At 66.7% G+C, this 63052-nt stretch overlaps 9 protein-coding genes and 1 pseudogene across 15 annotated transcripts in view; 3 read left to right on the top strand and 7 right to left on the bottom strand.

Moving 5' to 3' along the window:
• Positions 1-12646, bottom strand: part of CACNA1F (calcium voltage-gated channel subunit alpha1 F) — a 17652-nt gene extending 5006 nt beyond the window's left edge. Inside the window, exons 1-28 of the mRNA XM_082334324.1 lie at positions 12579-12646; positions 12044-12290; positions 11798-11903; positions 11009-11148; positions 10773-10915; positions 10511-10663; positions 9245-9441; positions 8874-8977; positions 8636-8790; positions 8450-8533; positions 8267-8354; positions 7927-7953; positions 7597-7757; positions 7279-7504; positions 6977-7184; positions 6291-6411; positions 5970-6051; positions 5800-5854; positions 5655-5718; positions 5450-5582; positions 4742-4871; positions 4407-4466; positions 4188-4294; positions 3302-3389; positions 2335-2442; positions 2176-2228; positions 171-317; positions 1-81 (exon numbers count right to left, since the gene is read on the bottom strand). The exon at positions 1-81 is cut by the window's left edge and continues 121 nt beyond it. Of these exons, the coding sequence (XP_082190450.1) occupies positions 1-81; positions 171-317; positions 2176-2228; positions 2335-2442; positions 3302-3389; positions 4188-4294; positions 4407-4466; positions 4742-4871; positions 5450-5582; positions 5655-5718; positions 5800-5854; positions 5970-6051; positions 6291-6411; positions 6977-7184; positions 7279-7504; positions 7597-7757; positions 7927-7953; positions 8267-8354; positions 8450-8533; positions 8636-8790; positions 8874-8977; positions 9245-9441; positions 10511-10663; positions 10773-10915; positions 11009-11148; positions 11798-11903; positions 12044-12290; positions 12579-12606 (3296 nt within the window). The 5' untranslated portion in view covers positions 12607-12646. The remainder of the gene's footprint in view (positions 82-170; positions 318-2175; positions 2229-2334; positions 2443-3301; positions 3390-4187; positions 4295-4406; positions 4467-4741; positions 4872-5449; positions 5583-5654; positions 5719-5799; positions 5855-5969; positions 6052-6290; positions 6412-6976; positions 7185-7278; positions 7505-7596; positions 7758-7926; positions 7954-8266; positions 8355-8449; positions 8534-8635; positions 8791-8873; positions 8978-9244; positions 9442-10510; positions 10664-10772; positions 10916-11008; positions 11149-11797; positions 11904-12043; positions 12291-12578) is intronic.
• Positions 12647-14601: 1955 nt separating this feature from the next.
• Positions 14602-22253, top strand: CCDC22 (CCC complex scaffolding subunit CCDC22). The gene is given in 19 exon segments (XM_082334382.1): positions 14602-14662; positions 15601-15778; positions 16019-16151; positions 16259-16365; positions 16460-16526; positions 16609-16742; positions 16744-16779; positions 17226-17291; positions 17293-17430; positions 18373-18444; positions 18706-18825; positions 18924-19043; positions 19270-19386; positions 20386-20487; positions 20598-20705; positions 20991-21086; positions 21415-21474; positions 21602-21676; positions 21982-22253. Coding segments are annotated over 19 exon segments (1893 nt in total). The 5' UTR covers positions 14602-14612; the 3' UTR covers positions 22096-22253.
• A 54-nt stretch (positions 22254-22307) lies between these two features.
• LOC309601366 lies at positions 22308-37607 on the bottom strand (annotated as a pseudogene). The gene is made up of 11 exons (XR_014230900.1): positions 37440-37607; positions 37061-37354; positions 25053-25143; positions 24824-24941; positions 24646-24721; positions 24257-24325; positions 24021-24152; positions 23844-23910; positions 23174-23275; positions 22594-22715; positions 22308-22428 (listed from the first exon to the last, which is right to left on the bottom strand). The product of XR_014230900.1 is annotated as an uncharacterized misc_RNA (transcript).
• Positions 29895-36149, top strand: LOC309601405 (uncharacterized protein; the record flags this gene model as incomplete). The annotated part of the gene is made up of 11 exons (XM_082334399.1): positions 29895-29914; positions 30087-30136; positions 30398-30444; positions 30544-30752; positions 32899-34549; positions 34633-34710; positions 34832-34943; positions 35045-35190; positions 35277-35353; positions 35485-35558; positions 35715-36149. 11 exons carry the CDS (start codon positions 29895-29897, stop codon positions 35771-35773), a joined length of 2523 nt encoding a protein of 840 aa, XP_082190525.1. The 3' UTR covers positions 35774-36149.
• A 663-nt stretch (positions 37608-38270) lies between the features above and the next one.
• LOC309601356 (N-alpha-acetyltransferase 10-like) lies at positions 38271-42078 on the bottom strand. The gene is given in 9 exon segments (XM_082334307.1): positions 38271-38481; positions 38483-38569; positions 38701-38785; positions 39089-39133; positions 39260-39375; positions 40296-40341; positions 40470-40528; positions 40619-40717; positions 41359-42078. Coding segments are annotated over 9 exon segments (705 nt in total). The 5' UTR covers positions 41380-42078; the 3' UTR covers positions 38271-38334.
• Positions 42079-42223: 145 nt separating this feature from the next.
• Positions 42224-45457, bottom strand: HSD17B10 (hydroxysteroid 17-beta dehydrogenase 10). The gene is made up of 6 exons (XM_082334354.1): positions 45416-45457; positions 45128-45292; positions 44854-45018; positions 42693-42821; positions 42511-42619; positions 42224-42415 (listed from the first exon to the last, which is right to left on the bottom strand). The coding sequence occupies exons 1-6, from the start codon at positions 45437-45439 to the stop codon at positions 42225-42227; spliced, it is 783 nt and encodes a 260-aa protein (XP_082190480.1). The 5' UTR covers positions 45440-45457; the 3' UTR covers position 42224.
• On the top strand, positions 45196-50973 carry PFKFB1 (6-phosphofructo-2-kinase/fructose-2,6-biphosphatase 1). Its single transcript, XM_082334353.1, has 14 exons — positions 45196-45317; positions 46820-46945; positions 47030-47126; positions 47224-47290; positions 47392-47466; positions 48414-48470; positions 48597-48718; positions 48810-49017; positions 49743-49889; positions 49973-50077; positions 50173-50302; positions 50411-50473; positions 50620-50684; positions 50833-50973. The coding sequence occupies exons 2-14, from the start codon at positions 46852-46854 to the stop codon at positions 50890-50892; spliced, it is 1290 nt and encodes a 429-aa protein (XP_082190479.1). The 5' UTR covers positions 45196-45317; positions 46820-46851; the 3' UTR covers positions 50893-50973.
• On the bottom strand, positions 45268-53104 carry LOC309601389 (non-structural maintenance of chromosomes element 3 homolog). 5 transcript variants are annotated; one of them, XR_014230553.1, is made up of 13 exons: positions 53064-53104; positions 52858-52913; positions 52607-52708; positions 52446-52509; positions 52251-52330; positions 52061-52158; positions 51878-51957; positions 51754-51796; positions 51606-51668; positions 51180-51294; positions 51003-51090; positions 50156-50286; positions 45268-45292 (listed from the first exon to the last, which is right to left on the bottom strand). XR_014230553.1 is itself a non-coding variant. In XM_082334355.1 (11 exons), exons 2-11 carry the CDS (start codon positions 52897-52899, stop codon positions 51028-51030), a joined length of 750 nt encoding a protein of 249 aa, XP_082190481.1. In that variant the 5' UTR covers positions 52900-52913; positions 53064-53104; the 3' UTR covers positions 51002-51027. The 5 variants fall into 5 exon arrangements, 1 of the variants encoding a protein (XP_082190481.1); XR_014230554.1 differs by lacking the exon at positions 45268-45292 and adding an exon at positions 48859-48966; XR_014230555.1 differs by lacking the exon at positions 45268-45292 and adding an exon at positions 48859-48966 and having other exon boundaries at positions 50156-50217.
• A 1075-nt stretch (positions 53105-54179) lies between these two features.
• On the bottom strand, positions 54180-58991 carry GNL3L (G protein nucleolar 3 like). Of its 2 annotated transcripts, XM_082334352.1 has the most exons (15): positions 58925-58991; positions 58768-58805; positions 58537-58623; positions 58304-58420; positions 58128-58199; positions 57918-58053; positions 57725-57828; positions 57471-57615; positions 57314-57401; positions 57032-57209; positions 56004-56146; positions 54899-55029; positions 54694-54815; positions 54438-54612; positions 54180-54336 (listed from the first exon to the last, which is right to left on the bottom strand). In XM_082334352.1, the coding sequence occupies exons 1-15, from the start codon at positions 58935-58937 to the stop codon at positions 54284-54286; spliced, it is 1602 nt and encodes a 533-aa protein (XP_082190478.1). In that variant the 5' UTR covers positions 58938-58991; the 3' UTR covers positions 54180-54283. The 2 variants fall into 2 exon arrangements, with proteins under 2 accessions (XP_082190478.1, XP_082190477.1); XM_082334351.1 differs by having other exon boundaries at positions 54438-54815.
• A 686-nt stretch (positions 58992-59677) lies between these two features.
• LOC309601374 (E3 ubiquitin-protein ligase HUWE1-like) lies at positions 59678-62894 on the bottom strand. The gene is made up of 5 exons (XM_082334331.1): positions 62794-62894; positions 61862-61979; positions 61591-61772; positions 61307-61496; positions 59678-59904 (listed from the first exon to the last, which is right to left on the bottom strand). Exons 1-4 carry the CDS (start codon positions 62887-62889, stop codon positions 61377-61379), a joined length of 516 nt encoding a protein of 171 aa, XP_082190457.1. The 5' UTR covers positions 62890-62894; the 3' UTR covers positions 59678-59904; positions 61307-61376.
• Positions 62895-63052: the final 158 nt, after the last annotated feature.

The raw sequence follows: 63052 nt of genomic DNA, 5'->3' as shown, positions 1-63052 counted from the left end.
AAGAAGATGGAGATCTCCACCCGGTAGTTGTAGATGGGACCCTGGTCCTCGGCGTTGGCATCGATGGCCTTGTACAGCAGCCTGGGGCGGGCGGGGGGAGGCGGTGGTCCGCGAGGCGCCACCTCGCGCGGGGGTCAGGGCGTCACCGTGTCCCCCCCCGGGTGACTCACGCGGGCCAGCCCTCGAAGGTGGAGACGGTGAAGAGCGCCATCATCCCCGCCAGCACGTTGTCGAAGTTGAAGTCGCTGTTGTGCCACAGGCGCTCCCGCACCGAGGGGTGGGCGACGTCCCCGTCCTTGTACACCAGGAAGGTGCCCCTGGGGGGGGGGGGGGGGGGGGGAACAGCCGCGCCGAGGGGTGACACCCGCGGGGGACACGGACCCAGGTACAGCCCGCGCTCGGTGTACACTCACAGCGCGCACGCGCGCTCCCTTCGCGCCCTACGAGTACCCCCCGCGTCACCTACACTCGCAGTCGGGCTACACTCACACTCAGGCTCCACCCACACTCAGGCTACACCGCTCCCGCTACAGGCCCGTGCACATCTACAATCCACACTCACACTCGGCCTACACTCGCACTCAAGCTACACTCAGCCCACACTCGCACACAGCTTACACTCGTGTCTACACACCCATCTGCACTCACACTCGCCCTACGCTCACATTTACACTCATACTCGATCAACACTCGGATGCAGCCTACACTTACACTCAGGCTACACTCGCCTGCAGCCTAAGCTCATGTCTACACTCACACTCGCACTCAGCCTACACTCACACTCAGCCTAAACTCACGTTCACACTCACACTCGGCCTACACTCACACTCAGCCCCACTCACACTCAAGCTACACTCATGTCTGCACTCACACTCAGCCTACACTCACATTCAAGCTATGCTCACGTGTCTACACTCGTACTCAGGCTACAGTCACACTCAGGCTACAGTCACAGTCCAGCTACTCACACTCACGCTCAGCCTACACTCACATCTACGCTCACCCTCAGCCTAAACTCACGTTTACACTCACACTCAAGCAACAGTCTCACTCAGCCTACACTCACACTACAGTCACCCTCACATTTAATCTACACTCAGTGTACACTCGCACTCAGCCTAAACTCACAGCTACACTCACACTAAGTCTGTACTCCAGTTACACCCACTCTGCCTACACTCACACTCAATCTACACTCATGTCTACACTCACACTCCATCAATACTCAGCCTACACTCACACTCAAGCTACAGTCACACTCAGCCTGCACTCACGTTCCATCTGCCCTCACATCTCTATACTCACAGTCGAGCTACACTCACACTCAGACTACAGTCACACTCAAGCTACACTCACAGTCCAGATACACACACTCTCACTCAGCCTACACTCAAGCTACACTCACACTTAATCTACACTCATACTCAGCTTAGACTCACACTCAGTCTACACTCGTCCTACACTCGTGTTTACACTCAGATCTACACTCATACTCACCCTACACTCACTCTCAACAGTCAGATGCAGCCTACACTTAGGCTACACTCGCGTGCAGCCTAAGCTCATGTCTACACTCACACTCAGCTTACACTCACGCTCAGCCCACACTCAGCCTAAACTCACAACTACACTCAGCCTACACTCACACTCAAGCTGCAGCCACATTCAGCCTACACTCGCTCAGTCTAGACTCACACTCATACTCGGCCTACACTCACACTACACTCACATCTACCCTCACACTCAAGCTACACTCACAGCTACACTCACACTACACTCGCCCTCAGCCTACACTCAGCCTACACTCACATCTACACTCACGCTACACTCACGCCATGCTCCCCCTCAGCCTACACTCATATCTACACTCACACTCAGCCTACACTCACATCTACACTCACACTCAAGCTACGCCCCCCCTCAGCCTACACTCACATCTACACTCACACTTCACTCACACTCAGCCTACACTCACATCTACACTCGCACTACACTCACGCTCGCACTTCACTTATGCTCAGCCTACACTCACATCTACACTCACACTCAGCCTACACTCACACTCAAGCTACCCTCCCCCTCAGCCTGCACTCACACTCACACTCACACTCAGCCTACACTCACACCTACACCCCCGCCCCGGGGACCACCGGCCGCGCGGGGGTGGGCACCCACTTGCACTCCCCGGGCGTGTGCTTGGCCTCGTCGGTGCAGCTGTAGAACTTCCCCTGGGGAGAGGGGGGGCAGGGGTTGGGGACCCCCGCAGCGGGGGGTTGGGGACCCCGGGGTGGGGGACCCCCGCCGTGGGGGGGTTGTGTCCCCCCCCCCCAACACCTTGAAGAGCTGCACCCCGATGCAGGCGAACATGAACTGCAGCAGCGTGGTGACGATCATGATGTTGCCGATGGTGCGGATGGCCACGAAGACGCACTGCACCACGTGCTGGGGACAGAGGGACAGGCGGCCGTCGGGGACACCCTCGCCTCAGGGACGGGGGGGACGCGCGTGACAACGGGACATCAGGACACCCCGACACTGGGGACACCGGGACATAACACCCAGATTTCAGGGACCGTGGGGACACCCGGACACCGGGGACACTGGGATGGCGGGGACAACCGGACGTCAGGACAGTAGGACACAGGGACACCCATGCCACCGCAACACCGGGCCACTGATGTCCCCCGTGCCACCAGCAGCACCACATGCTGGGGACCCCAGTGCTCCCAGTGCCACCAGTACAGCCCGCAGCACACCACAGGCGCTGCTGGGTGCTCCCTGCCCCTCCTCCCAGTGCTCCCAGTGCCACCAGTACAGCCCGCAGCACCCCACAGGCGCCGCTGGGTGCTCCCTGCCCCTCCTCCCAGTGCCTCCCAGTGCTCCCAGTCCCACCAGTACAGCCCGCAGCACCCCACAGGCGCCGCTGGGTGGTCCCTGCCCCTCCTCCCAGTGCCTCCCAGTGCTCCCAGTCCCACCAGTACAGCCCGCAGCACCCCACAGGCGCCGCTGGGTGGTCCCTGCCCCTCCTCCCAGTGCGTCCCAGTGCTCCCAGTCCCACCAGTACAGCCCGCAACACACAAAAGGGGCTGCTGGGTGCTCCCTGCCCCTCCTCCCAGCGCCTCCCAGTCCCACCAGTACAGCCCGCAACACACAAAAGGGGCTGCTGGGTGCTCCCTGCCCCTCCTCCCAGTGCCTCCCAGTGCTCCCAGTCCCACCAGTACAAGCCCGCAGCACACCACAGGCGCTGCTGGGTGGTACCTGCCCCTCCTCCCAGTGCCTCCCAGTGCTCCCAGTGCCGCACCTTGAGGCCCTTGGCGCGGTTGATGGCTCGCAGGGGCCGCAGGACGCGCAGGACCCGCAGGATCTTCACCACCGAGATGGCGCTGGAGCTGCCGCGGGCGTTGGGGGACACCAGTGCTCCCAGTGCCTCCCAGTAGCACCCCCAGTGGCATTCCTTGTACCCTCCCAGTGCCCCTGGTGGCGCTCCCAGTGCCCCCACTGTCCCCAGTGGCACCCCCAGTGCCTTCCAGTGTCCCCAGCAGTACTCCCAGTACCCCCAGCAGCACTCCCAGTGCCTCCCAGTGCCTTCAAAGGCACTCCCAGTGCCTCCCAGTGCCCCCAGCAGTGCTCCCAGTGCCCTCAAAGGCGCTCCCAGTTCCTCCCAGTGCCTTCAAAGGCACTCCCAGTGCGTCCCAGTGCCTGCAGCAGTGCTCCCAGTGCCCTCAAAGGCGCTCCCAGTGCCTTCAAAGGCACTCCCAGTGCGTCCCAGTGCCCTCAGCAGCACTTCCAGTGCCTCCCAGTGCCTTCAAAGGCACTCCCAGTGCCTCCCAGTGCCCCCAGAGGCGCTCCCAATACCCCCCAGTGCCCTCAACGGCACTCCCAGTACCCTCAAAGGCACTCCCAGTGCCTTCCAGTACCCCCAAGCAGCACTCCCAGTACACTCAAAGGCACTCCTGGTGCCTCCCAGTATCCCCAGTGGTGCTCCCAATACCCCCCAGTGCCCTCAGCAGTATTCCAGTGCCTCCCAGTACCCTCGAAGGCACTCCCAGTGCCCCCAGCGGCATTCCCAAGCACCCTCAGTGGCACTCCAAGTGCCTCCCAGTGCCCTCAGTGGCATTCCCAGTGCCTCCCAGTGCCCCTAGCAGCACTCCCAGTGCCTCCCAGTGCCCCCCCCGCCCCCGGCTCACTGGATGCCGAAGGAGATGAGGGAGACGCCGACCACCAGCAGGTCGAGGAGGTTGAACCAGTTGCGGCAGAAGGAGCCTTTGTGCAGGAAGGCGCCGAACGCCGTCATCTGGGGGAGGCCGTGAACCCCGACATCGGGGACCACCCCCCCTCTTCCCGAGGGCCCCCCAAAACCCTGGGGACCCCCCCCAAAAACCCCTGCCCCCCCCCCCCCCCCGTACCTTGAGCAGGATCTCCACGGTGAAGATGGAGGTGAAGGCGTAGTCGAAGTAGCCCAGGATCTGGGGGGTGGGGTGGGGGGGAAACGGGGTGACCCCCACCCCCCCCCGTGTCCCCCCGACCCCCCCCCAGAGCCCCCCCAAAACCCCCAGGGCTCCCCAAAACCCCCCAGTCCCCCCCCCAAACCCCCAGCCCCCCCCAAAACCCCCAGGACCCCCCCCCAAACTGCCCCCAGCCCCCCCCCATTTCTGCCCCTTACATGGTCACAGGGTGAATTAGCCCCGCCCCTCCCCTCCCCCGCCCTCCCAGTTCGTCCCAGTTCCTCCCAGTATCCCACGTGGTTGCGGGGGGAGTGGGCGCGGACGGGGTCCTCGGCGGCCAGCGAGACGCTGCTGAGGATGATGAAGACGAGGATGAGGTTGGTGAAGACGTGGTGGTGGATGAGGGCGTGGCACCGCACCCGCAGCCTGCGCCGGGCACGCGTCAGCACCAGTGCTCCCAGTTCCTCCCAGTTTACTGGGAGCCCTCTGCTCCCAGTGCTCCCAGTCCCCCCCAGTTTGTGTCCCCAGTCCCCCAGTCGTCTTAGCGGCCCCAGTGCTCCCAGTCCCCCCAGTTTGTGTCCCCAGTCGTCTTAGTGGCCCCGGTGCTCCCAGTCTCCCCTGCTCCAGTCCTCCCAGTGCCCCAAGCCCTCCAGTCCCAGCGCCCCCAGTTTGTGTCCCCCCATGGCCCTTGTATCCCCAATCCCCACCGTGTCCCAGTCCTCCCAGTGCTCCCAGTGCCCCCAGCCCTCCCAGTGCCTCCAGCCCTCCCAGTGCCTCCAGCCCCAGTGCTCCCAGCTCTCCCAGTGCCCCCAGCCCCAGCCCTCCCAGTGCCCCTAGCCCATCCTCCCAGTCCTCCCAGTGCTCCCTCCCAGTGCCCCCAGCCCCAGTCCTCCCAGCACTGCCCAGTCCCCCCAGCACTGCCCAGTCCTCCCAGTGCCCCCAGCCCAGCGCTTCCACTGCCCCCAGCCCGTCCTCCCAGTCCTCCCAGTGCCCCCAGCGCTCACGGGTTGGTGCTGCCCAGCAGGAAGAAGGCGCTGCCCTCGGGGATCGGCACCACCTTGGGTTTGGGGGGCTCCTCCAGGGGCTCCAGCCGGGGCCCCCCCAGACCGTCCCGCTCCCCCCCGCCCTCCTCGTCACCTGCAAGGGACGCAGGCGTCCGGCCGCCGTCACCCCCGACCCCGCCGCGGCGGCCGGCCGGGCGGCGCTCACCTTCCTCGCTCCCCTCCTCCTCCTCCTCCTCCTCCTCCTCCTCCTCCGGCTGCTCCCCCTCAACCTGGGGAGGAAAAGGGGGGGGGGGAGGGTGAGTGTGCGAGGGGGGAGCGTGCGAGGGGCAGCGTGCGAGGGCCGCGCTCACCTTCACGCTCACGTCCTGGCTCCCCGCCCCGGCTTCCACCTCCCCGGCCTTCTCCCTGTTTTGGGGGGCAGCGGGGGAAAAGGGGGGGGCTCAGCCGGGGGCCCCAGGCCCCCGGGGACACCCCCCCCCCCCCAAAAAAACCCCAGGGGGACGCAGGCGCCCGGGCTCACTTTTTATCGGCCCCCGAGTTGATGTTGTCGCCGTCGGCCAGGTTGTCGACTGCGATGGCCAAGAAGACGTTGAGGAGGATGTCTGTGGGGAGGAAAGGGTTAACCAGTGCTCCCAGTATCCTCCCAGTATCCTCCCAGTATCCTCCTCCTCTAGGCTGGGTTCGCTCCTGCTCCCAGTCCCCTCCCAGTTCCCTCTCCGCTTCTCATTCCCAACCCCGGCCTCTCCCCTGCCACCTCCCCAGTTACCCCCCCGCTCCCTTCCCAGTTACCCCGCGCCCTGCTCCCCAGTCCCTCCCAGTGCTCCCAGTACGCCCGGCTCACAGTTCCCGCAGATGAAGAGGATGACGAAGTAGACGCAAACGAGCATCCCGGGGAAGACGGGGCCGCCGTAGGCCATGATCCCGTCGTACATCACCGCGTTCCAGTCCTCCCCGGTCAGGATCTGGGGGGGTCACCCCAAAACCTCAGCGTCCCCCGCTGCCACCAGTAACCCCCCCCCAGTGCTCCCAGTGCTCCCAGTATGCTGCCGCCTCCCAGTCCTTCTCCATCAGGGTGCAGCGTCGCCCTGGAATGACTACAGGCGGGTCTCCCAAAAGGTTTTGGGGTCCCCCATGGGGTTTTTGGGGTCCCCCCATGGATTTTGGGGTCTCCCCACAGGTTTTGGGGTCCCCCATGGGGTTTTAGGGTCCCCCCCATGGGGTTTTGGGGTCCTCCCATGGGGTTTTGGGGTCTCCCCACAGGTTTTGGGGTCTCCCCACAGGTTTCGGGGTCCCCCATGGATTTTAGGGTTCCCCAAGGATTTTGGGGTCCCCCATGGGCTTTGGGCACCCCCCCAGGTTTTGGGGACCCCCCCAGGTTTCAAGCTCCCCCATGGGTTTTGGGTCTCCCCATGAGTTTCAGGATCCCCCCCCAGGTTTTGGGGTCCTCCTCTGAGTTTTGGGGTCCCCCCTCGGGTTTTGGGGTCCCCCCCCGGGTTTCGGGGTCCCCCCCCCCGGGTTTCGGGGTACCTGGAAGACGGTGAGCAGCGCCTGAGGGAAGGTATCGAAGGTGCTGCGCTTGGTCTGGGTCTCGTCGAAGCTGAAGCGGCCCCCGAAGAGCTGCATGCCCAGCAGGGCGAAGATGATGATGAAGAGGAAGAGGAGGAGGAGGAGGGAAGCGATGGACTTCATGGAGTTCAACAGGGAGCCCACCAGGTTGCTCAGCGACGCCCAGTGCCTAGGGGACGCTGGGGTTACTGGGAGGACTGGGAAAGGACGGGGAAGAGCCGGCGGCGGGGCGGCACCGGGAGGCGGCGGTGGTTCCCCCGCACCTGGTGACTTTGAAGACGCGGAGGAGGCGGACGCAGCGGAGGACGGAGATCCCCAGGGGTTCCATCGCCCCCCGCTCCACCAGAGCCGTTTCCAACACCCCGCCGCACACCACGAAACAATCGAAGCGGTTGAAAAAACTGGCGAAGTACCGGGCGGGGCCCAGGGCGTACAGCTTCAACACCATCTCGGCGGCGAACAGCGACAGCAGCGCCTTGTTGGCGTAGGCTTTTTTGGGGGTAACCCGGGCGTCCGGTTTGAGGACACCCCCCGCCCCCCAAAAACCTGTTGGGGTGTCGAGGGGTGTAGCGGGGTTGTACCTTGCGTTTGGGTGAGCCAAGGGGGTTGCCCGTGGTGCTCGGAGGCGATGGTGAGGGTGTTGAGGAAGACCAAGAGTAAGACGGTCCAGTAGAAGGAGACGGATTTCACCGCCCCGCGGCACCGTCGGCGCCACAGGCGGTTCAGGCGGCGCAGGCGGTGCCTGGGGGTTGGATTTGGGGGTGCGGGAGGGGACAGGCGGCCGCGGGGAGGGTGTAGTTTGGGGAGGGAGGAGAGGTGTTGGGGTTACAGAGACCCCCATCAGGTGTTGGGGGGGGGGATTTTGGGGGTCCCCCCTTTGTTTCCGTCCCCCACCGTTGCCCCTCACTCACCAGAATTTTGTCTTTGTGATTTTGCCCCTGAGGAGAAAAAGGCAGAGTCACCCCGAAATCTGGGGGGGGGGTCCCTGCGGCCGTGGGGGGAGGGGTCCTAGGGGTGCTGGGGTCGGTTTTGGGGTGCTGGGGGGGGGGTCCCGGGGGCTGTGGGAGATACTGAGGGGTCATGGGGGGGTCCCAGGGTGGGTTTTGGGGTGCTGGGGGGGGTCCCGGGGGCTGTGGGAGGTACTGGGGGGTCATGGGGGGGTCCCAGGGTGGGTTTTGGGGTGCTGTGGGAGGTATTGGGGGGCCATGAAGGGTTTTGGGGGGGTCGCGGGCCCCCCGTTTTGGCGCTCACAGGCAGCGGTCGCAGGCGGTCGGCTGCGCCTCCTCCTCGCCCACCGTCTCGGTGTTGACCGAGGTCGTCTCGCTGCCGGGAAGGCTGGCTGGGGTGGGGGTCAAAGGTCAGCGGGTGTGCGGGAGGGGGCACCCCAATATCGTGGGGACCCCCCCCCCCCGGAGGGGGACGGGGCCGCGTTACCGTGGGTTTCGGTGGAGTGACTGGCGTGCCGGAGCCACTTCAGCCGCGGTTTCCGCTTCCCCATCAGGTCCTCGGCGGTCAGGCCTGTTCGGGGCGGCAGGAGGCGGGGGGGACACACACACGACACAGAGATTTTGGGGTGCTGAGGGTTTTGGGGGGGGCCCTGTGCTCCCCCTCTCCGCTTACGGTGTTTCTCGTGCTCGTCCTCGTCGCCCTCCAGGTCCTCGGCCTGGGTGATCCAGTCCATGTAGCCCCGGAGATCCTCCTCCAGCTGCTGCTTCTCCCTCAGCTTCTGGAAATCTCCGCGGGCCTTGGCCTTCTCCCGCTCCTTGGAGAACTCCCTTGAGGGGGGGGGCACACGCACGCGTGAAGCCCCCGCGCGCACGCTAACGACGCGCCGACGACACGCGAACGGCGCCCTCACCCGCTCAGCACCCCCAGCACCAGGTTGAGGACGAAGAAGGAGCCGAAGATGACGAGGCTGACGAAGTAAATCCAGGGCAGCTCGTGGCCCATCGCGTCCTGCATCTGTAAAAGGGGGGGGGGGAAGGGCAGATTTTGGGGTGACGGAGCGTTAAGGGGGGGGGGGACCCCAACCCCACCCCTCGGCGGCGCGCGGGGGCGACGCCAGCAACGCTCAGGCGCCGGGAGAGGAGTTGGGGACGAATTCAGGGAGGATTGGAGGGGAGGGGAAGGATTTGAGGGGAGGGGAAGGATTTGAGGGGAGGGGAAGGATTTGGGGGGGGCAGGAGAAGGGTTTTGGGGGGCAGGAGAAGGGTTTTGGGGGGGGCTCACCCAGTAGAGGACGTCGGTCCAGCCCTCCATGGTGATGCACTGGAAGACGGTGAGCATGGCGAAGAAGAAGTTGTCGAAGTTGGTGATGCCGCCGTTGGGCCCCTCCCAGCGGCCCCGGCACTCGGTGTTGTTCTGCAGGCAGGCGCGGCCGTGGCCCGAGAAGGCGCAAGGGGAGGGGTCGTCCTCCGATTCCAGGTCTGGGGGGGGGGGGGCGGCACCCCCAAAATGGCGGTTGGGGGGGGGGCCCTGGGGTGTGGGGAGGCGGGGGGGCAAAGGGGAGGGCGGGGACCCCCCGCCCTTCCTGCTGGGGGTGGGGGGTAAAGGGGCTGGGGAATTGTGGGGGAGGGGCAAAATTGGGGGGGAAGGGGGGAAATTGGGGTGCGGGGGGGCAAAATTGGGGTGGGGGGGTGGTGCCACGCAGAGCGAGGGGGGGCTTGGGAATGCTGGGGGGGGGGGGGGCTGGGTCGTGGGGGGGCTGGGGATCGAAGTGGGGGGCTCAGGGTGCTGGGGGGGGGGGCAGGTGCCCTTGTTGGGGTGCCCCTGGGGGAGTCCTGGGTGCTGGGGGGGGGGCTCAGGGTGCTGGGGGGGGGGGCAGGTGCCCTTGTTGGGGTGTCCCTGGGGGGTCCTGGGTGCTGGGGGGGGCAGGTGCCCTTATTGGGGTGTCCCTGGGGGGGTCCTGGGTGCTGGGGGGGGGGCAGGTGCCCTTATTGGGGTGCCCCTGGGGGGGTCCTGGCTGCTGGGGGGGGGTCTCAGGGTGCTGGGGGGGGCAGGTGCCCTTGTTGGGGTGCCCCTGGGGGGGTCCTGGGTGCTGGGGGGGGGGTCTCAGGGTGCTGGGGGGGGTCTCAGGGTGCTGGGGGGGGGGCAGGTGCCCTTATTGGGGTGCCCCTGGGGGGGTCCTGGGTGCTGGGGGGGGGCTCAGGGTGCTGGGGGGGGGCAGGTGCCCTTATTGGGGTGCCCCTGGGGGGTCCTGGGTGCTGGGGGGGGGCAGGTGCCCTTGTTGGGGTGCCCCTGGGGGGGTCCTGGGTGCTGGGGGGGGGTCTCAGGGTGCTGGGGGGGGGCAGGTGCCCTTATTGGGGTGTCCCTGGGGGGGGTCCTGAGTGCTGGGGGGGGGGCTCAGGGTGCTGGGGGGGGGTCTTGGAGTTTAGGGGGGTCAATCGCCCTTACTGGGGCGTCACTGGGGGGGTCCTGGTCCCTGGGCGGGGGGGGGGGAGCGGGAACCAGAGTCCTCGGGGGGTCCCTGGAGGTGGGGGGAGGGGGTCTCCGCACCGGAGCCGATGAAGAAGCAGGTCTTGTGCATGCGGCCGATGAAGAGCTCGAGGCCGATGATGGCGTAGATGATGATGACGAAGAGGACGAGGAGGGCGATGTGGAGCAGCGGCACCATGGCCTTCATGATGGAGTTGAGGACGATGTGGAGGCCTGCGGGGGGCAAAAGGAAAAAGGGGGGGCGGGGGGGGGGGGCTGGCAGGAGACCCCCCCCCCACCCCAAAAAGCCGCCCCCCGTGGCCCAGCCCGAAAGGAACCTCACTGGGGACGCCGGAGACGAGGCGGAGGGGGCGGAGGACGCGGAAGGCGCGCAGGGCTTTGACGTCGAAGCCCCCCGGTTTCCCGCTCATGTGGTGGGCTTCGCCGGGTTTGTGGGACGCCTGCTCCAGGATGACGCTGAAGAGCCTGAGGGAGATTTTTGGGGAGGGGGGCGTTTGTACCCCCCCCCCCCCGCGCTTGTCCCCCCCCGCCCCCCCTTCCTCGGGGACGATCCCTCACCCCACGACGACGATGACGAAGTCCAGGAGGTTCCAGCCGTTGCGGATGTAGGCGCTGGGGTGCAGGACCAGCCCGTAGGCGATGATCTTCAGGAAGGTCTCCACCGTGAAGATGATGAGGAAGACGTACTCCACCTGCTCCTGGGGGCGGGGGGGGGGCGAAGGGGGGACACGGGCGTTTGGGGATACCCCACCCCCATATCCACCCCCCCCAGGGGCTCGGTGGGGTGGCCCAGCACCTCCTTCACCCAGGGGACAGGGGCATTTGGGACCCCCCCCCCCCCTTCCCAGCATCCCCTTCTCCTGGGGGACAGGGGCATTGGGGACCCCCCCCCCCCACCCTTCCCAGCATCCCCTTCTCCTGGGGGACAGGGGCATTGGGGACCCCCCCCCCCTTCCCAGCATCCCCTTCTCCTGGGGGACAGGGGCATTGGGGACCCCCCCCCCCCACCCTTCCCAGCATCCCCTTCTCCTGGGGGACAGGGGCATTGGGGACCCCCCCCCCCCCCCCTTCCCAGCATCCCCTTCTCCCGGCGGCTAAGCCGGGATTAGCGCCCGCCCGGGGCGCCGGGTAAAGCAGCTTAAGGCCGCGCGGCACACGCGCGTGCGAGGGGCACACGCGTGTGCGCCCCGGGGGACCCAGGCGTCCGGGCACCCCCCGTCCCCCGTCCCCACCGAGGGAGGAACCCCACAATTCCCTCCGGCTTCGTTAAGCGGCGCCGTTATCCCTTAACGAGCTAAACCAGTGCCTAACTGGGACCAGTTGGTTTATTCGGGGTGGGGGCCTCACCAGGTTGTGGTTGGCGGCGTTGGAGTCGTCCTCGGGGAAGGGGATGTAGACCCCCAGGGCCACGCAGTTGGCGAAGATGGTGGCGAGGATGAGGATGTCGAAGGGCCTGGGGTTAATAAAGGGGGGGGGGGGGGGGCAGCGGGGGGGGGGCTGCCCCCCCCCCAAATCTGCCCCCCGCCGCGGTCTTCACGGCCGACCCCGGTACCCCCCAAAACTTGCGCGTGTCCCCCCCCGAAACGGACTCACTTCCACTCGACGATGCTGATGGCCGCCCGGCGGATGGGGTTGTTGAGGCGGAGGCAGAAGAGGGCGCGGGGGGAGCGGTGGACCCCCCCCCCGGAGCCCTGCCCCTTGTGCTTGGGGTGGGGGGGACGTCGGTGACGGTGACCCGGGGGGGTCCCTCCGCCCGCCGCAACCCCGGCGCCTTCGCCTCCCGGCCACCCCGGGGGTTGGCCCGCGGCTTCGGCAAAGGGCGGCAGCTCTTTGGGGGGGCCTGGGGGTCGGGGGGGGGGGGCGGTCAAGGACCCCCCCAAACCCTCCTGGACACCCCCCCCCCCAAAGCCCTCCAACCCCAGGACCCCCTGTAAACACCCACAGACCAGGCCCCCCCCCATACTCTCAGGGACCCCCCATACTCTCGGGGACCCCCCAACTCTCGGGGACCCCCCCCATCTCATTGGGGACCCCCCCATCTCATTGGAGACCCCCCCCGAACCCCCACTTCTTCCCCAGGACCCCCCCCCATATCCCCTCCAAGACTCCCCCCCCCCCCCCAACTCACCCTCTCCGTTCTCCTCCGACTCCGACATGGCGAGGGGGGCGGCCGGGGGTTGTTGCCGGAGATCTGGGGGTACCTGGGGGGGGTATTTTAGGGGTGTCCGGTAGGATTGGGGTACCTTGAGGGTATCTATAGGGTCTGGGGGGGGGTGGTTTGAGAGACCCTCAAGGGGATTCGGGGGATCTGTGGGGATTTGGGAGCATTTAGGGTAAATATTGGGGGTACTTAGGGGGGTTTGGGGGTACTTAGGGGGGTTGGGGGGTATTTGGGGGGGGTTGGGGGGTATTTAGGGGGGGGGTTGGGGGTGTTTGGGGGTGGTTTGGGGGGTGTTTAGGGGGGGTGTGTGGGTGCTGGGGTAGCTCCCGGGCCCTCCCCACAGCTTGTCCTGCGGCCTCCCCGGCTCGTCAGCACCGGGAGATTAAGGGCTTAACGAGGACGCGTGGCACAGACGGGGAGGGCAGCGGTGCCGGGGCACGCGCGCGTGCGAGGGGGGACACGGCGCGCGTGCGAGGGGGGACGGGGCGCGCGTGCGAGGGGGACGGGGCGCACGTGCGAGGGGGACGGGGCGCGCGTGCGAGGCACGCGTGCGAGGGGGACGGGGCGCAACCATGGGGATGGAGGGGGCACACGCGTTGTGGATGGGGGGGGGGGACAGGGCCGGGACGCACGCGGCGCGTGGGGACGCGGCACCGGCGCGTGCGAGGGGGAACGAGGAGGGGGACACGCGCGCGGGAGGGAGGCGCCGCCGCCATTTCTTACCGCGGCTGCCCCTCGCGCCCCACGGACGCCATTTGCTGCCTCGGTGACCCCGAACAGGCGCCGTTTCCCCCCTCATCACCCCTCAAAGCCCGTTTTCCCCCCTCAGCTGCCCCTCACGGGCCACCATTTCCCCCTTCACAAACCCTATTTTCCCCCCCTCGCCACCCCTCAAACCCCACAGCCGCCATTTCCCCCCTCACAACCACCATTTTCCCCCCTCAAAAGCCCCATTTTCCCCCCTCACCACCCCTCAAACCCCACAGCCGCCATTTCCCCCCTCACAACCACCATTTCCCCCCCTCAAAAGCCCCATTTCCCCCCCTCCCCACCCCTCAAAAGCCCCATTTTCCCCCCTCAGCCGCCCCTCAAACCCCACAGCCGCCATTTCCCCCCTCACCACCCCTCACAATCTCCATTTTCCCCCTCAAAAGCCCCATTCCCCCGTCCCCCCCCCAAGCCCCATTTTCCCCCCTCCCCACCCCTCAAACCCCACAGCCGCCATTTCCCCCCTCACAATCTCCATTTTCCCCCCTCAAAAGCCCCATTTCCCCCCCTCCCCCCCCCCTCCCAAGCCCCATTTTCCCCCCTCCCCACCCCTCAAACACCACAGCCGCCATTTCCCCCCTCACAATCTCCATTTTCCCCCCTCAAAAGCCTCATTTCCCCCCCTCCCCACCCCTCCCAAGCCCCATTTTCCCCCTCACGGGCTCCATTTCCCCCCTCCCGGCCGCCCCTCAAACCCCACAGCCGCCATTTCCCCCCCTCCCCACCCCTCCCAAGCCCCATTTTCCCCCTCACGGGCTCCATTTCCCCCCTCCCGGCCGCCCCTCAAACCCCACAGCCGCCATTTCCCCCCCCCCCAAGCCCCGTTTTCCCCCCCTCACGGGCTCCGTTTCCCCCCTCAGCCGCCCCTCAAACCCCACAGCCGCCATTTCCCCCCCCCCCAAGCCCCGTTTTCCCCCCCCTCACGGGCTCCGTTTCCCCTCCCGGCCGCCATTTTCTCCCCCCCCCCCGCCCCCTCAGGCCGCGCCTCGCGCCCCCTCAGTTTCCCGCCTCAGCCGCCTCCAACTCCCGTCGTGCCCCGCGCACTACAACTCCCGTCGTGCCCCGCGCGAGGGGCGGGGCCTCGTTTCCCGCGGCGGGCCCCGCCTCACGTGACGCCGTGCGCGGCTTCGCGGGGGTGCGGAAGAAGCGGGCCCCCCCCCCAAAAAACCTCCCCCCCCCCCCCCCCGCCCGATCCCGCAGGATTTGGGGGACCCCCCCCGACCCCCCCCCAGTATGGAGGAGGTGGACAAGATCCTGATCCACTCCCTGCGGCAGGCGGGGACGTGAGTAGGGGGGGGGAGATTTGGGGGGGGGACCCCGGGATTTTGGGGGGGGGGGGGCTTTTGGGGTGGGGGGATGTGGGGAGGGGGGCACTGAAGAGATTTGGGGGGGCTGGAGGTGGGGGGGGGGACCCTGTGGGAGGTTTCGGGGGGGGGAACCCTAAGGAATTTGGGGGGGGGGGTCTGGGGGGACCCCTGGTAATTTGGGGGGGCACTGGGGGGGACCCTAAGGAATTTGGGGGGGTCCCTGGGGGGGGATTTAAGGGATTTTGGGGGGGGACCCCTGGGAAGTTTGGGGGGGCCCTAAGGAGTTTTGGGGGGGGGACACACACCCTGGGGGAGTTTTGGGGGGGCCCTGGGGGGGGACCCTAAGGAATTTGGGGGGCTCTGGGGGTGTGGGGGGACTCCTGGTTGATTTGGGGGGGTCACTGGGGGGGGACTTAAGGGATTTTGGGGGGCTCTGGGGGTGTGGGGGGACCCCTGAGTAATTTGGGGGGGCCTCTGGGGGGGACCCTAAGAAATTTGGGGGGGGCTCTGGGGGGACCCCGGTAATTTGGGGGGGGTCACTGGGGGGGACCCTAAGAAATTTGGGGGGGCTCTGGGGGTGTGCGGGGACCCTTGGTAGATTTGGGGGGGGACCTAATGAGTTTTTGGGGGGTCTGGGGGGGACCCTGGTAATTTGGGGGGGGACTTAATGAGTTTTTGGGGGGTCTGGGGGGGACCCTGGTAATTTGGGGGGGTCTCGGGGGGGGGACCCTAAGGAATTTTGGTTGGGGGGGGAGCTTTGGGGGGTCCCTGGGGGAGCCCCCTAAGGATTTGGGGGGGCTGGAGGTGTTTGGCGACACCCAGGGAGGGGGACCAGGATTTTTGGGGGTGCTCTTGGGGGGGGGGGGGGGGTGTAAAAAATTAGGGGGACCCCCCCCGCCGCCCCCCCCCCCCAGGCCGGTGCCCCCCGAGGTGCAGAGCGTCCGGGACCTGACCCCGGAGCTGGTGGTGGAAGCGGCCGTCCGTTGCCTCCGAGCCGTGCGCCCCGCTTTGGGGGCCCCCCTCAACCCCCTCCTGCCCCCCGCCATCTCCGCCCGCTTCCGGCTCGCTTCCGACCTGGCCGCCGCCTGTCAGGTACCCCCCCCCCCCCCCCAAAAATAAAAACACCCCCTCGAGACACCCCAAAAATCTGAGGGGAACCCCCCGCCGCCCCACCCCTCGCCTCGCGCACCCTGGGGGGGCGACTAAACTGCTTCTCCCCCCCGCCAAACACCCCCAAATTTTGCAGCGGACCCCCCCGCCGCCCCCCAAAAGTGTTGCGGTACCCCCCCGAAATGTTGGGGTGCCCCCCCAGCCCCTCTCTCTTACCCGCAGGAGCTGGGATTTGGGGGCGACGTGGGGTACCAGACGTTCCTCTACAGCTCCGAGCACGACACCCGCCGCCTCCTCCTTTTTTTGGTGGAAAAGCTGCCCCGGGACGAGAGCGAGAGAGGGGCTGAACCCCCCGGTATGGATTTGGGGGGGGGTCCCCGGGGGTTTTGGGGGGGGTCCCTGGGGGGGTTTTTTTTTTGGGGGGTGGGGTGGGGAATGACCCCCCCCTTTTGCTTTCCCTAGGGAAATCGGGGGCTCTGTTACGAGCCATCGGCGCCCGGATCCGGGAGCAGCTGGGGACCCCCTGGGTGCCCCCCGCTTGCCGTACGCCCCGCCTGCAGCGCCTGCAGGTGAGTTTTGGGGGGGGCCCTGACCCCCCCAAATTCTTGGCGACCCCCCCTTTTTAATTTGGGGAGAATAAACCAATTAATTAATGATTTTCAGGGTACGGCTCGCCTCCACCCCTTCGCTACCTGCGCCCTGGTTCTGCCCCAAAGTGGGGGACCCCCAGGTAAGGGGGGAGATTTGGGGGGGGTGTGTGTCTTATTTTGGGGGGAGGGGGTGGTCTGCTCACCCCCTCCTGTCCCCCACAGAGCTGCAGGAGTATTTTGGGGGGGCTGCCCCCCCCGTACCGGCGCAGCCCCCCCTCCCTGCCAGGACCCCCCCGGCCTTGCTGGAGACCCACGCGGCCCAGCTCAGCGCCCGCCACGACTGGGAGGCCGAGTGGGGGGGGCCCCGGCCTGGCCTCCCGCCTGCCCCCCCAGGTGAGACCCCCCCCCCTTCCCCCTCATTTTGGGGGTCCCTGGGGGGCTGCCCCCCCCCCCCCCCAGGACCACAGGGGGGCTGTTTTGGGGGTCCCTGGGGGGCTGCTCCCCCCTCCCAGACCACAGGGGGGCTGTTTTGGGGGTCCCTGGGGGGCTGCCCCCCCCCCCAGGACCACAGGGGGGCTGTTTTGGGGGTCCCTGGGGGGCTGCCCCCCCCCTCAGGACCACAGGGGGGCTGTTTTGGGGGTCCCTGGGGGGCTGCCCCCCCCCTCAGGACCACAGGGGGGCTGTTTTGGGGGTCCCTGGGGGGCTGCCCCCCCCCCCCAGGACCACAGGGGGGCTGTTTTGGGGGTCCCTGGGGGGCTGCCCCCCCCCCAGGACCACAGGGGGGCTGTTTTGGGGGTCCCTGGGGGGGCTGACCCCCCCTTTTCTCCCCCCCCCCCCAGGAATACGTGGGGCGGAAGCGGCTCCGCGCTCGGCTGCGGGCCCTGGAGCCCCTGCGCCAGCTCTGCCCCCCCCCGACCCCAGGGCCCCCCCCCGGGACCCCTGGACCCCGCTTGGCTCCAGGAGGCTTTTGGGGGGGGGGGGGCGGGGGGGGCCCTACCCAAGGGGTCCCGCTTCACCCGCACCCAGCACCTGACCCACGAGCAGGTAGGGTGGGGGGGTCAGCGTTGGTTTGGGGGGGCTGGGGGCTGGTTTTGGGGGGGTGGGGGTTGGTTTTGGGGGGCTGAGGGCTGATTTGGGGGGGGCTGGGGGAGCTGCTTGAGGGCTGGGGGCCATTTTGGGGGGCTGGGGGCTGGTTTTGGGGGGCTGGGGGGGCTGCTGGAGGGCTGGGGGCTGTTTTGGGGGGCTGGGGGGCTGCTGGAGGGGCTGGGGGCTGTTTTGGGGGGGTGGGGGGGGCTGCTGGAGGGGCTGGGGGCTGTTTTTGGGGGGCTGGGGGGGCTGCTGGAGGGGCTGGGGGCTGATTTGGGGGGCTGGGGGCTGGTTTTGGGGGGGTGGGGGCTGGTTTTGGGGGGCTGGGGGGGCTGCTGGAGGGGCTGGGGGCTGGTTTTGGGGGGCTGGGGGGGCTGCTGGAGGGGCTGGGGGCTGTTTTGGGGGGCTGGGGGTTGGTTTTGGGTGGGCTGGGGGCTGGTTTTGGGGGGCTGCTGGAGGGGCTGGGGGCCGTTTTGGGGGGCTGGGGGCTGGTTTTGGGGGGCTGGGGGGGCTGCTGGAGGGGCTGGGGGCCGTTTTGGGGGGCTGGGGGCTGGTTTTGGGGGGCTGGGGGGGCTGCTGGAGGGGCTGGGGGTTGGTTTTGGGTGGGCTGGGGGCTGGTTTTGGGGGGCTGGGGGGGCTGCTGGAGGGGCTGGGGGCTGATTTGGGGGGCTGGGGGCCAGTTTGGGGGGGCTGGGGGCTGTTTTGGGGGGCTGGGGGCTGGTTTCGGGGGGCTGGGGGGGCTGCTTGAGGGCTGGGGGCTGTTTTGGGGGGTGGGGGTTGGTTTTGGGGGGGCTGGGGGGCTGCTGGAAGGCTGGGGGTTGGATTTGGGGGGGCTGGGGGTCGTTTTGGGGGCCCCCGCCCCCCGGGATCTGAGCCGCTCCGGGGGGTCTCACCCCGCAGGACCCCCAAATCCTGCTGCAGCAGATCCAGGCGGCTGCCGAGACCCTGCACCCCTCAAAGAGCCCTGAGGAGGTAAGGGGATGGGCGGGGGGCAGTCGTTCACTCTGAGCCCTACTGATGGCCACACACACGCTGTGGACCCTACTGATCCCTGTGTTGGGTGGGCGTTCACTCTGGACCCTACCAATGATTCTATTGGATGGCTGTTCACTCTGAACCCTACCGATGGCCGTGCGTGCGCTCTGGACCCTACCAATGGTTCTGTTGGATGGGCGTTCACTCTGAACCCTACTGATGGCCACATAGAAAAGGGGTTTCCCCCCCCCACCTTAGGACGCGGGGGCGCGCCAGGCCAGCGAAGAGGCTGCCCTGGAGGAGACGCTGGCCCGGCTTGAGGCCGAAATCGAGGGCTGCCGCGGGGAGGTGCGGGACGCCCAGCTCAGCCTCACACAGGTGGGTGCCAAAGGGGGGGTGGGGAAGGTTATGGGGGGGTTGTGGGGTGTTTTGGGGTGCCCTGACAGTGTCGTGTCCCCCCCCCCCCCCCCCGACAGGCGGAGGCGGAGGTGCGGCAAGGCCGGTTGGCGCTGGGGGGCCGGGAGGACGCCCTTCGGCTGAAGGCGCGGGCGGTCGAGCTGCTCCCGGACGCCCAGAGCAACATGGCCAAGCTCCAGGTGAGGATTTTGGGGTGCCCCCCCCGGGTTTTTGGGGGGGCTGGGAGGCTGTTGGGGTCCACGGGGGTCGCGGGGAGGGGGTTTAGGGGGGGTGGGTTGGGGTGTACAACTGCCCCGGTGGCAGAGGCGAGCGAAGGGGGGGGGGAGGGGGGTAGTTTGGGGGTGCTGGGGGGGTATTTTGGGGGTTCAGGGAAGCGTTTTGGGGGTGCCCTGACCCTGCTCCCAGCTGGTGGTGGAGGCCAGCAGCCGTCGCATCGTCAGCCTGGCGGGACAGTGGGAGCGGCACCGGGGACCCCTCCTCGCCGAGTACCGGCACCTCCGGGCCCTGCGCGACTCCGCTCAGGTAAGGGGGGGCCCTGGGGTCTGTCCCCCCCCTTTTTTGGGGGGGTTTGGGGGTCCCCAGATCCCCTTTCTGGGGAGTTTGGGGGGGGCGCGGGTGACTTTCGCGATGGGTTTGGGGTCCCCAGGTCTCTCTCTGGTGGGTTTTGGGGGCTCCGGGGGATCTGGGATCCCTTCCCAGTGGGTTTTGGGGTTCCTGGGGGCTCTGGGGTCTCCTTCCCAGTCGGTTTTGGGGTCCCTGGGGGCTCTGGGATCCCTTCCCGGTGGGTTTTGGGGTTCCTGGGGGTTCTGGGGTCTCCTTCCCAGTCGGTTTTGGGGTCCCTGGGGGCTCTGGGATCCCTTCCCGGTGGGTTTTGGGGTCCCCAGGTCTCTCCCTTGTAGGTTTTGGGGTTCCTGGGGGCTCTGGGATCCCTTCCCAGTGGGTTTTGGGGTTCCTGGGGGCTCTGGGGTCTCCTTCCCATGGGTTTTGGGGTCCCCAGGTCTCTCCCTGGAAGGTTTTGGGGTCCCTGGGGGCTCTGGGATCCCTTCCCAGTGGGTTTTGGGGTTCCTGGGTGCTCTGGGATCCCTTCCCAGTGGGTTTGGGGGTTCCTGGGATCCCTTCCCGGTGGGTTTTGGGGTCCCCAGGTCTCTCTCTGGTAGGTTTTGGGGTCCCTGGATGCTCTGGAATCTCCTTCCCATGGGTTTTGGGGTCCCCAGGTCTCTCCCTGGTAGGTTTTGGGGTCCCTGGGGTTCCTTCCCAGTGCATTTTGGGGTCCCCAGGTCTCTCCCTGGAAGGTTTTGGGGTCCCTGGGGGCTCTGGGATCCCTTCCCAGTGCGTTTTGGGGTTCCTGGGTGCTCTGGGATCCCTTCCCAGTGGGTTTCTGGTCCCCTTCCCAGTACGTTTAGAACTCTGGGGTCCCCTTCCCGGTGGTTTTGGGGCTCTGGAGCCCTTTCTTAGGGGTTTTGGGGTCCCCCCCGGTGGGTTTGGGGGTGCCCCCCCCGCCCTTTTTTCCTCCTACCCCAGCTGGAGTCGTCGCGGCGGCTGTCGGAGATCCGGACCCTGCACGAGCGCAGCCGCTCGGCCGCCGCCGAAGCCCGACGCAAGGAGGAGCTGTACAAGCAACTGGTGAGCACCCATGGGTGCCGGGGGGGTGGGGTGGGGGGTGGGGGTGACGGGGTGATTTTGGGGGGGGGGGGGGCGCCCCCCACTTTCACGCACCCCCTTTCCGGACGCAGGCGGCGGAACTGGAAGCGTTGCCCCGCGACGTCTCGCGCGCCGTCTACACCCAACGCATCCTGGAGATCGTGGGCAACATCCGCAAGCAGAAGGAGGAGATCGGCAAGGTTGGGGGGGGGGGGCGGTGGATTTTGGGGGGGCCCCGGAGATTTTTGGGGTCCCCCAACCTTTAGGGGAGGCAGCGGGGGGAGTTTTGGGGTCCCTAGGGGCAGCCTAGAGGAGTTTGGGGGGGGGAGGGGTGTCTTTGGGGTGTTAGGTCCTGTTTGAGGTCTTGGGGGGGGCGGGGGGGGTTGGGAGGGGCTGGTGGGTGCACCCCCAAAATGGGGAGGGGTTTTGGGGGTGTCGTCCCCCCCCCAAGACCTGAGAACCCCCCCCCCCGGGGGCTCCCCCAGATCCTGGTGGATACGCGGGCGCTGCAGAAGGAGATCAACTCCCTGGTGGGGAAGCTGGAGAGGACCTTCAGCGTCACCGACGAGCTGCTCTTCAAGGTCGGGGGGTGGGGGGGGGGTCCCCAGATGGATTTGGGGGGCCCCCAAATGGATTTGGGGGGCCCCTCGGGGTGGGGGGGGGTCAAGGAGGGATTTGGGGGGGCCCTGAGGGACGCTCAACGGCACCCCAAGTGCTCTAGGGGACGATCCCGAAGGAAGAGGGGAGTTGGGGGGCACTGGGACCCCCTTAAATTATCCCACGTGCCCCCCTAAATTATCCCATGTGCCCCCCCAAAATTATCCCACGCCCCCCCCCCCAAATTGCCCCATCTGCCCCCCCAAATTTCCCCTTGTGCCCCCCCAAAATTGTCCCATGTCCCCCCCCCAGGACGCCAAGCGGGATGAAGTGGTGAGGAAAGCCTACAAATACCTGGCGGCTCTCCATGAGGTAACGGGGGGGGGGGAAGGTTTTGGGGGGCCCAGGTGGAATTGGGGGGACAGTGGAGGGGTGAGGGGGGGGCTGGAGGTTTGGGGGGGGTCACTCGCACCCCCTTTTTGCCTCTCCCCCCCCCCAGAATTGTGCCCAGCTGATTCGGACCATCGAGGACACGGGGACCATCCAAAGGGAGATCCGGGACTTGGAGGAGCAGGTGGGGGTTTTGGGGGGCTCGTGATATAATTTGGGGGGGGGCAAGAATTTGGGGTGTCCCTGGGGGCCCCCCCAGGGCGACGGGGGTGTTAATTAACCTTACGTGTCTCCCCGAATCTCTTTGTGACCCCCCAATTCTCTCTGACCCTTCCCAACTCTTTGTAACCCCGTTTGCCCCCCGTTTTGTGCTGTCCCCGGCCTTTTTGTGCCCCCCCCAAATTCAGAGCCCCCCCAAATTTTGAACCCCCCCAAATTCGGAGCCCCCCCCAAATTTTAAAACACCCCCCCCAACCCTGTTACCCCCAGATCGAGGGGGAGACGAGCGCCAAGCCCCCCGCCAGCCTCGACCGGATCCTCAGCGACTGCCGGGCGCTGCGGGAGGAGAACGCGCTGCTGGCGGCCCGAGCCCACCGCGCCTGAACCCCAAAACTGAAGGGGGGGGGGTCCCCCCAAAATCCCCCTGGGGGGGGGGGGGCTCTGCCACACACCCCCCCCGCCCCACAGTGGGGTGCAGGGGCGCCCGAAATCCCCTGCGTAGCCCCCCCCCCAAAATGCACCCGCGGTGAAGGATGGAGCGGTTCCTTTATGGTTTCAATAAAATCCCGGCACGGCGGTTTTGGGGTGTCACGTTCGTCTTGGGGGGAGAAGGGGGGGATTTAGGGGACCCCCCCCCCATCTCCCCCACACCGTGGGGTTTTGGGGGGGGCCCCCCCTCAGCTCCGGGGGGGCAGAAAGCACTTCAGGTCGCAGTCCCTGTGGGGGGAAGTCAGGGGTGGGGGGTGGGTTTAGAGGGGAACCCCGTTTATCAAGAGTTGGTTTAGGGCTTTTTTTTGGGGGGGGGGGTAAGGGCCCCCCCTTTGGTTTTGGGGTGCGGGGGGGGGGGTTTTGGGGTGCTGGGGGGGGGATTTTGGGGGGTACCTGGGGTAGCGCTGTCCCCTCTTGCGCCTGAATTCGGCCTCGTCCACCGTCCAGACGGCCCCGCGCACGTTCTCCACTCGCACGAAGCATTTGTGCAGGCTCAGGTTGTGGCGCACGGCGTTCTGGGGGGGGCGCCCCGGGAAATTTGGGGGGGCTGCCCCCTCCCCCCCCCGCACCCCCAATTCCCTAAGGAATTTTTTGGGGGGGGGTGGGGTCTGGGGCACTTTGAGGGGGTTGGGGGGGGCTTTGGGGTCTGTGAGCTGTTGGGGGGGGGGGGGTTGGAGAGGCTCTGGGAGAATTTGGGGTGCCCCCCACTTTTTTTTGGGGGGGGGGGGCGTGGGGCAGTATTGGGGTCCCGGGGGAGCAGTTTGGGGGGGTCCCACCTTCTGACTGGCTCCATTTTGGGGTGCTTGAGGCTGAACCAAGAGCTTTGGGGTCCCAGTGGGGGCGATGGGGAGGGGGGGAGGCTCCTCGCTCTCCTGGGGAGGAGTTGGGGTGCCCCCCCCCCCGAAGTGGGGGTGCTGGGAAGGGTCCTGGGGGGGGGGGGGAATTTGGGGGTGCGGGGGGGGGGGGTCCCCACCTTCCAGGTGGCGGTGTTGTGGCGGAAGTACCCGAACATGCGGCTGAACCAGTGGTAGATCTCGCCCAGGGTGCGCTGGCGCTGGGGGGACTCCAGGATGGCCTGGGGGGGGGGGGGGGGCGGTTTTTTTGGGGGGGGGGGACATTTGGGGGGGGGCACGAGAGGGTTGGGGACAGCGGGGAGGGGGGGTGGGGACATTTGGGGGGGGCGTGGGGACAGTTAAGGGTGGTTTGAGGGGCACGGCAGGGTTTGGGGGGACGGGGGGGTACAGAGTTATTTTGGGGGGGGCGCACGGTGGGGTTTGGGGACAGTTTGGGGGGGGTATGGGGACACGGGGGGTGCTGGGGGGGGCACTTTGGGGTGGGGGGGGAATATGGGGGGGACTCCATGGTTTGGGGGGGCCATGGGGACACGGGAGGGGGGGGTTGGGGACATGGGGGGGGGCTCCAGGATGGCCTGGGGGGGGGGGAAATGGGGGGGGCTATGGGGACACGGGGGGGGGGGATTCCTATAGGGAACAGCCATAGGAACAGAAGATGGGGGGGGGAAGGATTTGGGGGGGCTATAAGGAATTGGGGGGGCTGTCAGGGGTCTGGGGGGGGGCCATATAGGGTGGGGGGGGGTGTAGGGGCCGGGGGGGGGCTATAGGGGACGGGGGGGGGTCACTCACCCAGCGATATGAGCATGGCGTAGGTGTAGGGGGGGCCGGGCGGTGCTGAGGCGGTAGTACTCCAGTTCTGGGGGGGCCAAGGGGGGGTCAGGGGGGGCCCAGGCGTCCCCACCCCCCCCCCGATATTTTGGGGGACCCCCCTGTATCCCTGCCCCCCCCCCCAAACCCCGGGCTCACCTGGCCAGAGCCCCCCGTGGTCCCAGGGGTGCCCCGGGGGGGGCAGCGGGGTCTCGGCTTCCCCCTCCGCTTCAGGAGGGGCCGGGGAGCCCCAATTTGGGGACCCCCAGCCTGGCCCTTCCCGGGGGGGCCCTGGAGGATGGGGGGGGGGGGAGACGAGACACAGAGGTGAGGGGCTGGCAGCATTTTGGGGGGGGTCCCAGCCCCACCCTGCCCCTGTTTGGGGGTGTCCTTACCGTCGGGGGGGGGCCCCTCCGGATGAGCTGCGCCTGTAACAGCCCCAGGCGGTGCCGCTCCCGGGCCAGCTGGGGGGGGGGGGCACAGGTTTTGGGGGGCACGCGGAGGGCGTGGGACATGATTTGGGGGGGTCTCGGGGGGGGGGCAGGTTTGGGGGTGACGTGGGGGGGGTGCAGGATTGGGGGGGCACATGGAGGGGGGGTATGGGGAGGAGATGGGTTTGGGGGGGCACAGGGAGGACATGGTTTGGGGGGGGCAGAGGTTTTTGGGGGGGATATGGGGGGGCGCAGGCTTGGAAGAGGGGGGGCATGGTTTTGGGGGGGTCAGGGGGGATTTGGGGGGGGTTGGGGGGGGATTTAGGGGGGGAATTTTGGGGGGGGGCCCTTACCTGCTGCTCCAGCTCCTGGATCTTCTCCAGCTGCCGCAGGCACTGCGCCACCTCCCCCAGGTCACAGCGGGGCGCCCTGGGGGGGGGGGGGGCATTTTTTGGGGGGGGTCGTGAGGACCCAGGCATCTGGGGTGCCCCCCCCTCCAAAAAAATAAAAGGGGACCCGGGTCCCACTCACCTGGGGGGCTGAGCGGCGCTGGGGGGCGGCTGGGGGGGCGCGCTGCCGGCGGGGGCGGGCGAGGGGGCTCGGTCGCGGGTGGGGGGGTCTTTGGGACCCCACTCGAAAGCGGGGAGACCTGGAAAAATTTTGGGGGGGGGGGGGGGTGTCACAAAAAGGGGGGAGGGGGTCACAAAAAGGGGGGAGGGGGTCACAAAAAGGGGGGGTGCAGGTTTGGGGGGGGCCTTACCGTGCGCCGGGGGGAGCCGCGTCCTCATCACCAGCACCCCGGGGTGGTGGATGTGCAGGAGGGGGGGGCACGACCCCCCCTCGGGCGGCACCTATATAATTTGGGGGGGGGGGGCGCGAGGTGAACCCCCCCATCCTGAAGCACCCCCCCACCCCAGGGACCCTGTCCCCCACCCCCTCCCCAAACCTGGGTGCGCCGTGGGACCCCCCCGTCTCCGTGGGTCAGCACCGTGGGGCGATCCTGGGGGCCGCGGGGGGGGCGGCGCTGCCTGGGGGGGGGGGGGAGGGGGGGGTGAGACCCCCCCTCACCCCAACACCCCCCTCCCCCCCCCCCAAAAAAAGGCGTGCGACACAAGGGCTGGGCGCTGCGTGCGAGCCGCCTCGCACGAGGGCCCTGCGTCACGGCAAGTCCCGGCACACGTGGGGGGGGGCGGCCCCCCCTCCCGTTCCAGCCCTGTAGCACCCCTAGTTACCCCCCTCCCAGTACCTCCCAGTACCTCCCAGTATGGACTGGGCCCGCTCCCGTCCTCCACCGGCAACCCCTGTCCCATCCACAGTCACTCTATGGAGCTCCCAGTCCATCCCAGTGCTCCCCCAATCCATCCCAGTGCCCCCCCAGTCCATCCCAGTGCCCCCAGTCCATCCCAGTGCCCCCCCGGTCCATCCCAGTGTCTCCCCCATCTATCTCGGTCCCTCCCAGTACCCCCCCCAGTCCTTTCCAGTTTCCCCCAGTCCTTTCCAGTTTCCCCCAGTCTTTTCCAGCACCCCCCCAGTAAGCCACACTCCCTCCCAGTCCTTTCCAGTACCCCCCAGTCCCTCCCAGCAAGCCGCAATCCCTCCCAGTCCTTTCCAGTGCCACCCAGTCCATCCCAGTACCCCCCCAGCACCCTCCCGGTCTCCCCATTTTCCCCACCCAGTGCCCCTCCTTCCCGGCACTCCCCAGTCCATCCCAGTCCCCACCCAGTCCCTCCCAGTGCTCCCAGTCCCTTCCCAGCCCCCTCCAGTCCCACCCAGTCACTCCACAGCCCTCCCAGTCCCATCCAGCATCACACCGCTGCCCCCCAGTTAATTCCCAGTTCCTTCCAGTCCCTCCCAGTGCATTCCCAGTGCCTCCCAGTCCTCCCAGTCTCCCTCCCAGTCCCCTCCGGTCCCACCAGAACCCTCCCAGTCCCACCCAGCATCACTCCAGTGCCCTCCCAGTCCCGTCTAGCATCACGCCAGTGCTCCCAGTGAGTTCCCAGTGCCTCCCAGTGCCCCCAGCTCACGGGTCCCGGGCGCCCGCCATGGCTCTGGGCGACACCTGGGCGCCTCCACCCCCGATTTATAGACGGGAAACCACAGCCCTGAGTCACGGCGGGGGCGGGGGGCCGGGGATGGGCCCCCCCAGACCCAAAAGGGTGCCCCGAAACAGCCGAGGCAGCGCCGGCCCCGAAGGGACGGGAAACAGACACCCCAAAATGCAGAGAAACGCCCCAAAATAACTCCTCACAGACACCCTGAAATGGCGGGACAGAGACACCCCAAAATGCGGAGAAACGCCCCAAAATAACTCCTCAAAAACACCCTGAAATGGCGGGACAGAGACACCCCAAAATGCAGAGAAACACCCCAAAATAACTCCTCACAGACACCCTAAAATGGCGGGACAGAGACACCCCAAAACGCGGAGAAACGCCCCAAAATAACTCCTCACAGACACCCTGAAATGGCGGGACAGAGACACCCCGAAATGCAGAGAAACGCCCCAAAATAACTCCTCAAAAACACCCTGAAATGGCGGGACAGAGACACCCCAAAAAGCGGAGAAACGCCCCAAAACAGCCGGGCGCAGACACCCTAAAATGGCGGGACAGAGACACCCCAAAATGCGGAGAAACGCCCCAAAATAACTCCTCACAGACACCCTGAAATGGCGGGACAGAGACACCCCAAAAAGCGGAGAAACGCCCCAAAATAACTCCTCACAGACACCCTGAAATGGCGGGACAGAGACACCCCAAAATGCGGAGAAACGCCCCAAAATAACTCCTCAAAAACACCCTGAAATGGCGGGACAGAGACACCCCAAAAAGCGGAGAAACGCCCCAAAATAACTCCTCACAGACACCCTGAAATGGCGGGACAGAGACACCCCAAAATGCGGAGAAACGCCCCAAAATAACTCCTCAAAAACACCCTGAAATGGCGGGACAGAGACACCCCAAAATGCGGAGAAACGCCCCAAAATAACTCCTCACAGACACCCTGAAATGGCGGGACAGAGACACCCCAAAATGCGGAGAAACGCCCCAAAATAACTCCTCAAAAACACCCTGAAATGGCGGGACAGAGACACCCCAAAAAGCGGAGAAACGCCCCAAAACAGCCGGGCGCAGACACCCTAAAATGGCGGGACAGAGACACCCCAAAAAGCGGAGAAATGCCCCAAAACAGCCGGGCGCAGACACCGTAAAATGGCGGGACAGAGACACCCCAAAATGCGGAGAAACGCCCCAAAATAACTCCTCACAGACACCCTGAAATGGCGGGACAGAGACACCCCAAAATGCGGAGAAACGCCCCAAAATAACTCCTCAAAAACACCCTGAAATGGCGGGACAGAGACACCCCAAAATGCAGAGAAACACCCCAAAACAACCAGCCAGAAACACCCCAAATCGCCCAGCCAGAGACACCCCAAAATGCGAAGAAACGCCCCAAAACCACCGGGTACAGAAAACCCAAACCCAGCCCGGCGGAAACACTCCAAAAGCAGGAGAAACGCCCCAAAACCCAGCCCCCCGAAAGAGCCGGATGGCGACACCCCAAAACAGGGGTGCCGCCCCCCCATTCCTGCCAGAAAACAACACCCCAAAACTCCCTGAAACGCCCCAAAAAGACGCTGTCGGAAAAAGCAGCTAAAACACACCGCAAAAAGCCGGGAAATGCCCCAAAATGGCCCCGAATCGCTTGGGCGCCCCAAAAATCGGTATAAATTGCTCAAAAGAGGTAAACGCCCTCAAAAAAGCCCCCCTTTAATTTTGGGGGGGCTTTTTCCAGCCGCGAGGCCTCGATTTTTGCCCTTTTTGTGAGGAAACGGCGTAGCCGGATTGTTATTTTTGGGGGTTTTTTTGACGCTTTCCGACCCCGAATTCGCCCCGCTTTAACCCAAACCCGTTCCCGGTTTCAGCGCCCCGGGACCCCTCCCCGGTTTTGGGGTGTGGGGGTGGTTTTGGGGGTGTTTTTTTACCCCCCCCCCGGGATTTCCCCGCTTCGAAGCGACGTGAAACTCGCCGAGACAGCAGGAAATCGGGGCGGGGGGAGGGGACGCAGGCGCCTGGGCCTGCTCCACCCCCCCACCCCCCCAAAAAAACCACCTGCCCCCCCAAAATACCCGCCCCCCCCCCCCCCAAGGACCCCCCATCGCCGCGGCGGCCACGTGCGGCGGCGCGAGGGCGTGCGCAGGCCCCTTGTGCGAAGGCCCTCGCACGACGCCCCCCCCCCCCCCCCGGTCCTCGTGCGAGCACCCGTTGGGGTGCAGCCCCCCCCGTCCCCCAAAATCCCCCCCCCCTCTGTACCCCCCCCCCGAACCCCGCTCACCGGCAGCACCCCGCTCGCCTGCCCGCCCCGCCCGTGGCGCCCCGCTTTTTATGGTACCCCCCCCACCCCGTGATGTCAGAGAACCCTCCCTCTCCTGGGGGGGGGTCCTGGGGGGCCCCCCAAAACCTCCACCCCCCCCCCCCAGCTTCCGCCCTCTCTCCAAACTTTCACTCGTGCTGAAGCTCCCTTTTGGGGGGGGGGCAGAAGGGACCCAGGTGTTGGGGGGACCCCGCTTCGCCCCCCCAAGGCTCCTGGGGACCCATGAGTACAGGGGTGCCCCTTTAAGACCCCCACCCACGACTCCCCACCCACTGGGCCCCCCCCCCCAGTCTCCAGGACCCCCCCAAACAGCTCTTGGGGGATGGGGGGACCCCACTTCACCCCCAGTGCCCCCCCCCAAGGGGTGCAGACATTTGGGGGACCCCGCTTTGCCCCCCCCCCAGCCCCTGGGGACCCATCGGTGCCCCTTTAACCCCCCCAAGACCCCTCCCCACTTCCCCTCCCCCCCCCAGTCCCCAGGACCCCCCCAAACACCCCCCGGGGGACCTAAGCGTCCGGGGGGGGTCCCAATGCCCCCCACCCCGCCAAGTCCCAGGCATCCGGGGGACCCCACTTTGCCCCCCCCCAGCCCCTGGGGACCCAGCGGTGCCCCTTTAACCCCCCCAAGACCCCTCCCCACTTCCCCCCCCCCCCAGTCCCCAGGACCCCCCCCAAACACCCCCCGGGGGACCCAAGCGCCCTCGGGGGGGGGCGGGGACACGACAGACCCCCCCGTTTCACACCCCCCCCCCGCCACAGGACCCCCTCCTAAGCCCCACCCCTCCACACAGACCACGCCCCCTCCAAGCCCCGCCCCCCGCCTGCGCAGCACCCCCCCCGGCCACGCCCCCTCCCGCCATGGCCCGGCCGCCCGCCTCCGCCCCGGCGCCCCCCCCCCCCCGCCCCTTGGCCGGACTCCCAGCATGCCCCGCGGAGGGGGGGCCCTTCCCAGCATGCCCCACCGCCCGCTACCCCCCCTCGCACCCCCCCCCCCCCGATTCCCCCCCCCCGTGGGACCCCCAACCCCCCCCCGGGGACCCCCAATGGGCTGGGGCGGGGGGGTCGCGACGGGTCCTTTTCGCCGACGCTTTGGGGCTCCCCCTCACCCGCCTGCGGCAATACCGGCCCTGGGAGCGGGGGGGGGGGCCCGGGGGGGGGGGGGGCCGGGGGGTTTGGGGGGGCCCCCCCGCGGGGGGAGGGGGGCGCGGACCCCCCCGCGAGCTGGATGAGGCCTGGGAAGGGCAGGTAAGAGATTGGGGGGGGGGGGGGGGGGGGGCAAAAATGGGGTCAACCCCCCTCCCTCCCTGTGCCCCCCTAAATTTGGGGGCGGTGCATCCGCCCCCCCCCCCCAAATTTGGGAGGGGGGGTCCTGTCCGGTGACCCCCCCCCCCTCCCCATATGTCCCCCCTCCCCCAAGGCCGCAGGAGGCGGAGGACGCGCAACCCCCACCCCCCGACCACGGCGCAGGTAAGTATCGCGCCCCCCCCCCCCAAATTTTGGGGGTACCCCCCCACATTTTAAGAGCTACACCCCTAAATTTTTGAGCCCCCCCCCCCGATTTTCAAAGCACCCCTCAATTTTAGGGGAACCCCCCAAATTTTGAGGGTATCCCCCCAAATTTTAGAGCTCCCCCCCCAATTTTCAAAGCACCCCTCAATTTTAGGGGTACCACCCACATTTTGGGGGTACCCCACCTCACCCCCCCCCCCCCCTTTTTCCCTCCTGCAGAGCCCTCCCCAACGCCCCCCCCGGATGCGGAGCAGCCCCCGGCACAGGTGAGCCCCCCCCCCCTAAAAAAATGGGGTTCACGCCCCTCCTCAAAGAGGGGGGGTACCCCAAAATCCTGACACCCCCCCCCCCTCGCACCCCAACAGGGCGCCGAGGAGGAGGCGGTGGCGCGGGAGCTGGAGCAGCTTTACCTCTCCCACCTCCGCCGCTTGCGGGGGGAACCCGGCGATAACGGGGACCCCCCCACGAGAAACGGGGGTCCCCCTTTCCCCGAACGAGCCCCCAACACCTCGTTAGCGAACGAGATGGCCTTGCGTTACGAGGAAGGGGGGGGTCGCCGCAGCCCCCCGGTTTTGTTAGGGAGGGGGGGGACCGGTGGAGGGGGCTTTGGTGGTGCCGGCCAGACCCCCCCGGGGGCGAGGGGGGGGTTTTGGGGGGGCCCTGAGGGGTTGTGGGGTGCTGTTGGCCTTGGCCGTGTTGGTACCGGTGGCTTGGGGGGACGGGGGGGGCCCCACGGCCGCCCTGGCCTTGGGGCTCTACCTGGCGCTGGCCTGGTTGACATGAAAAGGGGGGGGGGTGTCGCCCAAATTTTCACACCCCCCCAAATTTTCACACCCCCCCTTCCTTGACACTTTCACCCCTAAAAACGTGGGACACCCCTAAATCAAGGGGGGGGGGGGCGGCGCTGAGTTGCGGCATGGACTTATCGAACTGCACCCCCAAATTGCCCCCACCCAGGGTGTCAGCCATTTTGTGGGACCCCCCCCCCCCCGTCTCCCCTCCACGAGTTTTGGGGTGCCCCTGTGTACATACAGCCATAGAAAGACGCTCTCCCCGAGTCCTTGTGGGGGTGATTGCGATGGGGGGGGGGGGGTTGGGGTACGGGGGGGTGGTTATGGGTTCGCTCTCCCCATTTTAGGGGGGTGGGGGGGCTGGTTTCTCTCCCCCCCCCCCCTTTTCTCTGTCGCAGCCGTTTCCTGCCCCTGGGGAAGGTCCCCAGCAAAGGTCACGGGCCCTGTGGGTGACAAACAGCCCCCCCGAACCCCCCGCCCCGGGAGATGGGGGGGCCCCTCGCTTCCCACTGCAGAGGGGGGTGGGGGGGCTCACCCTCGGTGTCGCGCCGTGGTCTCTGCGTCGTGACGGAGGGGGTCCACATCTCCTGGGAGGCAGCGGGGGGGGGGTGTCCTCAGTACAGAGAAAGAAGATGGGGGGGGGGTCCTCAGCCCTCAGGGAGGCTGCTGGGGGGGGTCCTCAGCGCCTAGGAGGAAAATGGGGGGGTCCTAAGCCTCCTGGTGGGAGCTGGGGGGGTCCAAAGCCCCTAGGAGAAACGGGGGGGGGGGTCCCCCCAGCCCTCATTGAGGGGGGTCCAAAGCCCCTATGAGGAACATGGGGGAGTCCTGAGCCTCCTGCTGGAAGCTGGGGGGGGGCTACAGCCCCTAGGAGGAAAATAGGGGGGGGTCCTCAGCCCTCAGGGAGGCTACTTGGGGGGTCCACAGCCCCTAGGAGGAACATGGAGGGGACCTGATCCTCCTGGTGGAACTAGGGGGGGGTCGACAACCCCTAGGAGGAAGCTGGGGGGGGTCCTGAGCCCTCATTGAGGCAGCTGGGGGGACTCCCTCAGCCCACAGGGAGGAACCTGGGAGGGTCCTGAGTTCTCAGGGAGGCACCTGGGGGGGGGTCCTCAGCCCACCAGGGAGGTCCTGAGCCCTCAGGGAGGAACCTGGGGGGGTCCTGAGCTCTCAGGGAGGCACGTGGGGGGGGTCCTCAGCCCACCAGGGAGGTCCTGAGCCCTCAGGGAGGAACCTGGGGGGGTCCTGAGCTCTCAGGGAGGCACCTGGGGGGGTCCTCAGCCCACCAGGGAGGTCCTGAGACCTCAGGGAGGAACCTGGGGGGGTGTCCTGAGCTCTCAGGGAGGCACCTGGGCGGGTCCTCAGCCCACCAGGGAGGTCCTGAGACCTCAGGGAGGAACCTGGGGGGGGTCCTCAGCCCACCAGGGAGGTCCTGAGCCCTCAGGGAGGAACCTGGGGGGGTCCTGAGCTCTCAGGGAGGAACCTGGGGGGGTCCTCAGCCCTCAGGGAGGAACCTGGGAGGGGTCCCTCAGCCTCCTGGGCATAGCCGGGAGGAGGCCTCCCCCCCAGGATGCAGGCGAAGGGGGTTCCCGGCCCCCCGTGGACTCACCGCGGGGGAGGGGGGGGTGTCCCAGCCCCTTGGGTGACAGCCGAGGCGAGGGGCGGGGGGGAATCTCGGTCCCCCCCAGACCCGCCGGGTTAGGCCCGGGGCCGGGAGGAGGCAGCGACGGCTCCGTCCCCTCAGAGGGTCCTGAGGAGAATGAGCGACGGGGCGGGGCTTCGCGCCTCGCCACGTCACCGCCGGCCGCTCGCGCCGGCCGCACGTGCGCGCCGCGCGCTGCGCCTGCGCCCGCCCCCCCCCTCCACTTCACCGCTTTGCCCGCCAAAGGAGGGAGCGCGCCGATTGGCTGCCCGCTCCCCCCCACGTGACAGGCGTCGCCACGGCAACCGGGCGACCAATGGGGTGGGGGTGGGCGGGGCGAGGCGGCGGCGGGCGCGCGCTTTTCGGCCGTTGGCGGCGGCGGCGACCGTTGGGGGCCTTCGCGGTTACCGGAACCGCGTCATGAGCGGGGCCGGGGCGGACCGGCCTTTTCCCGCCAAGCTCCGTCGCTTGGATGCTTCCAGCGGAACGGATCCGGTCGCCGTCATCGCCCGCCGGGAGACGTCACCCTCCGCCGGAGGTCGCGGTGAGGCTCGCGACGCGCATGCGTCAAACGCCGGGGCCGGGCGTGCGCAGGGCGGCGGCGCCACAGCGCCCCCTGGCGGCGGCGGCCCTTCCCTCAGGGGAGACCTGGCGACCATCGTGGCGCCCAAGGGGGCCCTGGGGACCGGCGGGGAGGCCCCAGGGAGCCCGGGGACCAATGCTTCCCTCAGTGGGGGGCTGAAGGCCAGCAGCAGACGCAAGGGGAGCCTGGAGACCACCGTCACCCGCTGCTCGGAGCAGGGGAGGAGGAGGAAGGGGAGCCTGGAGACCACCAGAGAGCTTGAGGAGAGCCTGGAGACCACCAGGGAGGTCATGGGGAGCCTGGAGACCACCGTCACCCGCTGCTTGGAGCAGGGGAGGAGGAGGAAGGGGAGCCTGGAGACCACCAGAGAGCTTGAGGAGAGCCTGGAGACCACCAGGGAGGCCATGGGGAGCCTGGAGACCACCGTCACCCGCTGCTTGGAGCAGGGGAGGAGGAGAAAGGGGAGCCTGGAGACCACCAGTGAGGTCACGGGGAGCCTGGAGACCACCAGGGAGATCATGGGGAGCCTGGAGACCACTGCCACCCACTGCTTGGAGCAGGGGAGGAGGAGGAAGGGGAGCCTGGAGACCACCAGTGAGGCCACGGGGAGCCTGGAGGCCACCAGGGAGGTCATGGGGAGCCTGGACACTGATGCTTCCCTCAGAGAAGGACTGAAGACCACCATGGGAGCCAAGGAGAACCTGGAGACTACTGCCACCGGCCACTTGGAACAGGGGAGAAGGGGGAAAGGGGGCCTGGAGACCACCAGAAAGCTTGAGGAGAGCCTGGAGACCACCAGGGAGGCCATGGGGAGCCTGGAGACCACCAGGGAGGTCACGGGGAGCCTGGAGACCACCGCCACCCGCTGCTCGGAGCAGGGGAGAAGGGGGAATGAGGGCCTGGAGACCACCACCGATGCCACAGGGAGCCTGGAGACCACCGTCATCTGCTGCTTGGAGCAGGGGAGGAGGAGGAAGGGGGCCCTGGAGATTGCGACCGAGGCCGAGGAAGGCTTGGAGACCACCGCCACCGCCTGCTCGGAGCAAAACCAAGGTGGGAAAAAGGTCCCAGAGCCCAAGGGGGGTCCAGCCCCCGGCGTACGGCAGAAGGGCCACAGCCCGGAGGAGTGCGCGGTGATTTCTCTGGGGGAGGATGAGGAGGAAGAGGAGGAGGAGGAGGAAGGCCCCGGGCAGTACCTGGCAGCTCTAGAGGCCGTGCAGCTGGAGCTGGAGGCCGTGGAGGAGCAGGCGGCTCGCGCCTTCCGCCGCCTCCGCGCCAAATTCTGGCTCCGCCGGCGGCCGCACCTGCAACGCCGCAACCGCCTCATCCAGCACATCCCCGGCTTCTGGGTCACCGCCGTATCCTTTTATTTGGGGGGGTGTTGGAATTTGGGGGGGGGACACACACACAAACAACCGTCTTTCCTTGACGCCCCGCCCAGTTCCTGAACCACCCCCAGCTCTCGGCCATGATCAGCGACCGCGACGAGGACGCCCTGAGCTACATGACGAGTTTACAGGTGCTTGGGTGCCCCGGGGGGGGGGATTTGGGGGGGAGGGGGCCAAAATGGGGGGCACCTCCCCTCCTCAGAGAGTGGGGGCAGGGGGAAGGTGACGTCCCCACACGCCCGGATCCCGCAGGTGGAAGAGTTTGGCCAAGCCCGACCCGGCTGCAGGATCGGATTCTTCTTCAGCGTCAACCCCTACTTCCAAAACGACGTCGTGGCCAAGGAATTCGTGCGCGGTCCCTCCGGTGGGTGATTTCGGGGTGGGGTAGGGGGGTCACCCCCTCTCCCTACAGCCCAGGGAGGGATTTGGGGGGTCCGGGGTGACCCCCTCTTTCCCCCCACGCAGGCCACCTGGTTTCCCATTCCACCCCGATCCGGTGGTGGCAGGGGCAGGACCCCCGCGCTCGTCCCCACAAGGGTCCCCCGGCTCCCCGCAGCTTCTTCGCTTGGTTTGGGGATCACAGCTTCCCCGCGGGGGATCGTATCGCCGAGGTGAGTCCCAGTACCCCCTCCCAGTGCTCCCAGTAACCCTAGTAGCCCCCCCTGACCCCCCCAATTTCTTCCCCCCCCCCCCCCAGATCATCAAGGAGGAACTATGGCCAAACCCGCTGCAGTTCTACCTGCTGGGCGAGGGGGGCGAGGGGACCCCCGAAAGGTCAGCTGTGCCACGGGGAGGGGTTTGGGGGGGTACCCCGGGGTTTTGGGGGGGTACCCCAGGGTTTTGGGGGGTGCCGGGGAAGGAACCCCAAAGCTTTGTGCTCCCCCCGCTAACGCCCCTGCCCACAGCGAGAGCGGGGAGGACTGCGTGGTGATCGTGGACGATGACGAGGAGGTGCAGGAGATCCCCGACGACGGGGATGGTAAGCGACACCCCCCCCCCCCAATTCCTCTCACCTGGGGAAAGGGGGGGTCTGGGAGCACCCCCAAATCCCCCCTGCCCCCCCCAAAAATCCCCCTTAACCCCCCCAAAATCCTCTTGGAGGTGGGGGCTGACTTTGTGTATCCCCTCTCCCCAGGCAGTGGCGTGGAAGAGGTCCTGACGGAGGAGCCCCCCAGCCGGACAGACGGACCCTAACGAGGGCAGGGACTAATGGGGGGGGGGGGGGGGTTGGGGGGTGCTACCCCCCCCCCCCTCCCCCCAAGGCATTGCGGGTAACGAGGGGCTGGGGGGGGCCCCGACACAGCTCAGGGTGTTCGTTGGCCTTGAACCCCCGCCATGGGGTCCCCGATCTCCCCCCCAAATCCCCCCTCTCTTCACAGGGAGAGAAATACGACCAATTTTTGTACATTTTGGGTCAAAACCTTGTAAAATTCTCTTTTTATATCTAAAAATATATTATAATAAAGATTTAACGGGGTGCACAGATGCTCTCCTGACCCCCAAATCCCCCCCTTTGTGGGTGATGATGTCAAAAAATGGGGGCGTTTTGGGGTGTTTTTATTCCGTTAGATCATTCCCCCCTCCCCAGTCTCCCCTGCTGGCAGTTTTGGGGTGAATCCCCCTGGATTTGGGGTTCCTCGGTGTGGGGAGGGGGGGGCTGGATGCCGAGGGCGGGGAGGGCCCCCAGGAGCTGCTCCCGGGCGTCCCCGGCGAAGCGGTGCCGCAGGAAAGCGGGGAGCCCCTCGCCCAGGGGGACCCGCACCAGCCCCTGCACCTGGGGGGGATCCCCAAAATGCCAGGGACCCCCCAAAATACCCCAGTGCCCCCTCCCCCAGCCCCACATTGAGGGGAGCCCCCCCCCCCCCCCCCCGGTACCTGTCGTCCCCCCCAGACCCACATAATCCCCCCCCCCCGGTAATAATCTCCCCCCTTAGACCCCCCTCCGGTGCGAGTGTCCCCCAAAACCCCCCCATACTGGTCGTTCCCACCCCCCCGGTACCGATCTCCCCTCAGACGCCCCCCGGTACCGGTGTCCCCCCCCCCCTCAGACCGCCCCTGGTACCGGTTGCCTCCCCCCGATACCGGTTTCCCCTCAGACCCCTCCCGGTACCGATCCCCAACCCCCCCGACACCGGTTCCTCTCCCCTCAGACCCCCCCCCCCGGTACCGGTCGACCCCCCCGGTACCGGTTCCTCTCCCCCAGACCCCCCCGGTACCGGTTGCCCCACCCCGACACCGGTTCCTCCCCCTGAGACGCCCCCCCCCGGTACCGGTGTCCCCCCCCGGTGCCGATCTCCCCTCAGACCCCCGCCGGTACCGGTTCCTCCCCCTCAGACGCCCCCCCCCCGGTACCGGTGTCCCCCCCCGGTGCCGATCTCCCCTCAGACCCCCGCCGGTACCGGTTCCTCCCCCTCAGACGCCCCCCCGGTACCGGTTCCTCCTCCCCAGACCCCCCCCCCGCCGCTCCCGGCCCCCCCTCACCTCCAGGCCGTGCTCCGGTGCCCGCGGGCCGCCCCTCTCGATGGCCACCAACGCCTCTAACGGCAGCCGCCGGATGTAGAAGTGCGTCACCAACCCTCCGTCACTTCCGCTTCCGGCGCCGCTCGCCGGCCAGGCCTTAGCTCCGCGGTGATGGCGGGGTCGCAAACGCAACCCGGCCGCCGCCGGACCCAGCTCCTCCCGTAGCTCCCGGTGTAACCCGGCTTCCAGCGATTCACCGCCGGGTTCCACCAGCCCTCCCGGGAACCCGAACCGCCCGTCGAACCGCAGCTGCATCTACCGGTGCGGCGGGGGGGGGGGGCGGGAAATCAACCGCGGGAACGGGCAACGGGCCTCTCCCTCCCCGTTTCCCCGTACGCACCAATACGGCGTAGCCCGGCGGAGGGGAGCCGGCGGGCAGCGGGGCGTAGAGCAGGACGTGGCAGGCGTGCCGCCAGCCCGGCCCCGCTGCCCGCTGCCCGCTCCCGTTCCTACCGAGGGCCAGCGCCGCCGCCCGGCTGAGCGGCGCCTGCTCCCCGCCCTCCCGCATGGTGGCGCCGCGACGCCGCGCCTCCGCCAATCGGCGAGCGGGACGCCGCGCTGCCGCCAATCAGAGAGCGGGACTAGCCGAAGCCACGCCCCCCCCAGCGCTACCGGCCGACGCCAGTCAGCTGCGAGGGGCGCGGCCTAGGCGGGGAGAGGCGTGGTTAGCGCGAGAGGGCGTGGCCAGGCGAAGCCACGCCCCCTCCCGCCTCCCCAATTGCCCCACAGCCCCCCCCAGGGTCAAGAACCCCCTTTAACCCCCCCCCAAATTGCCCCCAACGCCCCCAAACTGCCCCACAGCCCCCCCAGGGGCAAGACCCCCCCCTTTAGCCCCCCCAAATTACCCCACAGCCCCCCCAGATTGCCCCACTACGCCCCCCAGGGGCAAGACCCCCCCTTTAACCCCCCCAAAATTGCCCCATACCACCCCCAAATTGCCCCAAAGCCCCCCCAGGGGCAAGACCCCCCCATTAGCCCCCCAAAATTGCCCCATACCCCCCCAAATTACCCCACAGCCCCCCCAAATTGCCCCACAGCCCCCCCCCAGGGATACAAGGCCCCCCCAAAACAATAGGGGGGGGGCCCAGAAATGAGGCGCAGGCTGGCGAGGGAGGGGGTTTATTCCCCCCCCCAGCACCGAGGGGGGGGGGTCCTGGGGTTTTGGGGGGACCCCAGGGGATTTGGGGGGGGTCCTGGGGGTTTGGGGGGGCCCCGGGGGGGTTTGGGGGGGGCCCCTATGAAGCGGAATCGGAAGCCTCGGAGCTGTCTTTGACGTCGGTGCTCTCGGTGGTCTCGCTCACCTCGCTGAGGTCTTTGCTGTCGGCCCCCCCGTCTTCGGGAGGGGGGGGGGGAGCGGTTGGAGGTTGGGGGGGGGGCCCCCCCACTTCCACAAACCCCCTCCCCGCTCCGGGGGGGCTCGGCGGGCGCCGGGGGGCGGCCACGCTCCTTCTGCTCCACTTGTTTCCGCAGCTGCGAAGGCAAAACGTCTTAAAAACGGGGTTCTAGGGGTCCGGGGAGGGGGCAAAAAAAGATTTGGGGGGGCCCCGGGGGGGGTGCAGCCCCCCCCCAGAATAGGGTTTGGGGGTGGGGGGGTCCCCAACCTCGTCCGCCATTTGGGTGAGGTCCCGCTTCATGGCGTAGGCGTCCTCCCCGTCGGCGTAGTATTTGGGCTCCACCTCGCTGATCCTGGGGGGGGGGGCGAGGGGGGGTTATTTTGGGGGGGGGGGGGCACCCACACTTCGGGGGGGGGGGGGGCGTTTTGAGGAGGGGGTAGCACGGAGGGGGGTGTTTTTGGGGTGCCCCCCCCCCCAGCCTACCCCCCATTTTGTCTCTCACTGCGGCCATAAACTCTCCCAACGCCCCCCTAACAGCCTCCAGCCCCCCCAAATCCCCCCTCAGCCCCCCCAAAATCCCCCCACATAATCCCCACAGCCCCCCAAAACCCCCACAGCCCCCCAAAACCCCCCCCCGAGCCCCCCCAAAACTCACTGGAAGTTGAGAGTGTTGGAATAGAGATGCAAAGCCGCCCGGTTGCTGCCGGTGGGGGGGGAAAAAAAAAAGGGGGGGGGGGTGTGTTATTTTTGGGGGGTCGCCAGGGGGTTTCCGATTGGTTTGTGATTTTGGGGGGGTCCCTAAGAGTTTTTTTGGGGGGGTCCTCACCTCTTGCGGACGTGGAGGGAGACGTATTTGGCGTTGAAGTTCTCGATCATGGCGCGGGAGGCCTGGTCCATCAGCTTCTGCGCCAGCCCCAGGCGGCGGTGGGAGCGCTTCACCGCCTTTTTTTTTTTTTGGGGGGGGGTAAAGGTGAGGTGGGGTACCCCAAAACCCACCCGGGGCACCCCCAAAATTCCCCCGACAGCCACAAATCACCCTAAAGACCCCCAAGGAGCGCCCCAAATGCTCAGAGCCCACCTAGAGCACCCCCAAACCTCTCCAGGAGCACCCGAAAACGCCTCAAGTGACCCCAAAAAGCACCCCCCAAATTCTCAGAGCCACCTCAAGAGCCCCCCCAAACCTTCAAGGGACACCAAACCCCCCCAAAGAGCCCCCCCAAATGCTCACAGCCACTCCAAGAGCCCCCCAAACTCTTCAAAGAGCCCCCCAAACTCTTCAAAGAGCCCCCCAAAACCCCCTCAAAGAGCACCCCCAAATGCTCAGACCCATTCAAAGAGACCCCAAACCCCTCAAAGTGTCCCCCAAAAGTCCTCAGGTGCCCCCAAACCCCTCAAAGAGCCCCCAAAGACCCTCAAGGAGCCCCCCAAAACCTCTGACCCCCTCCAAGAACCCCCCAAAGACCCTCAAGGAGCACCCCAAAACCCCTTAAGTGACCCCAAACCCCCTCAGAAGAGACCCCCAAATGCTCAGAGCCACCCCAAGAGCCCCCCCAAACCCTCAAGGAGCCCCCAAAGCCCCCCCAAGGGACCCCAAACCCCCTCAAAGAGCCCCCCCAAATGCTCACAGCCACTCCAAGAGCCCCCCAAACTCTTCAAAAAGCTCCCAGAGACTCAAAGAGCACCCCAAAACCTCTCAAATGACCCCAAAACCCCCTCAAAGAGCACCCCCAAATGCTCGGACCCATTCAAAGAGCCCCCAAAAAGCCCCCCAAAACCTCTCAGGTGCCCCCTAAACCCTCTGCCCCACTCCAAGAGCCCCCCCAAAGTGCCCTGATCACCCCCCCAAACACCCCACTGCCTACCAGGGATGTGATGTGACCGTGAGGGACATCATCGGGGTCCTCCTCCCTGCAGGACAACGGAGCTGAGAGGTGACGAGGGGGGCCGACACCCCCAAATCCTGTCAGCACCCCCACCAAACCCCCCCAAAATGAAAGGGAAAGTGGGGGGAAAGGGCCCCCCTAAACCACACTCACATTTTGGCCAGGACATAACCCACGATCTTCCCGTTTTCGTCTTCAGCGATGTAGGAGAGCTGCAGGGGGAGAAAAGGAGGGGGTTTGGGGGGACCCCAGGTGTCCTGGGGGGGGGTCCCAGGTGTCTGGGAGCGGGGAGGGGGACGCACCTGGGGCCAGGAGAGGCCGTGATAAAAGTAATATTTCATCTGGTAGTTCTCGGGCAGGCAGAGCAGGTTGCAGTGTTGCATGTTCATCAGGTCCTCGGGCTGCGGTGGGGCGCGTCAGGGCGGCGGCAGCCCGAAACGGCGCCGGGGGAGGGCCGGGACCGACACCCCGGGGTGGGGGGGGACACCCCGAAATGGGCTTCGGCGTTCGCCCGACACCTGCGGGGTCCTCGGGGATGCGGGATCCCCGCCAAGGCCCCTCACAGGGCTCTGGATCCCCCTCAAAGCCCACCTCCGGGGCCCGGGATCCCCCTCAAAGCCCCCCCAAGGCCCGGGATCCCCCTCAGAGCCCCCCCAGGGCTCCGGATCACCCTCAGAGCCCCCACCGGGGCCTCGTATCCCCCTCAGAGCCCCCCCCAAGGCCCGGGATCCCCCTCAGAGCCCCCCCAGGGCTCCGGATCCCCCTCAGAGCCCCCACCGGGGCCTCGTATCCCCCTCAGAGCCCCCCCCAAGGCCCGGGATCCCCCTCAGAGTCCCCGCTGGGGCCCCGTATCCCCCTCAGAGCCCCTGTATCCCCCTCAGAGCTACCCCCGGGGCCCCATATCCCCCTCAGACGCCGCCCTGGGACACCGGTTTCCCGCCTCCCCGAGGCCCGGCTGACTCCCTGCCGGCACCCCCGTCCCCTTCCCGGCTCCCCGGCTCCCTCCTCGGGACCCCCGTTCGCCCTCTCCGGGGTCGCCCACCCGCGCATTCCGGATGTTCATGGTTGCGGCCGCCCCGCCGGCTCCGCCGCCGTCTCTCTCCCCTCTGGCACCGCTTCCGGCGGAAGGAGCCACCCCGCCCAATCAGCACTAAGCCCGCCCCTGCTCATCCCGCCTCGGGATGCATTGACAGGCGCCTTAGCCAATCAGTGAGTGCAGTGAGGGACGAGGTAACTCGCCCCGCGCTACCCCTTGCCTGAGCCAATCAGAGGCGAGTTCCGCGCGAGCGACGCGTACCCCAGCCAACCCACGGCTCGCCCGCCGCCAACCAATCACAGCTGCGCTCCGGGAGGGGCGGGCTTTACCTTCTCCCACCCCCACGTTCCCCACCCAATCACGCCTAGCGGCGCGGCGGATTGACAGCGGCGTGAGCCAATGGGGAGGGAGAGGAGGGTAAAGCATGGCTGAAGGCAGTTTATTTGGGGGGGGACGGACAGTGGGGAGGGTCCCCACGCCTCGGGTGGGGTCCCCAGGGTGGGGGTGGCACAGGGGGGTGCCCCTGGTCCACGTCTTGGGGGCTCGGGGTCCCCAAATCCCGGGGGGGGGGGGGGGGGTCCCCAAAATCCTGAGGGTATCCTGAAATCTTGGGGGTACCCCCAAATCCTGAGGGTATCCCCAAATCCTGAGGGTATCCCCAAAATCCTGGGGGAACCCCCAAATCCTGAGGGCACCCCCACGCGTGGGGGGGTTGTCCCCCACTCATGGCGGGGGGAGGGGGGGGGGGGGGGCGTCTCCCCAATCCGCGCGTCCCCATGGGGCTGCGGGGACCATTCCCCCCCCCCCCCCCCCCCAAAACAACACCCCCCAAATTTGGGGTACGGGGACACCCCCCCCCCCCCCCAAAAAATTTACGGCTGCATGCGGAGGGCCCCGTCCAACCTCACCACCTCCCCGTTGATCACGGGGTTCTCGGCCACCGCTTGGACGAGGTGGGCGTATTCGGCGGGATGCCCCAAACGGGACGGAAAAGGCACTTGTTGTCCCAAAAAATTCCGGACTCGTTCAGGCAAACCGGCCAACAACGGGGTGGAGAACAACCCTAAAGACACACAACCCCCGCCCCGCACAGACGAAAAGTGAATCGGGGTACTCCGCCCCTACAGCCTCACCCTACCGCGACACCCGCGTCCTTACCCGGGGCGATGGTGACCACCCGGATCCCCAGCGGCGCCAGGTCGCGGGCGATGGGGAGCGTCATCCCCACGATGCCGCCCTTGGAAGCGGAGTAGGCCGCTTGACCCACCTACGGAAGACAACCGTGAGCGTTTCGGGGTTCCCCCCCCCCCGTCACCCCCTCACGTGGTTGTCCCTCTCACCTGTCCCTCGAAGGCGGCCACGCTGGCGGTGTTGACCACCAAACCGCGGTGGCCGTCGGGGTCGGGTTTGTTCTGGCTCATCAGGCGGACGCTGAGGCGGATGACGTTGAAGGTCCCCACCAGGTTCACCTGGAGGAACACCCCCGTTGACACCCCTACGGACACCCCGCGACCACCCTCCACCCCCTGAGGTCACCCCCTTGGGTGGGGGTAGCCCATGAGCACCCTGAACCCCAGGAACACGACCAACGCCAAGGTCACCCCGTTGGCCGGGGACACCCCACCCCCACAACCACCCCACTGGACGCGAACACCCCACACCCACAACCGCCCCATTGGACACGAACACCCCACAACCACCCCGTTGGCCGGGGACACCCCACACCCACAACCGCCCCGTTGGCCGGGGACACCCCACACCCACAACCACCCACTGGACACGAACACCCCACAACCGCCCCGATGGCCGGGGACACCCCACACCCACAACCGCCCCGTTGGCCGGGGACACCCCATAACCACAACCACCCCACTGGACGCGAACACCCCACAACCGCCCCGATGGCCGGGGACACCCCATAACCACAACCGCCCCGTTGGCCGGGGACACCCCATAACCACAACCACCCCACTGGACACAAACACCCCACACCCACAACCACCCCGCTGGACGCGGACACCCCACAAGCACCCCGTTGGCCGGGGACACCCCACACCCACAACCGCCCCATTGGACACGAACACCCCACAACCACCCCGTTGGCCGGGGACACCCCACACCCACAACCGCCCCGTTGGCCGGGGACACCCCACACCCACAACCACCCCACTGGACACGAACACCCCACAACCGCCCTGTTGGCCGGGGACACCCCACAACCACAACCACCCCACTGGACATGAACACCCCACACCCACACCCACCCCGTTGCACGTGAACACCCCACCACCCCCCCGTTGCCTGGGGACACCCCACACCTACAACCACGCTATTGGCCAAGGACGCCTCACACCCACAACCTCCCCATTGCCTGGGGACACCCCATAATCACAGCCACCCCATTGGACACGAACCCCCAACAAGCACCCCATTGGCCAGGGACGCCTCACGCCCACAACCACCCCCTTGGCCAGGTACACCCCATGAATACAGCCACCCCGTTAGCTGGGGACACCCCACACCCACAACCACCCTGTTGGCAAGGGGCACCCCACAACTGCTCCGTTAGCCAAGTACACCCCATAACCACAACCACCCCACTGACCTGGGACACCCCACAACCACCCTGTTGTCTGTGGACACCCCACAACCACCCTGCTGACCTGGGACACCCCACAACCACCTCACTGACCGTGGACACCCCACAACCACCCCATTAGCCAGGTACACCCCATAACCACAACCACCCCACTGACCTGGGACACCCCACAACCACCCCGTTGTCCAGGTACACCCCACAACCACCCCCACCCCCTTGACCGTGGACACCCCACAACCACCCCGTTGACCTGGAACACCCCACAACCACCTCACTGACCGTGGACACCCCACAACCACCCCATTAGCCAGGTACACCCCACAACCACCTCACTGACCTGGGACACCCCACAACCACCCCATTAGCCAGGTACACCCCACAACCACAACCACCTCACTGACTGTGGACACCCCACAACCACCCTGCTGAGCTGGAACACCCCACAACCACCTCACTGACCGTGGACACCGCACCCCCACCCCATTAGCCAGATACACCCCACAACCACCTCACTGACCGTGGACACCCCACAAGCACCCCCACCCCGTTGACCTGGAACACCCCACAACCACCTCACTGACCGTGGACACCCCACAACCACCCCGCTGACCTGGAACACCCCACAACCACCCCATTAGCCAGGTACACCCCACAACCACCTCACTGACCGTGGACACCCCACAACCACCCTGCTGACCTGGAACACCCCACAACCGCCCCATTAGCCAGGTACACCCCACAACCACCTCACTGACCGTGGACACCCCACCCCCACCCCGTTGACCTTGCACACCCCACCCCGTTGACCTCGAACACCCCACGACCACCCCCACCCCGTTGACCCGGGACACCCCCGCCCCCACCCCCTTGACCGCGACCGCCCCGCCAACCGCCGCACTCACGTTGACGACCCTCTGGAAGTCCTCCAGCTCGTGCACCTTGTCCTTCTTGCTGTTGTAGGTCTTGACGGCGATACCCACGCCGGCGCAGTTCACCACCAGGTCCAAGCGCCCAAATTCCTTCTGGGTCAAGGTCAAGGCGGCCCCCACCTCCTCTGCCGACGTCACCTAGGGGACCCCCACATCGAGGTAGACGTCACCGGCGGCGGGGAAACCGGCGGTAGTCACCCCGTAGATCTAAACCACCCCCGCCCCACCACCACCCATGGGTGCTCACGTCGGCGGGGGCGAAGGCGCAACGTTCTCCCAGCTCCTTGGCTACTTGGAGGCCCGGCGAGGTGGGCAAGTCGAGGAGGACCACCCGAGCCCCCTGCTCCACCAGTCGTTCCACCGTGGCTCGTCCCAGTCCCGAGGCACCACCGGTCACCAGTGCCACCAGTCCCTGGGGATAGAAGAGGGGGTCAGTGGTGAGGAGGGGGACTGGTGTGTGTCGTCCCCCCCCCCCCCCCCTCTTTCCTGGTAGCCCACGAGGGTCTCTTGGTGGCCCACGGGGGTTTCTCGGTACCTTCACGCTGCGGATGGCCGCCATCGTGCTGCCGCCACCCGGCCAATGGGAGAGGGAGGCGGCAGCGGGGGGGGCGGGGAGAGGGGCGGAGCTGGGGGAGGGGACAGGCACGGGAAGGGGAGGCACGGGGGGGAGGATCGGGACCCCTAAGGGGACAGGATCAGGACCCCCGGGGGGGCAGGATGAGACCCCCAAGGGGGAAAGGATCAGGACCCCCAAGGGGACAGAATCAGGACCCCCAGAGGGACAGGGCCAGGAGCTCCATGGGGACAGGATCAGGACCCCCCCAAGGTGACAGGATCAGGACCCCCAAGGGGACAGAATCAGGACCCCCCGGGGGGACAGGATTGGGACCCCCAGGGGGACAGGGCCAGCAGCTCCAGGGGTACAGGATCGGGACCCCCAGGGGGATGGGATCAGGACCCCCAGGGGGACAGGATCGGGACCCCCCGAGGGGACAGGATTGGGACCCCCTGAGGGGACAGGATCAGGACCCCCAGGACAACAGGTCCAGGAGCTCCATGGGGACAGGATCGGGACCCCCAAGGGGACAAGATTGAGACCCCCCAGGGGGACAGGATCAGGACCCCCAAGGGGACAGGATGAGACCCCCAAGGGGACAGGATCAGGACCCCAATGGGAACAAGATTGAGACCCCCGAGGGGACAGAATCGGGACCCCCAGGGGGACAGGAATGGGACCCCAAGGGGACAGGATGGGGACCCCCAGGACAACAGGTCCAGGAGCTCCATGAGGACAGGATCAGGACCCCCAAGGGGACAGGATCAGGACCCCAATGGGAACAAGATTGAGACCCCCGAGGGGACAGGATCGGTGCACCCCGGGGGACAGAATCGGGGCCCCGTGGGGGGGCCCCACTGCACCCCCCCCATCTCCCATCCTCCCTCCCAACCCGGCGACGGGCCAAGGGTATAACGTTACCACCGACCTTCCCGGGGGGGGGGAACCTGCCCCAAAATGGAGGAGAAATCACCCAAAATCCCAGGTAAAAAGAAAAAAAAAAGGGGGGGGGGGGGAATCAGCACGGGGGGGGACACACACAGAGTGTGGCCGTGGGGACGTTGACCCGGGGCAGAGGGCAGAGGCATGGCGGCGGCATCGGGGCAGCTGACGCAGACCCCCCTGCAAAAAGTGTGGGTCCCCCTTCGCTCCCGTGGCTTACGACGGGGGTGTAAGTGTGGGGGGGTATTTTTTTGGGGGGGGGGGATCCGCCCTGAGGGGGGCAAATCCCCCCCCAACGCACCCTATGGGTGCGTTGGGGGGGGATTTGCCACCCCCAGGGCAGGCTGATTTGCCCCAAATTGGGGTTTAGGGGTGCAAGAGCCAATTGGGGGGGGCTAAACACTGATGTAGCCCCCCCAAAACATGCCCCCCCCCCCCCAGCTTCAGTCCCCCAGTTTACCAACTGCCCCACCATGGTGATCCTGGTGGGATTGCCGGCCCGCGGCAAGACCTACATCTCCCGTAAGCTGACTCGTTATCTCAATTGGATCGGCATCCCGACGCGGGGTGAGTATTTTTGGGGTGTTGAGGGGGGGTTAATGGGGGGGGGGGGGGGGAAGGTTTGGGGGTACCCCCTAACCCCCCTCGTAGTGTTTAACGTGGGGCAGTACCGCCGCGAAGCCGTGCGGAGCTACAAGAGCTACGAGTTTTTCCGCCACGATAACGAAGAGGCCATGCAAATCCGCAGGTTAGAGGCGGGGGGGGGGGCCAGCATTTTTGGGGTACGCTTTTTGGGGGGGCACAGACGCTAGCCCCCCCCCCCCCCCCCCAAATTCCCTCCCCAGGCAATGCGCTCTGGCCGCCCTTAAAGATGTCCGCACCTATCTGAGCTCTGAGGAGGGGCAGGTGGCGGTAGGAGACACCCCCCCCCTTGCACAAACTCCCCCCCCCCAGAGGCAAAATACCCCCCCCTTTTTTTGGGGGGGGTCCCAACTGCCCCCCCAAACCCTCAGGTGTTCGACGCCACCAACACGACGCGGGAACGCCGGGCCCTGATCCTGCAGTTTGCGAAGGAGAACGCCTACAAGGTACCGGCGGTGTAATTTTGGGGTGGGAGGGGTGGGGTTTATGGCATGGGGGGGGCACAAAATATTCGGGGGGGTGCTTATAGAATTGGGGGGGGGGGTCTACAGTGCATTGGGGGGATGGCAACACTGTTTTGGGGGTGTTCACAACGTGGAGGGGGTGGTGGCACTGCCTGGGGGGTGTTCACAGCACATTGGGGGGGGGTGGCAGCACTGTTTTGGGGGTGCTCACAGCTTTGGGGGGGGGGCAGTGGAACTGTTTTGGGGGTGCTCACAGTTTTGGGAGGGCGGTGGCACTGTTTTGGGGGTGCTCACAGCACATTGGGGGGGACGGCAGCACTGTTTTGGGGGTGTTCACAGCATGGAGGGGATGTGGCACTGCCTTGGGGGTGTTCACAGCACATTGGGGGGGGACAGCGGCACTGCTTTGGGGGTGCTCACAGCTTTGGGGGGGTGGTGGCACTGCCTTGGGGGTGTTCACAGCACATTGGGGGGATGGCAGCACTGTTTTGGGGGTGCTCACAGCTTTGGGGGGACAGCAGCACTGTTTTGGGGGTGCTCACAGCACATTGGGGGGGCAGTGGCACTGTTTTGGGGGTGCTCACAGCTTTGGGGGGATGGCAACACTGTTTTGGGGGTGCTCACAGGTTTGGGGGGGTGGTGGCACTGTTCTGGGGGTGCTCACAGCTTTGGGGGGTGGTGGCACTGTTCTGGGGGTGCTCACAGCTTTGGGGGGACAGCAGCACTGTTTTGGGGGGGCGGCGGCACTGTTTTGGGGGTGCTCACAGGTTTGGGGGGCGGCGGCACTGCTTTGGGGGTGCTCACAGCACACGTGGGCACAATGACACTGCTCGGGGGGGTGTTCACAGCACGGGGGGGCAGCGGCACTGCTTTGGGGGTGCTCACAGCATGGGGGGGGGGGCCCGAGTGACCCTTTCCCCCCCCCCCAGGTTCTTTTTGTCGAGTCCATTTGCGACGACCCCGCCATCATCGAGGAGAACATCAAGGTGAGAAGCTGGGCTGGGGGGGACGATGAGGACCCCGGGGGGGCAAGGAGGACCTCGGGGGGGGGGGGGGGGACAACGAGGACGCCGGGTGCGTGAACCCCCAAAAACGGGCCCCCCCCCCCCCAGCAAGTGAAGCTGAGCAGCCCCGACTACAAGGGCTGCGCCCAGGAGGAGGTGGTGGCCGATTTCCTCAAGCGCATCGAGTGCTACAAAGCCACCTACGAGCCCCTGGACGAGGAGCTGGACAGGTGACCCCGCACCCCGTGCGTCCCCCTCCTTCGATTCAAGGTTTGGGGAACCCCCCCAGACTGATGTGGGGTGTCCCCCCCCCGCGGCAAGCGGGCTGTCCTACATCAAGATCTTCGACGTGGGGCTGCGGTACCTGGCGAACCGGGTGCAGGGCCACGTCCAGAGCCGCATCGTTTACTACTTGATGAACATCCACGTCACCCCTCGCGCCATCTACCTCAGCCGTCACGGCGAGAGCCAGCTCAACCTGCGGGGACGCATCGGCGGCGATTCGGGGCTGTCCCCTCGGGGGCGGGAGGTGGGGGGGGCGTAGTGGCGGCGGGGACGCGGTGGCGGCGGGGGGGACGCGGCCACGGAGGGGCTGGGGAAAGGAGCAGGGCTCTAGGACCATGGGTTGCTGTGGGAGGGGCGGGGCTAGGGGCAGGGGGCGGGGCTAAAGGGGAGGCCACGCCTACCAGAGTCACCCCAGGGAGGGGCTAGAGGCAGGGGGTGGGGCTAAGGAGGCCACGCCTGCCCAGGCCACCCCATGCAGGGGTGGGGCTAGGGGGTGCAGCTAAGGGGGAGGCCACACCCACCAGCCACCCCTAATGTGGGTGGGGCTAAAGGAAAGGGAGGGAGGGGGTGTGGCTAAAGAAATAGGCCACACCCCCAGGTCCACCCAGGCCTGGGGTGGGGCCAGGAAGGGGCGGGGCTAAGGGATCAGGCCACACCCCCAGCCACAGGGAGTGGCCAGAGGGAGCCACACCCCCATGGGGTGAGGACAAAAAGGGGTGGAGTCAGGGGAGCAGGCCACACCCAGAAGAGGTGGGGCATGGAGAGCCACACCCACAATGGGGTGTGGCTGCCAGGAGACCACACCCACAGTGGGTGTGGTTAAGGGAGAAAGCCACACCCACCAGGGCAGGGCCAAGGGAGGCAGAGCAGCCCCAGGTGGGGTGGGGGGGTAAAGGGGTGTGGTAAGGGGGTGTGGCCGGGGTGCCCCGCCCTGTGGGCGTGTCTACCAGCAGCCCCACCCCCTCCCAGTACGCCCAGGCCCTGGCCCAGTTCCTCCGCGGCCAGAGCATCCGGGAGCTGAAGGTCTGGACCAGCCACATGAAACGCACCATCGAGACGGCCGAGGCCCTGGGGGTGCCCTACGAGCAGTGGAAAGCCCTCAACGAGATCGACGCCGTAAGCCACGCCCTCTTTTTTGGGGGGGGGGGGGGGCGCGACACCCCTAAAAATCCTCCCAAACCACCCCAAAAATCCCGCAGGGCGTCTGCGAGGAGATGACCTACGAGGAAATCCAGGAGCGCTACCCGCAAGAATTCGCCCTACGGGACCAGGATAAATATCGCTACCGCTACCCGAAAGGCGAGGTAACCGCGCCGCCGATGACGTCATAAGGGGGGGGGGGGATGGGGACGCAGGGTTTTTTCGGGGGACCCCCGCCTCACCCCGATGTCCCCTCCAGTCCTACGAGGACCTGGTGCAGCGGCTGGAGCCCGTCATCATGGAGCTGGAACGGCAGGAGAACGTGTTGGTCATCTGCCACCAAGCCGTCATGCGTTGCCTGTTGGCTTATTTCCTAGATAAGAGCGCGGGTGAGGTTTTGGGGACAATTAAGGACATTTTGGGGACAACGAGGGACATTTTGGGGACACCCCCAAACTCATCGTCCCCCCCTAAAATCTCTTCTTTCCCTCTCAAAGATGAGCTCCCCTACCTCAAGTGTCCCCTGCATACCGTCCTCAAGCTGACCCCCGTGGCCTACGGTGAGTGGGGCGTCCCCCCCCCTCAAAAAAGGGATTGTCCCCCCCCAAAAAGGGAGGTGTGTACCCCCAAAATGGGGGCAATCCCCCCCAAAAAAGGGGGGACGGGAGCCGTAGCCGGGTTCCGTCTCCCTTCCCCGAGGAACCAGGCTGCGAGGTGGAATCCATTTTCCTCAACGTGGAAGCGGTCAACACCCACCGCGAGCGACCCCAGGTAAGGGGGGGGGCCCCCCAAAACACCCCAAAAACACCCCAAAAAGGGGTGTAGCGCTCACTACCACCCCCCTCCCCCAAAGATTGGGGAGGAAGGCATTAGATTTTGGGGGAGAACCCCCCCAAAACCCCATATCTTCGCCCCGCAGAACGTCGACATCAGCCGCCCGCCGGCCGAAGCCTTGGTCACCGTCCCCCAGCATTATTGAGGGGTGTGTCCCCCCCCCCTCGCCACGGGGGCCCCCCCAAATTAAACCTTGCTTTAACGAAGCCTGGAGGTTGCAGGGCTGCACCCCCCCAAAAAAAAAAAAAACAGCACCTTTATTTTTGGGGGAAAAGGGGTGTCAAGAGGTGGCTTCGGCTTCTTTGCACTGGCTCGTCCAGAACGTGGGGTCCTTCCCTTGGATCTGGGGGGGGTCCCAAAAAAAGAGAGGGGGTCAAATCGAGCCCCAGGGCCCCCCCAAAACCCAGGGCCGCCCCCCCCAAACTGCCTCACCTTGGCCACGAAGCGCAGCACGTCCTTCTTCGAGGTCTCGTTGGTCGCTCGCAGCCCCCACTGGTATTTAAATTCGGGAGGGTCCGTCATGGGGATGGGGGTGATCTCCAGGTACCTGCAAAAAGGGGGGGGGGTTATGTATGGTGAACCCCCCCCAGCGCATTTTTGGGGGACCCCAGGGGGTTGTCCGGCGCTCCCCGACCCCGCGACGGACCCCTCGAGTCACCGGGTGACGAGGGCTGCGGGTGTTTTGGGTTTTTTTTTTTCTCTGCGGTGCGGTATAAACAGCCCGGCCGAGGCTGGCGCCGGGGCTGCTCTGTGCACACCGGGCTGGGGGGATCCCAAAAGAGGGGGGACCCCACCCCAAAACCCCCCCACCCCAAAATTCCCACCCCCCCAACCCAAAATTCCCCCCTCCAAACTCACTTCTGCCGCACAAACTCCTCCGTCACCAGTTTCTTGACGTCCCCAAAGACCTCGTGTCGCTCCCTGAGGGCGGCGGGGTTAACGAGGGGCCGCAGGGTTAACGAACCCCGTCCCCCCCGTTACGTGCGTCCCCGCCCCGATATCCTACCCTGGTTGAAGCCGGAGGCGGCGGAGGAATTCCCACACGGCGCCTGGAAAAGGGGGTGTCGGTTTGGGGGGCGGGCACAAAGGGGAAGAGGGGTACAGAGCGGGGATTTTGGGGGGGGGCTCACCGTCTTTGGCTGAGTTTCCCTTCATGAAGATGAAGCTGAGGATGACGAGGAGGAGCCCCAGCTTGGCCGTCTGGTTGTCCCTGCGGCAGATGCCCACGTGAGCAAGGAGAAGGGGGGGGGAAATCCCAACCCCCCCTCCCAAAATCACCCAGGGGTCCCCCAGCACCGGCTCCCCCCCCTCACCGGCGGCGCAGGTTCTCCCCCTCGGCGCGGGGCAGGTTGCTGGTGAGGATGTAGATGTGGTGTTTGGCGTCGATCTCCAACAGCTGCAGCCCAAATACCTGCCAGAGCCAAAGGGTTAAGCTAGCAGGGGGTCTCTCCCCCCCCCCAAATCCCCTTCCCCCCCCCCCCATCCCCCCCGTGACCCCCCAACCTGCTGCAGAGTCCTGCCTGCCCGCTCAAGAATCTCTGAGTAGACATCTTTGTATTCCCGGATAACTTTTTTCAGGATATCTACGGGGAAAAAGGGAGGGAATCGCTAAGGGAAGCCCGGATACCTGAGCTCCCCCAAAAGCAGTTAAAGTTTTAGGGGTCCTAAAGATTTGGGAGGGGGCTCCCCTCAACTCACCCGCCCTCTTGATGGGGATTTTCTTCTGGTCTTTCACAAGGAGGAACTGAACCAGCTCGCTCACCTGTGGGGGAAAGAAGGGGAAAGGCCGAGAGCTGGGTGCTAATAGAGGAGCTGAGATCAATCCATGAGAGGGAGGAGAGGGGATCGCCTCGACCCACCTTCTGATTCACTTGGTCCCGCGAGTGCCTCTCCAGGTTCCTCTGCACCTGGCTGTGCGTTGGCATCTGGCTCAGGTTGAAATCCTCATCCCCATCGTCCGCCTGTGGGGGGGGAAAAAAAACCCAAAACAAAACAGGGAGATGATGCTGCGGAGGGGGAACCCCACACCCAGAGGGGAAAGGGAGAGAAAAGGGGGAGGTGGGGAGAGAAAGGAGATAAAAGGGGCAGGCGGGGGGGGGCAGCCCATTACCTGAGAGGCACCCGAGACTCTGCTGCGCTTCCTCTGGGACATTTCTCACAGCAGTTCTGAGGGAAAAAGAAGCGCCAGGCGGGCTGAAACCGCGACCGGGCCGTCCCCATCGCCGTCCCCCGCATCCTCTCCCCGCTTCCCCCCTTCAAGCAGGCCGCAACCCCGCCACAGAGCCCGTTAAAACCACCCGGCCCCGCCGCCGTTACCGGTTTCCCCTCAGGCCGCGCCTGCGCGTCCTCTCCCTCCCCACACTTTGCGCATGCGCCCGCTAAGCCCCGCCCACACCACACAGCCCCGCCCACACACGCACCCCCCCCTCCGCCTCCTATTGGCCCCAGCGCAGCCCTCGTCCCCACCCACCGCCCCCTTTTGCGCGCCGCGATTGGGCGAGCCAGACGCCCTCGCCCCGCCCCTTCGCACGTGCGGGGCCGGTGGCCGCGCGAGGCTCGTCTCGCGCTCCCCCCCCCCCTCCCCGGCGGCAAAAAAAAAAAAAAAAAAGGCGGGAAAAGCGCTGCGCGCGCCCCCCCCCCCCCCCCCCCCGCTTTTCCTCTCAGGGCGACAAAATGGCGGCCAAGGGCCGCGCCGCCTCGCTTCTACCGTTAAAAACACGCTAAAAACACCCCCAAACAACCCAAAATGGCCGATTTTACCCTTCCCCTCGCCTCGATAAAGGTATTGAAAGCACCTGTGTTGCCCCCGCCCCTCCAGAGCCCTTCCCTCAGGTGGAGGAAAAGGCAACAAAATGGCGGCCAAAGCTGAGGGGAGCTCGCTGCCCACGGCCACCCCCTTTAGCCTGGCCCAGGGATATGGGGGGGGACCCTGTACCCCACAACCGTAGGGAGGTCTCCATCACCCATCTGTGCAGCTGAGGGTACCGTGAGAGGTAAGGCGGACAACTTGGGGGGGGAGAGAGTGGGTGACATTGTTCTTTTTGGGGGTGTACAAGGGGTTTTGGGGAGCCGCGGGACCTCGGGGTGTGGTGGTGAGGGTCCAGGGTGGCTTTTGGGGTGTTATGCAGGGTTGGGGGGGGCTCATTTGGTGTTAAGGTGGGACATAGGCTGCCCTATAGGGAAAGGGGAAGGCTAGGAGGTGGAAATGGGGTGCCCTAAATAATGGGGGGTGCCCTAAATAATGGCGGCTGCACCCCCCTCTGACTGTCCCCCCCCCAATTGAGCCCCCCCTTGATCCCAATTTTGGGGTTTACTAAGCCACCTCCATGGAGATTTGGGGACCCCCATCCTTCCCCCCCAAACATCCACAATCCTGGTCAAGAGACCCCCAGGACCCCCCCAAAAATCGCACCTCCAGGACGCACCCCCGTTCCGCCCATGCTTTTATTTCAAAAAGCACTATTTATTTATTTTTTTTTTAAAAAACATTTTTCACTTTAAAAGAATAATAAACCTCTGCTGCAAACGCCTCGCCCTCAGAGCTGCATGGCCGCCTCCAGCGTCTCCGAAAGCTTCGTGGCGATTTTTTCTGCGGGGAAGGGGACAGTCCCAGTTTGGGGGGGATCAGGGAGGATTTGGGGGGGATCAGGGAGGTTTTGGGAGTGGGGAAAAGGGGGTGTCTTTGCTCACCCGCTCTTTTTTGCAGCTTTTTCCTCCGTTTGCCGGCAGCCCGCAGCCCTTGGCCTTGTAGCAGGGGGTCGAGGGCGGCCACCTCCTCCAAACGGGGGGCACGGGGTGCGGACACCTCCTCGCCGCCGCCTCCCATCTTCACCCGCGGCTTCAGCTCCACCGTCACCGCGCCGAGCTGGGGGGGGATCAAAGATAAACCCCTCACCCCCCCCCCCAAAAAAAACACCTCTCGGCAAAACCCCAATTCTTTCCTCACCTCCAGGTCGCCGTCGTCATCCTCCATGGCTGTTTCTTCCTCCTCGCTGGATTTCTCCTCCTCTTCCTCCGCCTCGGGGACACACGGGGACAGCCCGATGCCCGTCACCGTCGCTGGTACAGCTGCGGGGGGACCAGGTGAGTTTTGGGGGTGGGGGTGGGGTGTCACCCCAGGGTGTAAAGGTAGAGGATCCCCCACTTCTCACCCGCCAGCGCCTCGGCGTCGCCTCTCTCCAGCGCCTCCAGGTCGAACGCCGGCCCCAGCGCCGTCAGGATCTGGGCCTCCAGCTGCACCCCCTGTGTTTCGGGGGGGCGGGTGTAGTAGGAGATCTTCCCGCTGTGGGGTGAAAAGGGGGTCAGGGTGTGGGGAGACCCCCCAGCCCCCCAGAAAGGGGGTCAGGGTAGGGGAAGACCCCCCTAAACCCCCCCAAAAAGGGGGTCAGGGTGTAGGAAGACACCCAAAAAGGGGGTTAGGGAGTGGGGAGACCCCCCTAAGCCCCCCAAAAAGGGGGTCAGGGAGTGGGGAGACCATCCCAGCCTCTAAAAAAGGGGGTCAGGGAGTGGGGAGACCCCTCCAGCCCCAGAAAAAAGGGGTCAGGGTGTAGGGAGACCCCCCCCAAGCCCCCCAAAAAGGGGCTCAAGGAATGGGGAGACCCCCCTAAACACCCCAAAAAGGGGTGAGGATGTGAGGAGACCCTCCCAGCCTCTAAAATGGGGATCAGGGTGTGGGGAGACCCCCCCCTAAGCTCCCCAAAAAGGGGGTCAGGGTGTAGGAAGACACCCAAAAAGGGGGTTAGGGAGTGGGGAGACCCCCCTAAGCCCCCCAAAAAGGGGGTCAGGGAGTGGGGAGACCATCCCAGCCTCTAAAAAAGGGGGTCAGGGAGTGGGGAGACCCCTCCAGCCCCAGAAAAAAGGGGTCAGGGTGTGGGGAGACCCCCCCCAAGCCCCCCAAAAAGGGGGTCAAGGAATGGGGAGACCCCCCTAAACACCCCAAAAAGGGGTGAGGATGTGAGGAGACCCTCCCAGCCTCTAAAATGGGGATCAGGGTGTGGGGAGACCCCCCCCTAAGCTCCCCAAAAAGGGGGTCAGGGTGTAGGGAGACCCTCAAAAAGGGGGTCAGGGAGCGGGGAGACCCTCCCAGCCTCTAAAAAGGGGGTCAGGGAGTGGGGAGACCCCCCCCTAAGTCCCCCAAAAAGGGGCTCAGGGTGTATGGAGACCCCCCAAAAGGGGGTCAGGGATTGGGGAGACCCCCCCCAGCCCCTCAAAAAGGGTCAGGGTTTGGGGAGACCCCCCCAAAAGCATCTCCCCCACCTGGTCCAGTCGCGCAGCAGGGCCACGGCGGCGGCGTGGGGGTCCGGCAGCCCCCCGGGACGGAGCCGGCCCTGTCGCCGGGCCAAGTGGGACAGGAATTGCCGGGGGTCGGCGCAGGGGGGGACCCCGTAAAGCTCGCTCAGCTGTTGGGGGATACACACGGGGTCACGGGGTGCGCGCACGGGGTCTTGTCACCCCTCCCGGGCTGTTGTCACCCCGCAGCCCCCCACCCCTGCCTTTGCCTCCCTGCTTTGGGGCCAAAATGGGGTGGAAATGCCAAAGGGGCCCCCCCCCCCAAACCCTCCCCGTTGCCATGGCGATGGGGGTCCCCACATACCCGTGGTTCCCATAGCAACGGGGCTGAGCCCCCACCCCCCCCCCCCCGGGGGCTCCCCAACACCCCAGTTGCCATGGCGACAGGCCCGAGCCCCCCCAGACACCCCGAGTCGCCATGGCGACAGGCCTGAGCCCCCAAGGGGGGTCCCCAACACCCCAGTTGCCATGGTGACAGGCCTGAGCCCCCCCCCAGACACCCCAAGTCGCCATGGTGACAGGCCTGAGCCCCCAAGGGGGGTCCCCAACACCCCTGGTCACCATGGTGACAGGCCTGAGCCCCCAAGGGGGGTCCCCAACACCCTTAGTTGCCATGGTGACAGGCCTGAGCCCCCCCCCAGACACCCCTAGTCACCATGGCGACAGGCCTGAGCCCCCAGGGGGGGTCCCCAACACCCCAGTTGCCATGGTGACAGGCCTGAGGCCCCCCCCCCCCCCCCCGACACCCCTAGTCACCATGGCGACAGGCCTGAGCCCCCGGGGGGGGGTCCCCAACACCCCAGTTGCCATGGTGACAGGCCTGAGACCCCCCCCCAGACACCCCTAGTCACCATGGTGACAGGCCTGAACCCCCGGGGGGGGTCCCCAACACCCTTAGTCGCCACGGCGACAGGCTTGAGCCCCCGGGGGGGGTCCCCAACACCCCAAGTCGCCATGGCAACAGGCCTGAACCCCCGGGGGGGGTCCCCACCCACCTGTTCGGGGGGGCAGCGGCGCAGGATGGCGGCGGCGGGGGTGAGGGGGTCCCGCAGGCGCTGGGGGGCCAGGGCTCCCCTCAGGGGGGCGGCGGCGGGGGGGACCCCCGTCTCCATGACAACACCGGGACAGTCCAACAGCTGGATGTGACGGTCCAGCTGCACCGCCTGTAGGCACCTAAACGGGAGGGGGGTCAAGGGGCGGGGCTTCAGGAGCCCCTCCCTTCCCACCTGGGGGGGTGGGGCCAGTGCAGGCTCCTCCCCCTTGGGGGCGGGGCTCACCTGGTGACTCCCGGTGTTGCCCCCACCCCGCAGGCCCGGCTTCGTTTCAGGCTGTTGATGAGGCTGCTCTTGCCCACATTGGGGTACCCTGGGGGGGGGGTAACAATCAGCGGGGGGTCCCCAAAACCCATATCCCCCCCCCAAAACCCCCGCTCACCCACAACACCCACGGTGATGGTCGTTTTCACCTCCCCGGAACGGCTGTAGTTAGCCAAGACGCGGAGTAAACAGTCGGCACCCACGCAAGCACCCCCGCTCAGGACCTCCTCCGGGGCCGTCGCCGCCGACAGCCGGCTCTGCTTCTGCGGGAGGGGGGTCAGCGGGGTGAGGGGGGGTCCCCGCCGACCCCGTAGCCCCCCCAAAATCACCCCCCACCCCCTTATTTTTTGCTCCCCGCCCCCCCTCCGTCACCAGGTTGCGGCTCTGCTGCTGCGTGCACGCCTTGAAAGCCACGGTGGGGAACTCGCCTCGCAGGTACTTCAACCACGCCGCCACCACGTCCCGCGGCACCAAATCTGGGGCGAAAAAGAGACAAAAAAGGGGTGTCTCCCCACCCCCTACAGGAAACGGGGACCCCCCCAAATCCCCTCCCGAACCCCCGTACCGATCTTATTGAGGACAAGCACCAGGCGCTGGCGGTGCCCGGCCCGCCGGACGGCGGCCTCCAGCTGCGGGCTGCGGCAACCCTGGGGGTCGCGGGCGTCCAGCACCTCCAGAACCACGTCGGACGCCGCCAACACCTACCCAAAAAAGGGGGTTCGGGGTGGGGGGACACCCCCAAACCCCCCCCCCACCCCCCCCTCGAAGCGCTCACCTTGCGCAGCTCCCGCCCGTACTGCCGCAGCGAAACCTCTTCTCCCGCGTCGGGCCGGCCGGCCGTCGCCTCCTACGCCACACCCCGCGTTACCGCTTCTCCGGGGACACCCCAACCACCAACCGCGCCCCCGAAAAAGGGGTACGCGCACCCCCACCCCACCCCCAACACCCCACCTTGCGCTCGAACTCCCGCTGCCGCCGCAGGGCCTCGTGCCGAAACCCGGCCAAACTCCGCCGCCGCTCAACCTCCGTCTCCCGCGCCTCCTCCCGCCGCTGCCGGGCCTCCGCCGCCTTCGGGGAACGCAATGAAGGGAGGGGGGGGGGGTCAAAACCTTAGGGGGGGGCACCCCCAAATTTTTTCCCTTTCATTTATTGGGTGTTTTTTTTTTTAAATCCTTTTTTTTTACCCTTTTCTGCTTTTTCTCGTTCCGCTGCTGGACGTGCGCGGCGAAGCGGCCCAGCTGCGGCACCCCCAGCTCCTTCGTGCGTTTGCCCTGCGGGGTGGGGCCACAATCAGGGTTTTTTTTTGGGGGGGGGTTGGTACCCCCAAACCCAGCCGGTAGCCCCCCCCCTCCCCTGGGGGGGGGGTTGGAGGACCGGGGACCCCCCCCCCCAAACCCCCCCGGGTCGGGGCTCACCTGCACCCGCTTCCTCCGGGCAGCCTCCACTTGGCGCCCTGCGGAGAGGGGGCAGAGTGAAAGGGGGGGGGTCCCCAAACCCCCCGGGACCCCCAAAATCCCCCCCCCCGACCCCCAAACCCCCTCCGGGACCCCCAAAACCCCCCCCAGGCCTCACGGGAGCGGGTCATGGCTGCTCCCCTAGCCGAGCGGCTCACGCCGCTGGAGTTCCCTTCCGCCTCGCTGCGACGTCACTTCCTGTCCCGGCCACGCCTCTTCCGGCCGGGCGCCGCCGCCACACTCAAGATGGCCGCCGCCGTAAATAGCGGCAAAGGTGGGCGGTTGCCACACCTAAGATGGCCGCCGCCGCAGGCCGGGCACCCACCCAAGATGGCGGCCGCATTACGGGGGGGAAGAGACCAGTGCCACACTCAAGATGGCGGACGCGCCACGGCGCTGCCACACTCAAAATGGCGGACGCATCACAACGAAAGACCCCCCCCCCCGTGCCACACTCAAAATGGCGGACGCGCCACGCCACCGCCACACTCAAAATGGCGGGCGCATTACGAGGGAGGGCACTTAACGCCACACTCAAGATGGCCGCCGCGCCGTGCCGCCGCCACACCCAACATGGCGGCCACCACCACCTCCCCCCCCCCCCCCCCAAAAACGACTGGGACGGCCCTTACCAAGAGTGCACTTTTTTTATTCCTTTTTTTTTTTTTTAACTTTTTCCTCTCAATTTTGGGGTGGGGGAGGGGGCCAAACCGCCTCTTATATATAATTTCGGGGGGGGGAGGGGCCCAATCCCTGCCCCCCACCCTACAACAGAGCAAAAAAAAAAAAAAATCAACCCAAACCGGGACCAAAAAAAAAAAAATAAAATACCCCCTCTCCCCCCCAAAAACAACAACAACAACAAAAAAAAGCCAACGAAACCGAAAAATATATATATATATTTATAGAGCTCCTTCGCCGTCTGGGCCGCGCCCGCCCCGCGGCGGCTGGGGGGGGGGGTGGGGGGTGGGGGGTTCGGGGGGCCCCCCCCCCGGCTACGCCAGGCCGAAGCCCTCGGAGCACTCCTGGATGGCCAGCAGCAGCATGTGCCGCAGCTTCTCGTAGCTCTCGTAGGCCGGCAGGTCCAGCTGGTTGAAGCTGGGGGGGGGGGGGACACGACGTCGGGCGGGGGGGGGGGGTGGCACCGGGGCGGTGTCACCCCCCCCTGGCTGTCACCCCCCCCCCCCCCAGGTCCCCCCGCGGTTCTGGGTCTCACCTGTGGGGCACCGGGCCCCCCAGTGCCACCTCGTGTCCCCTGTCCCCACCCATGTCCCCCAGTGCCACCTCGCCTGCGTCCCCGTGTCCCCTGTCCCCATCTCCAGGTCCCCGTGTCCCCATCCCACCCCCAGTGTCCTGTTCTTCTGTCCCTGTCCCCACCCCATGTCCCCAGTGCCACCTCGCCTGCGTCCCCGTGTCCCCTGTCCCCATCTCCACGTCCCCGTGTCCCCATCCCACCCCAGTGTCCTGTTCTTCTGTCCCTGTCCCCATCCCATGTCCCCCAGTGCCACCCCACCGCTGTGTCCTCCTGTCCCCGTGTCCCCTGTCCCTATCCCATGTCCCCCAGTGCCACCTCCCCTCTGTGTCCTCACGTCCCCATGTCCCCTGTCCCCATCCCCATGTCCCTTGTCCCCATCCCACCCCAGGGACCTGCCCTTCTGTCCCTGTCCCCGTCCCATGTCCCCCAGTGCCACCCCACCTGTGTCCTCCCATCCCCGTGTCCCCTGTCCCCATCCTATGTCCCCCAGTGCCACCTCACCTCTGTGTCCTCCCGTCCCTGTGTCCCCTGTGTCCCCTGTCGCCATCCCCATGTCCCCCGTCCCCATCCCATGTCTCCCAGTGCCACCTCACCTGTGTGTCCCATGTCCCCGTGTCCCCTCTCACCCTCGTGTCCCCATCCCATGTCCCCCAGTGCCACCTCACCTCCGTGTCCTCCCATCCCCGTGTCCCCTGTCCCCACCCCATGTCTCCCAGTGCCACCTCACCTGTGTGTCCCATGTCCCCGTGTCCCCCCTCTCACCCTCGTGTCCCCATCCCATGTCCCCCAGTGCCACCTCACCTCCGTGTCCTCCCGTCCCCGTGTCCCCTGTCCCCACCCCATGTCCCCCAGTGCCACCTCACCTGTGTGTCCCATGTCCCCGTGTCCCCCTCTCACCCTCGTGGTCCCCATCCCATGTCCCCCAGTGCCACCTCACCTCCGTGTCCTCCCATCCCCGTGTCCCCTGTCCCCACCCCATGTCTCCCAGTGCCACCTCACCTGTGTGTCCCATGTCCCCGTGTCCCCCTCTCACCCTCGTGTCCCCATCCCATGTCCCCCAGTGCCACCTCACCTCCGTGTCCTCCTGTCCCCGTGTCCCCTGTGTCCCCTGTCCCCACCCCATGTCCCCCAGTGCCACCTCACCTCCGTGTCCTCCCGTCCCCGTGTCCCCTGTCCCCACCCCATGTCCCCCAGTGCCACCCGCGTCCCCGCGTCCCCCATCCCGTCCCCGCCGCGCCCCCGTACCAGGTGTGGGCGGAGGGCAGGCGGTCGGTGGAGCGGTCGTCGCGGTGGATCTGGAATTTCTGGATGCCGTTCATCCTTCCAGGGCGGCGAAACCCTGCAGCGGCACCTTGGACGTCCCCGTCACGAACTGCAGGAACTTGGCCCTGTCCGCCTGATCGAAGGACCTCAACGCTCGCCAGAACCACTGGATCTGGGGTAGGACGCAACCGTCAGCCCCTCAAAAAACCCCAAACGCGAGGTTTTTGCGGTTGGTTTTTGGGGGGGCGGCGGGGGGAAACCCCCACCTGGATGGAGTTGCCCTGGTATTTGTGGTATTCGGTGTTGGCCTTGAGGTCGTCGATGTCGATGGTGGGCAGCCCCGAGATGAGGAGCTCCAGCTCTTGCTCCGTGAAAATGGAGATGAGGCGTTTGGGGATAATCTCGTAGAAACCCTCCAAAAAGGCGGCTAGCTGTTTGCGGATGGCGCCTGCGGGATTTTTGGGGGGGGGGGGGGGGGATCAGGGGGTGTTGGGGACCCCCGCCCCCGCGTACCCCCCAAACCCGCCGGCCGCTCACCGGTCATGCGCATCTGGCAGACGAGGTGGACGTACTCCTTCTTGTTCTCCTCCGTCACCAGCACGTTGGCCCCGTTGGGCTTCAGGTCCCGCACCTCGCACACCCCAAACTCCTGCACCTGGAGGGGACACGCACGCACACGGGGTGTCACCGGGGCGGGGGGGGACGGGACACCCCCAGGGTGGGCAGGGTGAGGGGACACCCCCAGAGCAGGGGGGACACCCCATGGGACATAGGGGATGCCCCTGGGACACCCCCAGGACAGAGGGGACACCCCCAGAGCAGGGGGGACACCCATGGGGCAGAAGGGACGCCCCTGGGACACAGGGGACACCCCCAAACCAGGAGGACACCCCCCGGACAGAGGTGACACCCCCAGGACAGAGGGGACAGCCCTGAGACTTGGGGACACCTCCAGGAAATGGGGACACCCCCAGAGCAGGGGGGACACCCCTGGGACACAGGGGACACCCCCAAACGAGGAGGACACCCCCAGGACAGAGGTGACACCCCTGGGACTTGGGGACACCTCCGGGACATGGGGGACACCCCTGGGACTTGGGGACACCTCCGGGACATGGGGGACACCCCCAGAGGAGGGGGACACCCCTGGAGCAGGCAGGGTGAGGGGACACCCCTGAAGGAGGGGGGACACCCCCAAACCAGGAGGACATCCCCAGGACAGGGGGGACACCCCGAGAGGAGAGGTGACACCCATGGGACACAGGGGACACCCCTGGCACTTGGGGACACCCCCTGGGACAGAGGGGACACCCCCAGAGCAGAAGGACCCTTCCCCAGGAGCAGCGCTGGGGCAAGCGTGGGGAGATTTGGGGTGCGAGGGGACCCCGATACCCTATTTTTAGGGTGTCCCCGTCCCCCTGGGGGTGTCCCCGGTCCCCTGGGGGTGTCCCCGTGGGGGTGACACGCACCTCGGTGCTGAAGGTGAGGTCGTAGCCCAGGGTGGAGACGTCGTTCTCCAACAGGTAGACCAGGCCCTGGTAGAAGTGGTAGTCCTCGCTCTCCATGTCCGTGTACCTGCGCCGTGGGGCGGGGGGGGGTCAGCACCACGTCTGGGGGTTCGCCACCCCAAAAAAAGGGGGTTCACGCCCCAAAAAGGGGGTTCAACCCCCCAAAAAAAGGGCTGGACCGCCCCACCCGGAGCGTACGAGACCCCGTTGCAAAGGGGTT

This window comes from Platalea leucorodia (genome assembly GCF_965183815.1).
Source record: "Platalea leucorodia genome assembly, chromosome: 33".
NCBI lineage: Eukaryota > Metazoa > Chordata > Aves > Pelecaniformes > Threskiornithidae > Platalea > Platalea leucorodia.
This window is presented reverse-complemented; position numbering and strand designations above follow the sequence as displayed.

What these genes read in the sequence shown, in the direction of transcription:
- HSD17B10 (XM_082334354.1), bottom strand. Translation starts at nt 45,439, where the DNA reads ATGGCGGCCATCCGCAGCGTGAAG. An exon ending in GCGCCTTCGCCCCCGCCGAC is followed by an intron (nt 45,019 to 45,127) that starts GTGAGCACCCAT and finishes GGGGTCCCCTAG; the next exon opens with GTGACGTCGGCAGAGGAGGT. An exon ending in TGGCCGCCTTCGAGGGACAG is followed by an intron (nt 42,620 to 42,692) that starts GTGAGAGGGACA and finishes TGTCTTCCGTAG; the next exon opens with GTGGGTCAAGCGGCCTACTC.
- PFKFB1 (XM_082334353.1), top strand. Translation starts at nt 46,852, where the DNA reads ATGGTGATCCTGGTGGGATTGCCGGCCCGCGGCAAGACCTACATCTCC. An exon ending in TGTCCCCTCGGGGGCGGGAG is followed by an intron (nt 49,018 to 49,742) that starts GTGGGGGGGGCG and finishes ACCCCCTCCCAG; the next exon opens with TACGCCCAGGCCCTGGCCCA. An exon ending in CCCACCGCGAGCGACCCCAG is followed by an intron (nt 50,685 to 50,832) that starts GTAAGGGGGGGG and finishes TTCGCCCCGCAG; the next exon opens with AACGTCGACATCAGCCGCCC.
- LOC309601389 (XM_082334355.1), bottom strand. Translation starts at nt 52,899, where the DNA reads ATGTCCCAGAGGAAGCGCAGCAGAGTCTCGGGTGCCTCTCAG. An exon ending in GGGACCAAGTGAATCAGAAG is followed by an intron (nt 52,510 to 52,606) that starts GTGGGTCGAGGC and finishes TTTCCCCCACAG; the next exon opens with GTGAGCGAGCTGGTTCAGTT. An exon ending in GGGAAACTCAGCCAAAGACG is followed by an intron (nt 51,797 to 51,877) that starts GTGAGCCCCCCC and finishes CCCCTTTTCCAG; the next exon opens with GCGCCGTGTGGGAATTCCTC.
- GNL3L (XM_082334351.1), bottom strand. An exon ending in CCCGGAGGAAGCGGGTGCAG is followed by an intron (nt 58,624 to 58,767) that starts GTGAGCCCCGAC and finishes CCCACCCCGCAG; the next exon opens with GGCAAACGCACGAAGGAGCT. An exon ending in CATCACCGTGGGTGTTGTGG is followed by an intron (nt 57,402 to 57,470) that starts GTGAGCGGGGGT and finishes CCCCCCCCCCAG; the next exon opens with GGTACCCCAATGTGGGCAAG.
- LOC309601374 (XM_082334331.1), bottom strand. Translation starts at nt 62,889, where the DNA reads ATGGAGAGCGAGGACTACCACTTCTACCAGGGCCTGGTCTACCTGTTG. An exon ending in CTGCCAGATGCGCATGACCG is followed by an intron (nt 61,773 to 61,861) that starts GTGAGCGGCCGG and finishes AAAATCCCGCAG; the next exon opens with GCGCCATCCGCAAACAGCTA. An exon ending in ACCAGGGCAACTCCATCCAG is followed by an intron (nt 61,497 to 61,590) that starts GTGGGGGTTTCC and finishes GTCCTACCCCAG; the next exon opens with ATCCAGTGGTTCTGGCGAGC.